Raw genomic sequence first — 71265 nt, forward strand, 5'->3', positions numbered from 1 at the left:
AAACCCATTCTGAACAAACCTTGCCAAGAAAACCACTTAGGGTTGCCATACATCAGAAACGCCTTGAAGGCACGCAACAACAAACAGGGGATTAACATTCATTATCTTGTTGATGCTGATCAATGTTCTAATGCACTTTTAAGTGGTCAATAACTGTTTTTTGTGATTAGGCTGTTATCTTTCCGGCAGCAGTTAATGATGCCTGCATTTAAAACCAACTTGGCATCCCGGTGAGCTGCTTTTGCTGTGTGTCTTCAGGAGGGTGTTTCTTAGAGAGAGAGAGAGAGAGAGAGAGAGAGAGAGAGAAGGTCCTTACCTTAATTCCTAACTTCTGGAAACAAGGAAAATGTGGAGGGGAGGAGATGCATCTTAGCCACAAGGCCTGTACCATTTAGAGCCTTTTTGATTCCCAGCAGATGGCACTGGTGAAGGAAGACAGGGCTCTTAAGCAGTACTTGCCCCAACTTCACATGACTGAATATCTGGCTGTGTCCCTTCCCCATGTGAATATGTCAAACATCTTCTACAACCTGAAGGAGTACCATGTTGCTTGGATGACTGAAGGTACCCATCCGGCATTCTTTCCACCCTCCAGGGGCCATTGGTTGGAGTCCTGTTGCTACATTGCACCCATGTAAGCATGCTGGCATAGGTGCTGGGAGCAGGAGGGAAAAAGCAATGGGATCTGCACCTGTGGATCACTTGAGCCACATAGGAGTAGTTTGTCACCTTTCTTTTCCTCTGTGCTGCTCTAGAACTGTTCCGTATCTCACCAGATACAAAATGTCTCGGGGGATTTCACGGCTTCTTCAGAAAGTCAGAGGAACTTACTCAAGAGTTGCCCCCTTCTGCTTGTATTTTGTTTTTTTAAAATCTGTCTATAGTCCTCTTCTAATCCTTGCAGGTCTATTTTAATAGCGCCAACCTATTTTAATCAGTTTAATCAAGAGATCCGGTGTAAGCCAGACTAATCTATACATCTGCGTGCTTTCATCTCCTCTAATCTTCTTGCATATTGGACTTAATGCCTGTGATCCCTTTTTAGGCACCTACTAGCCTGGCTTAATCACATTTGCACATATGCATATTTTGATCTGCCTTTTGTTCATCAGGCGACACAAACCAGTCTCTCCCATTTCCTTTTACATCAGCAGCAAATTCCAATGGGAACTATTCTACTTGGTGTGAAACAGGATGGTGTCTAATTCACAGGAGGCAAAAGTGCCAACCCTGTCTCCTGAGACTTCAGTGATTATTATTATTATTAACCTTTATTTATAAAGCGCTGTAAATTTACACAGCGCTGTACATAAATTTTTTAGTTAGACGGTTCCCTGCCCTCAGGCTTACAATCTAAAAGACATGACACAAAAGGAGAAGGGAGTGGTGGTGGGGAATAGGATCAGGTCCAGCAGATCTTCTCCACCTCCAAGGCCTGGACCAAGGCAGATGGACTGGAGGAAGGGCTTGGCTTCTTGATGGATGGTTAAAAGGAGGCTTCCTGGGTCATAGAGGGAGAATGATAAAGGCTTCCCCAGAAAACAAATGCATAGTACTGGTTCTGTGATTATTTATTCAGTTTCATCACTTAGGCTCCATCCACACTGCAGAAGTAATCTAGTTTGACACTAATTTAACGGCCATGTATGGATCCTATGGAATCCTAGGAGTTGTCACTTGCTGTGGTATCAAAGCTCTTTGACAGAGAAGGTTAAATATCTCACAAAACTATAATTCCCAGAATTCATAGTGAGATCCCAGAAGTGAGCCATGGCAGTTGAAGTGGTGTCAAACTGGGTTATATCTGCAGTGTGGAAGCAGCCTTAGATCAGTCCCAAGATTAAGTCATGGCAGTTGAAGTGGTATCAAACTGGATTATATCTGCAGTGTGGAAGCAGCCTTAGATCAGTCCCAGGATTAAGTCATGGCAGTTAAAGTGGTGTCAAATTGGGTTATATCTGCAGTGTGGATAACCCTTAGGTCAGCTTTCCCCATCTAGTGCCCTCTAGATATGATAGACTACAATGCCCATCAACATGAACCACCATGACCAGTCATCACACCTCACAAAGCTTCAACTGTAATTAACAGAGAGGATGAGCAGTTACAGAAGACCACCATAAATAACGATAAATGCTTTAAAAAGTATCCTACTTTTGTATATTGTCCTCCTATTAAGCTGCATATTTAGATTCTAGATAGGACCACTGGTGGGATTGGGCTACTGCTGCCACCCTGCTGGACACTCGCTTTCCAGCCCAGCCAGCAGACCCACTAGATCCAGAAGACAGCCTATTCCCACCAGCACACTGGGAGACATCCCTCTTGAGGTGTCATCTGGTGAGGTGTGTACCCTTGCAAACCCCTAGTGACACTGATGGAAAGGGGCTGCCTTCCAAATCTGGCAGCTCTTCTAGTCAGGTAAGGAAGTGAGTGTCTCCCTTTCTTGTTGAATATCAGCTTTGCCAGACTTGAAAAGGATACAGAATGGCAGCAGCAGCCCACTCCCATCAGTGGTCTCTGAGGTTTGGAGGATCTGCTGGCCAAGCAGGAAAATGAGTTGACTCCATTTCCTTACCAAGCCAGTAGATCTGCCAGACTTATAAAATGCTGGTGAAGAGAGAGGTGGGGGGGGGGGGGGGTAGTAAAACACAAGCTGCACCAGGTGTCAAATATACTAGGTGTGCCACTGGGTGTCAAACACAGTTGGTGCTCCACATTTGAGGCTTTGACTTTTGCTGGCTTGATTATTCATAGATTTGGTTAATATGTCCTCTCTAGGAATTTCTAGGTCCTCTGTGCAAGAAGCTGACCACAAAGTGGTGCTGGGGGATTATGTAGAGATATCCAAAGAATCCTTGGATCTGTAGTTTGGCGAAGTATTCAGAATTCTCTGCCAGAGGGCAATAATGCCTTGTTGTTGTTGTTGTTGTTGTTGTTGTTGTTGTTGTGTGCCTTCAAGTTGTTCCTATTATGGCAACCCTATAATGGGTTTTTCTGAGGTTTTCTGTTCAAACTCTGGTCTCCAGAGTCATAGTCCAGTGTTCAAATTGCTATACCACATGCCTTACCAGACTACAAAATCCAGAATGCAGACAGGGCAGTTAGTGGTATGACAATGCTATACTTGTATAGTATGAAAAAAAACCGCATAATCGGTCAGCCTTCCTAGTGATAACCTTGGTTTTTGTATAAGAAGGGAGATTTATCCTCTGAAAGACACAAGGTGGCAGCATTTATTCATGAAGGAACTGTATTACAATCAGAAGTAGGACCATTAAATGCCAACTTTGGACACTGAGGACAAAATGAAACTTCAGGGTTTTTTTGTCTTAACTTGGTGCTCAGGTGAGGATGGAAATGCTCATTCATAGAAGCAAGATTGGGTACACAATGCCTTCCAACTGGGCACGGAGGTGTGTGATAACACCCATTTTTAAAAAGTTTCAGCCATCACTGAGGCTGGGAGGAAAGACTCCTAAGGTACACACACACACACACAACCCCAAACACAAAAACACAGCCCTGTGAAGACTTAGCATGTCCAATAGCCATGGAGTGTTGAATGTCTTTGTGGATTGGGGGGGGGGGGGCGGTGGAAAGAAAGACATGTGGAGGGGGAATGGAATGAAGGCCTGGCTACGTGGCACCCTGGATAAGAGTTCTCCATAGCATGCTATAAGATTTGGTCGAAAATCTCACATATATTGATTGAGTTTCCCTTATTCGAAATACTTGGAACCATAAGTGTTTTGGATTTTGGATTTTTTCAGATTTTGGAATATATGCATATACATAAGGAGATAGGTTGGAGATGGGTAAGCCTAAATATGAAATTCATTTCTTTCGTATATACTTTATATTATAAACACAGTCTGAAGATAATTATTATATTTTTAATAATGTTGTGCATGAAACAAAGTTTGTGCACACTGAACCATAAGAAAGCAAAAGTGTCACTATCTCAGACACCCATGTGAGCAATTTTGGATTTTAAAATTCTGGATAAGGCAGACTGAGCCTGTACTACTAAAGAAGGAGCCCAAGACCAAAGGTCAGTTTGGCTCAGACCATGGAAACCCTTTCTTTTTTTATCATAGCTGGCCATACTGGCTGGGGGATTCTGGAAGCTGTAGTTAAAAAAAAGAAAGATATTTTCTCAGTTCTAATCCGTCCCAGTGTCCTAACTGGCTAGGCAGAGGAATTCAGTTCATGCATCTGCATAGACACAAACACAGCTGTTTGATGGTCTTTATTCTGTGCTTTGGGGTTGGTGCTGATATACAGAGTGTGGGAGGTGAGGAAAGGTTTCTCCAAGGCCTTTTAGGTATGGAGCTGGGTGTGTAAGAGAGAAAAGGAACGAGGCATCTTGTCTTCAAAAGAGTTACTCATTGAGACCTTTCTGCAAAGGAACAGAAAGAGAGAGAGAGAGAATGAAGAGATAAAGGAAGGAATCAGTGGAGAAATGCAAAGGTGGAAGAAGGAACTTAAATGACAGGGAGTGTGTAGACTAAAAGGAGCACAGTGGATTCTCACCTTTGCCCCAATATCGCGGCTTTTGGCCCGCAGCTTGTTGACTTGGGACTCGGCAATGTCAGCTCTTTCCTCAGCTTCATCCAGCTCATGCTGAACTTTCCGGAATTTGGCCAGGTTGCTGTTGGCCTGCTCCTCCTGGAAAAAAGGGAAAAGAGTTAAAAACTGGAAGGGAGCCTTTGGGGTTTGGAATTCAGGCTTTGGAGATATAGAACTGTGATATGTTAGGCACAAAACAATGCTGTTGATAGGCACTGTGGAACCTGTTGGCTTCCATCTAGCCTCCCATATTTCACTGTGAGCTAAAAAGCAGAAAAGAGATCTCTGAGGCACTACTGCAAAGATTTTATTGTTGTCTGTCCCTCAAGTCATTTCTAACTTATGGCAATTTTATCATGGGGTTTTCTGGGGCTGAGAGTGTGTGACTCACCCAAGGTCACCAAGTGCATTTCCATGGCTGAGTGGGAATTGAACTCTGGTCTCCCAAGTTTCCACTACGCCACACTGGCTCTATTGCTAAGATTCCTGAGATTTAAAATTGTTGTGTGCCTTCAAGTCATTTCTGACTTATGGCAAACCTAAGACGAACCTAACATGGGATTTTCTTGGCAAGATTTGTACAGAGGAGGTTTGCCATTGCCTTCCCCTGAGGCTGAGAGAGTGTGTCTTGCCCAAGGTCACCCAGTGCATTTCATGGCTGAGCCGGGATTTGAATCCTGGTCTCTAGAGTTGTTGTTTAGCAGTCAAGCCACTAAGCCATGCTGGCTCTAATTTAAAAAGAGATTTTAAAAGATTTAAGGAGATTTAAAAGGAGGTGAGAAAGTGAGAGTGGGCTCTGTGAAATACTGCAGGAGGATTTCTGAGGTTAAATAATAATAACAGTGGCAGACCTTGTGGCCCTTTTAGGAAACCAGGAAAGAACCTGAATAGATCTAAGTATACTTCAGCTAGTAACAATTAAGATAACAATTATATGTTTGCATCAAACAAACAAAAAATAAAATCCTGATGGATTGTAGTCGCATAGGATGTGCTTTTTATGGTTGCCTAGCTTCCAGGAAGACCTTGCTTGTGCCTCAGTTTTTGACATACATGTGTAGGAATAGTGATGGAAAATCAATAGGTGAAGGGTAAGTGAGTGCTGAATGAACACCTTTTGTAGGCTTCCTTCATATCAAAGGGCCAAACCATGGTAATTCCTGAAAGGTGCCTAGAACAGTGGCTACTCACCGCTTCTTCCGCTTGTCTTTTGTATGCCTTCACCTTCAACTGGAGTTTATCCACCAGGTCTTGGAGGCGGACAAGGTTCTTCCGGTCTTCTTCAGTCTATATATCACAAAAGAAAGAGGAAGACAGAATTCAGTATCCATTTGTTAGAGCCGGAGAATTCACTCATAGAATTGGGCTCACAGCTCTGAGTTTTAATTCCTTCTAAGCTGCTCTAGAATTAAAAGATAATGGTCATTTTTTGGAACTGTCCACAAACGCTTCAGAAATCTAGTGTTCTAGTTTTTAAAAGAGAGGGGACTTTTTCTTTACTTTTCTTGTTCCAAAGCAGTTCCCCACAATTTGTTCTGAACATCATGCTTGTTCCAGAAATCTCTCCTAAACTCAAGAGATCAGATACCATGTTACTGCTATGTTTGGCGCATACCAATTAATTACATTTATTAATTTGCATTAGGGATATATTTTAAACAAGATACAATTTCATTTTGTTTTCAGGAACAAAATGGTACTTGGGTTCCAAAGTACCTTGTTATTTCAAAAATACAAAGCAATGCATCTCTGTCTTAACCGATCTTGGGGCCAGTGATTTTATCATTCTTGATTTCCTTCAAGTCATTTCCAATTTATGACAATCCCATTAAGGGGCTTTCTTGACAAGATGTGTGAATTGTTTGTTGTTGTTTATTGCCAGTTTATTCCTGGGATAATGGCACTTTAATGTCGATGTCGTGTGAAATCCTTAATCTCAATTGTGTGATTTTCATGGGTTATTCCTGGTTAAACCCCCGATTTCATCCTGTGATAAAGTCCTATGTCACACTGGCTCTCTTTTATATTAACAGTTCCATTATTTAACTCAATTTATGTGTAGAAGTCTAGTTCCCTGGACCTTTATCATAGTTTGACTGGATTTCCTCTAGCAATAAACATTTTTTTTCTTTTTACCTTGCTATGAGCATCCAGAATAGCAGTTCCTGTATCAACTATAGCCATAAACATACAGCACTAGTCTGCTGTATTCTGCTTGTATGAATACCAAATATTTTTACATTTCAGGATAAAAACCTCTTGAACCAGGCCACTTCAATTTCTAGAGATCTTATGAAGTGATTGAATTGGACTCACGATGACACAGTCACTTTGTATTTGATAAAACTCTGCTAGTATAGACGTATCTTGTAGATAGTTAAGTTCATGCATGAATCAAAAATAACTAAATAGATTTTAAAATAATGGCAGCAAACAAGGTTCCAGAATATCTGTTAAAATGAGGGTTGGACAGAAACCATGGCCAACTGTACATGAAGGCCTCAGTTCAGAACTATTCCCAACAGAATGGAGTTCTTTGAACCACACCTGATAAGTGAGCTCCTTGATGCGCCTCTCACACTTGCGCATCCCCTTGACATTCTCCGCATTGCGCTTCTGTTCCGACTCCAGTTCGTTCTCCAGCTCCCGCACCCGAGCCTCCAGCTTCTGGAGCTGCTTCTTGCCACCCTTCAGGGCCAGCTGCTCAGCCTCATCCAAACGCATCTGGAGGTCCTTGATGGTCTGCTCCATGTTCTTCTTCATCCTCTCCAGATGTGCGCTGGTGTCCTGCTCTTTCTTCAGCTCCTCCGCCATCATGGCCGCCTGCCCCATTCAGGAAACAACAAAGAAACAAAGGCTGGTGTTGAGAAAAAGGGAGGATTCTTTCAGTCTGGCAAATCCACTGTGTGCTTTAACTCCTATAATTTCTCCAAAAGTGGAGGGAAAGGGAACAAGAGCCTGCATTTCTATTTATACAGGGAAATTATCCCAGACTCATTCAATGCTGATTTCTGTGACTCTTGCCAAGGCAGTTTCCTCTTTCCATACCAACATGCCTCTGACCACCATAGAAAAGATAGGTTACTTCCCCCCAGTTCAACAAGGGAAAGGAGGATCTTAGGATTTGCAGCTGTTAACTTTACTGACTTTGATCCTCTCGGTAGCGGGAAATTATATGACAGTGCCCAATTAAGGCATTTAAGGCAAAACAACCAAACTTAAATAATGTATGCTTTTGATCTTTCTTTCTTTGAATGCAGCCAGAGCTATGTCTTTCAACACTGGGATTGACACTTCCTTAGAAAACAACACATCTCTTATTTTACTCACATCAGTGATGGCTTTCTTGGCCTTCTCCTCAGCATTCCTGCATTCTTGCACAGCCTCCTCCACCTCTGTCTGCAGTTGGGACAGGTCAGACTCCATCTTCTTTTTCTGGTTGATGAGGCTTGTGTTCTGTATTGAAGGAACAAACATGCCACTTTTTAAAAAGAAAAAATAGATCTATTTCTTACTGTTGAAAGGTGTTTTATTGTTGAATTCTGCTTCAATGAACCAAAAATTGTACAAGGATCTGTCATCTCACCAATCGGCCTCAGAAAAGAGTGATGGGATTGATTCTTTCCATCTCCCTCAGCCTTTTAGCCTGAGGTGATCGTGCTTTTCATTTGCTGGTCTTTCTAGCTACTTACAAACCGTATTTCAGTTTGTCTGACTGTCTTAACCAACCACGTAATTCCGTGGTCCCCTGAACTTTCTGGAATATTCTAGTAACTGGAAATCCATCCTCTACCTTAGATGTGACAATTGGTTTTGAGAGAGCCCTTTGCAAGTCTTGCTTCTTTTCTAAGATCCTATACCCAGTTTGTCCATAGTCCAAATGTTCCTTGCCAGCTTGTGATAATGTTGCAATAAAGCAAGTAAAAGAGAATACCCTCACTGCAGTGTGTGGTTGACAATCCGCACCTCCGTTAGTGTTATTGCATTAACTTGTATAACAACCATGGCAAAGGCACACTTGGATTCTGCTCCTCAGGAAATTCCTGAGATAAACATTGATTTCTGTTTAGAATCAGTATGTAGAGAGATCTTGTAGCACCTTTGAGACTAACTGAAATAAGTTAGTCGACTTTAGTTGACTTCGTCAGATGCATTAATTCTGGACTTCCGTTTAGAATGTTTTAGAAAGCCATTATAGGGGAAACAAACCAAAGCATAAATTTATAGCAAACCAAAGATAAATTTGCTCCTAATAATGTTTGAAGGCAACAGCTACAAACAATCCACAGAGATAAAGAACGTAACTTGTTCCTGAGGCTCCTCTTACTTGTGTGTGGAGTAGCTGGACTCGCTCACTGGCTTCTATCAGTTCCTGTTCAGCCAGTTTACGGGCCCGTTCCGTCTGCTCCACTACAGCACGCAACTCCTCCAACTCTGCCTGCAACAAGTTGTTTCTCCGTTCTACTATGGCAATGTTTTCTTTGAGGTCTTCATTGGCCCGGACAGCATCATCTAGTTGTATCTGGGTGTCCTGGAAATAAAAGGGAATGCTGGGATGAGATTAATGGAAGATGGCCTTTCAAGTCCTGCGTGAAAAGGTTAGGAAGAAAAGACAAGACATCCAAACTAAACTTTCTGCACATACCTTGAGATATCCCTGTAACGTTTTGACTTGCTTCTGAGCCTCAGCCGCTATGCGATTAGCGTGACTAAGTTGGATTTCCATCTCGTTGAGGTCACCCTCCATCTTCTTCTTCACCCTCATTGCCTCGTTGCGGCTACGAGTCTCAGCATCGAGAGAAGCCTGGAGTGAGTCCACCATCCTCAAGTGGTTCCTCTTGGCCTGCTCCATCTCCTCGTCCTTCTCAGCCAACTTGCGCTCAATGTCAGCCTTGATTTGGTTGAATTCCAGCTGAGCCCGCAGGATCTTGCCTTCTTCGTGTTCCAGAGACGCCTGGAAGAAAACAAAATGGTGGAGGAAAGGAATGCTCAGTTTATAAAAACATGGGTATATATGATAAGAGTACAAGGAATGTTATTTGAGGGGAAACTATTTGCTTCATGCTCACACAAACTCTGAGGCACTCTGCCCAAGTTCACCTAGCATTCTTGTGGAAACTCATAATTTCCCTTTTTTCAAAAAGAAATAAAATATGGCTGCCAAAGATGGCAGAAATAATGGTGGAGCACATTGGTGTGTGGCCCACTTGATTTTTAAAAACAAACAAGTAACATACTGGTAGTTTTTTGTGGGTTTTTCAGGCTATGTGGCTGTGTTCCAGAAGTTTATTCTTGACATTTTGCCAGCATCTATGGCTGGCATCTTCAGAGATTGCTGGCATAGAAGTGAGTGGGGTGTGTGTGTGTATACATATACATATACATATACATACACACACACTGTGTGGCCCCAGGTTGGGAGGAGTGATTTACATGTTAATCTGTGTATTGTTCTGTTGCTGAATGGCAAGGCCTCAGAGTGGGAGGATATGCAAGTAACATTTCAGAGAAAGAGACAGAGATACATCTACATATATGTATAATGCAGCAGTGAAAATTATTCAGTGCTCTAGATATTGTTAGACTACAACTGCCAGCATTCCTCACCATGCTAGCTAGGGCTGATAGGAATTGCTGGCCAAGAACTTGAGAGGGCCACATAATTCCCACTTTTGGGTATAGTAAATTTGTTCAGAAAACATCAGTGCTCATAGATAACACTTGTAGATAAAGTATTTCTTCTGTCTGAGAGTACTGTAGTATGGAAGCTTCACTACATGTGGGTGTGATTTCTGTGAGGCCTGTATCTCCTGCCTCCTTCTCAGCATTTAAGTGAAAGTGGGTAGGGAGGTGAAGAAATATGAGAGAAGGAAGAAAGAAATTAGGGAGACAAGAAAGATGGAAAGAATGGGAAATGGTGCACAAGAAAGAAGTAAGCTATAAAGAGCATGGAGAAGATTTTGTTTAGGAGGTTCTGTGGGATCACAACTGATAACCCTCCTAACCTCAGCCTCTTCAAGTGCTGCCTGCAACTCCATCTTCTCGGCCTCCAGTTGTTTTCGCACTTTCTCAAGCTCATGGATGCTCTTGCCGCTGGCTCCCAGCTGCTCAGTCAGATCAGAAATTTCCTCTACAAGAAGGAAGAAAGAGAAGAGGGTTAGCTCTCCTCCAGTAAGGAGAAGGATCCTCCATTTGCTTTGGACTTCAGATCCCAGAAGCCCCAGCCAACTTGGTCAACAGTCAGGGATTATGGGAGCTGAAGTCCAAAATATCTGGCAGACCAAAGGCTGGGAACTGCTTATCTTGGGTATTGTGGCTCACTAAAGGTTAAAGAATGAGGAGGACTCAGCTGTTGATGGGATAAGGCTTACCCTGCAAGTTCTTGTTCTCCCTCTTGAAGGTCTCCAAATGCTCCAATGATTCCTCATAGGCGTTCTTCAGCTTAAAGAGTTCGGTGCTGAGCGAACGGGCCTCTTTCTGTGATGACTCCAGCTCAGTCTGGGACTCCTCAAACTTTTGCTTCCATTCAGATAGGAGCTGGGATTGTCAGAAAGAATAAGGGTTGGGTATGGGAATAAATTCCATAGGTTAAGTTTTCATAGTGAACATGTAAACCCAAAGAAGTTGGAATCCTTTGTAGGAGAGGGACAAAGAACCTGATTTACTGTCTGATGGGGAAATGGGACCATCAATCTATACCCACACTGGAACTGGGATGTGGGAAGTTCCAGTATAAACCATATAAGACATGCAAGTTGTATTAGGTATAGAATCACCATACCATCCTGATTTAATCTGATTTTGGAAACTAAGCAGCTTCAGGACTGGTTAATACTTAGATCAGTGGTTCTCAACCTTGGGTCCTCCAGGCATTTTAGACTTCAGTTCCAGAATCCCTGATCATTCAGGCAAGCTGGCTGAGACTTCTGGGAGTTGAAGCCCAAAACATTAGGCGAGCCAAAAGTTGAGAACCACTGACTTAGCTGAAAGACCACCAGGGAATGCCAGGAATCTCCATGTAGGGCTAGGGAAGAATCCTACTTAAAATCCTGAAAAGCCACCATCAGTTAAAGTTAGAGGGACCAACAGCCTCACTCATTATAAGGCAGATTTTTGCAATCCTATGGAGAAGACCAAGTCTCTTTAGGATCTTAATGTTCACATCCTTGTCATCTGGTCCTTCAGGTGAAAAAGTGGGAGTTGGCACATGTTGATGTGTCTGGACACATGTATCTGGTTTCTTCTTTCCCACAAGGCTATTCTGACTTTCTTTCCCCAGGGAGTCCCCAAAGTCTCTTTTACTGACTTGAGCAAGCCTACTCTGCCCATGTTTCAGAAACCTGGTACGTGACTTAATATCCTCACTAGGTGGAGGCACCACCATCCCCAGGTTCATCCCTCTGCTCATACTTTGTCAAAATTCCTCTGCTTCTTGTCCAGGGCTGCTGCAGCTGCATTTGAACGCTCCACGTCCACCATAAGGTCTTCAATCTCATTCTGCAGGCGGTGCTTGGTCTTCTCCAGTGAGGAACATTTGGCATTCACAGCCTCCACTGCCTCCTCTGCATCCTGCAGCCTCTGTGCCAGCTTCTTCCTGACACACAGGATGAAGTGAGACTGTGATCAGGAGGCACTACCTGTTTCAAGCATAAAGTGAGTGATGCCTGCTCTACCATTAGACAAGGTGAGATGGACACCCTAGTCAGCCAATGTTAGATGTCACGAAAGGATAGCAAATTACAGATTTTATTATTTCTTGTTATTGTTGTATATTTGTTGCTAGAGATGGAGAGATGTATTGTTGCAAATCTGTGCCTCAAGTGCCAGGATAACTTTGAGTATTGTCCACGTTAACTTGGACAGGGGTGGTCTTTGCTGTTCTGCCTGAAGCAGCAAAAATGGCTGGGCCCAAAGTGAAAGTGGTAGAAGACAAATATAAGTACCTCCAGGGCTTTAAAAAAAGGTGGAGAGGAAGCTTGCCTGTGAAGCTTTCAGGTAAACTCAAATTTACTCATGGCTTCTGTGACATGTGGGGAAAATGAAAATGAAATGATAGAGGGAAGGAAGGAAGAACTTGAAAAAAGTAAGAAAGGTAGAGGTGGTAACAAGATAAAAATGGATAAAGGAAAGTAAATTAAGAGAAACTGGAAAAAGTGGTGGCAAGAGAAGCAAGGAACAAACAGAGCCTAAAATGGAGAAACATCACCATGGGTGGATCAAGAAGAAGGTACTTGGTTTGGCTGTGAAGTAGGATGCAGGCAGATTGGGGACACTTACTTGGCCTCCTCCAGTTCCTCTGTCCTCTGGATGGCATCTGTCTCATATTTGGTTCTCCATGTAGCCACCTCAGAGTTGGCCTTGGAGAGCAGGCGCTGGAGCTCCGCTTTAGCCTCCGTCTCCTCCTCATACTGTTCTCGCAGCAAGTCACAGTCATGGCGGGCTGACTGGAGTGCATGCGCTAGAGCATTCTTGGCCTGAATTGAGAGTGACAGATATACTTTCAGAGGTCCTCAGTCTTGAATTGTATCTAATCTTTCCTCTGTGCTCTACTAATTTTCTCTCAACCCAGTCCACAACCTCTGTGCATCCCTTACCTTAGCTTCTTCCTCCAGCTGCCTCTTCAGATCTTCCAATTGTTGGGTGTAAGTCAGTTTCCCCCGTGTGAGCTGGTTTATCAAAGCTTCCTTCTCATCCAACTGGCGGGACAATTCCCCTAGGAAGAAGAATAGGCTGTCATGCCACAGTAAAAGAATCTCTGCAAAGATCCCAGGACCTCGTTCTGGGGCAGAGCTTTCACTGAGTTTCATTTTCATCAGAGTCAGCAGCCATATTGAACAAGCCAAAAAGGGATTCCACTATAACCGAACATCCCATTTCCTGTTTATTTCTTTTCAGTGCACTTTTTTTCTAAAACAAGGGTGTGTAAAGTGGGGCATACAGGATGAATGCTGCCCCCAGGACTGTTTTTGTGACCCCCCCCCAGGATCAAAATATTTTTTTGGAAAAAAAATTGTTCCAAAATGAACTCTTGGATATGGAAAGCATTTCCACCAGGTTTCCTTAGGCAGGGCTAGAAAAGACTCTTTTCTGAAATCGTGAATGCTCCTGCCAGTCAGTGTAGACAATGCTGAGATAGATTGACTAATGTTTTGATTTGGTATTAGGTAACTGCCCAAGGTCCGAAAGATGAATGATAGATGGGAAGGGAGAAATGTTTAAAACTATTTCCCCTCCACTCACCATTCTCCGTCTGGAGCTTGGCTCTCTGCGTGGTGAGCTCATGGGCTATCCGCTGAGTTTCTTCAGACTTAGTTCGGTGCTCATTCATTTGGTCTTCCACAGTTCGACACATTTTTTCCAAGTTGGCCTGGAGAAAAATTGGAGGGGAAAAAATGAAGAGGATTTCTTATTGAAAAGAAGAAAGGATGAATGGAGAGTTAGAGCTAAGTAGGAAAAAAATGAGGATGAGAAAGAAGCTGAATGGTAAAAATGAGAAAGGAAATAAATGAGCAAGAGTTATTGAGAAATTGGAAGGATGACTAAGAAAACCTTTAAGGATAAAGGATAAAGAAAATGAAGAGAAGTGTAACCTAAGGTGCATCTACATGGTAGAAACAATATGATTTGATACCACTTTGCTGCAGTACCATCTTATGAAATCCTGGGATTTGTACTTTTACTAGGTTTTTAGCCTTCTCTGTAATGGCAAACCTCCTCTGAACAAATCTTGCCAAGCAAACCCAATGACAGGCTCATCTTAGGGTTGTCATAAGTCAGAAATTACTTGAAAGCACACAACAACAACAACAACAACAACAACAACAACAACAACAACAACCAAAGAGTGCTGGTTGCTCACAAATTACAAACCTCAGAATACTCTAGGATGGAGCCATGGCAGTTAAAGTTCTATCAAACTGGAATGTTTCTACAGAGTAGTTGCACCCCTAGTCAGGTGCAACATTACTTCAGTTTTGGAACAAATTTAGTGTGCTCTCCCAAAACGTTAACCCCTCTCCCACTTTGTATCCTTCTCCCTTTCCAAATTACCTCCTGCTCTCTTCTCCAAACTATACCCCACCAGCAGCTTCACCTCCACCCTCAAATTAGGACTATCATCTTCATACTCTGTCCCCCATGTAACCCCATCTCCCTCTCACTGAAACAGAACCTTTGCTTTCATCAGCTGCTCCATGTTGGAGGTGACATCGTCCAGTTCTAGTTTCAGCTCACTCTTCTCCTTCTCCAGCTTCTGCTTCACACGTTGCAGGTTGTCTATTTGCTCGCCCAGTTCTGCCATGGAGTCAGCGTGCTTCTTACGCAGTGCGGCTGCCGTGGCCTCATGTTGCAGCGTCGCCTCCTCCAGGTCCCGCCTCATCTTCTGGAACTCAGCCTCCCGCTTCTTGTTGAGCTCAATCTGGACGGAGGTGGCTCCACCAGCCTCTTCCAGTCTCTCACTGATCTCCTCCAGCTCTCGGGAAAGGTCAGAGCGCTGCTTCTCTACCTTCGCCCGGGCCGTGCGTTCGGCCTCCAGCTCTTCTTCTAGCTCTTCTATCCGTGCCTATACCAGAGACAAGGAACCCATTATCAGGCAGGAAAGTGTGACCTTCAGCTCAACTTCCGTACTCCCTAATAACCCTTCCAATTTTGGGGGAGAACCAGTGTGATGTAGTGGTTTAAGCATTAGAGAAAGGAGATTATCAGATGGGGATGGGACATCCTTGTCCCACCCCTTTTCCGTCCTTGTTCCATTCTTCCCGTGCAATCGCAGGAAGGACTTTCAGATGGTTGCACTGATCTGGACATTGTCCAGCCCAGGAAGCACAAATGACAGCGATTGCGCAGAAGACTTTCATATGACATCGTCCTGTCATTGTCTCATCAGTGAAGTGGAATTGTCCCATCCTTGCCCTTCATTTTGCAGTAACGGAAGGACCCATTAATGCAATTCAGTTTTACTGACAGATTTATGACAGGATCAGCATGTCAAGTATGAATGTCTTTTGCACGATCCCTGTCACAGACAAGATAAGGATGGGCTTCGCTCCTGTCCCCTGTCTGCTAATCTCCTTTGACTCTCAGAGACCAGGGTTCACATCCTGTGGAAATGCCACTTGGGCAAGGAACACTCTCCTAAACTGAGAGGAAGATAATGGTAAACCCCTTCTGAACAAACCTTGCCACCAAAGCCCTTTGATAGAGTCACTGTTAGGGTCACCATGTCAGAAATGATTTGAAGGCAATCATCAACAATACATCCATCTAAACATTAGGAAGAACTTCCTAATGGTGAGAGCTGTTTGACAGTGGAAGACATTGCTTTGGGGGAGTCCCCTTCTTTGGAAATGTTTATGCAGATGCTGCATGGTCATTGTCAGAACAGCTCTGATTGTGTATTACTGCATGGCATGGAGTAGCCCTTATGACCTCTTCCATCTCTATGATTCTGTGAACAACAGATTTTTGGACTTAGGAAGACTGCTCATGTTTTGGGGAGGGCTCAAGGGACATCTTTGCCAAATTTCATTTCCCCCAAGCACTGTAGACTGATGGTGCAACTTTTTCAAAACCAAAAGTGACTTCATCTTTTGATAAAGGCCCTGTGCAAAACTAGTTTGGAGGAATTGTCCTAATTGTTCCCTGGATGGTGCAAGAGGCCTTTCAAATCCAAAATATTGAGGTGTGTTAGAGAGGTATGAGAATTAAATGCAGCCCCCCAAGATCCAGGGGTAGTATGTATGGAAGTTGCACATCCTTGCTTTACTAACATGTAGAAAAGAAGAAATTAATGTGAGATCTTAATTTCAAAGAACGACACTTAAATCCAGATGCTAAAAAGCTTCCATGAAGATATAGAGGATAAATATCCCTACTCCAAGTAGCTGACATTTTAGATAAGGTAGCAACAAAGACAATGCACATTCTAAAAAAGGTAGGATATCTTAAACCCAGATAGGGTCTTCACAGAAATGATGTATTCTAGACCTCTCTTTGGAGGTCCAGATTTTGAAATGAGACCTTGCTCACTGTAGTGATATAAGCGCATATAGCCCTGCCATCTTGTCCACTTTTTACCTGTAGCTCTTTGAGCTTCTTCTGCAGCTGGATGCCCAAGGATTGCTCATCTTCTATTCTAGCATTCAAGGCATTGAGCTCAAAATCTTTCCTGAGGAAGACAAGACTCAGTTTGGGTACAGTAATGGTGTGGCAAACAACAACACACAAATCTTTAACGGTGAGAGGTGGTGGTGGTAATACAATGAGCATCCTCACTTTTTAAGCTTCTCATCCAGCTGCTGCTTATCATTCTCCAAATCCATAATGCTCTCTTGGGTTAGCTTCAAGTCTCCTTCCAGCTTCCGCTTAGCACGTTCCAAGTCCATTCGGATCTTCTTCTCTTGCTCCAATGAACCCTCTAGCTGTTTGAGCAAAGGTAAGACATGAAGCCAAGAAGCTAAACAAGACATCCTTGCTCATTCACTACCAACAAGCCCCCACTTTCTAATGAAATTATATAGGTACAACCAATGTGGCATTTCATTGCCAATCTCAGTTTACTTACATCATCCACCTGTTGCTCCAGCTTCAGTTTGGCTTTAGTTAAGGTGTTGACCTTGTCTTCCTCAGCCTGCAGGTCATCCAAGGCTTGCTGGTGTGCTTCCTGGAGAGCCTTCTTCTCCTTGGTTAGCTTGACAATGATCTCATCCAAGCCAGCCATCTCCTCTGTGAGGTTCTTAACCTATGGCCATTTTGCAATTTTTAAAGAATATTAGCTGGTTGATGTAAGCACATTTCAAGATAGGTGGGAACTATCATCCTAGTGAGAAATGACATTCAGGGATTCTATATCTCTGGTAGTTCCTCTTGTCAATTTTCCACCAAGGAAGGCTGCTAGCTCAGTGGTACAACAATACTTTGCACATGTTAAGTTCCAGGTTACATCACTGGCACTATGAATTACATGAGCTCAGAACTCAAGAAGATATTTTCATAGAGCTCAGTTTGGAAAATCAGCCACTCTAATTTATCCTTTCATCTAGATCCATCCCTTCTTGTTATAGTTATGCCTATCCTAACCCAGAGACTCTACAAAAAGCTTATTGCTGAGGTCATTCTCAGTCTATCCAAACCCAATACGAAAGAAGGTCAAGTAGTTCATCCCTATGGCTGCATGTCCTTCAAATGGAGTAGCCCTGTAAAAACTGTGAGCCTCAGTTCTACTGAGATGGCCTTGATGGTACTGTACAATTAGGCATTTAGACCAGACCAGTCAAACACCTGCAGGGGGTCAGGTCAGCCGAACTTAAAGGTCACACATGCTGGCCTTGGATAATTAAAATCACAATTCACTGACTATAAAGGCTCTCAAGTTCAGAGATTTTTGGTTGTGTGTTTAAATACTTCTTGCAGGTCTTTTGGGGTACCTATTAGAACTGGAGCCAAAACCATTTAACTAAACACAATGAACAACAGAGGCTTTGGTGCCTCTCTGTTCTATCGTTTGAAAGACATTTCAGTCAGCAAGGCTGCATCTATTCCAGCTAAAGCCAACAAAACTCCTTGGACTCCTCAGAGAAGACATCACTGGACTTTGCTCAAATGTCACCTTCTTTTCTCTGTTCTCACCTTATTCTCTGTTGCATGCTTCTCTTTCTCCACCTTGGCCAGGGTCAGCTCCAGATCATCAATATCTTTCTTCAGCTCAGAGCATTCATCTTCCAGTTTCCGTTTCTTGGCTGTCAGCTCAGCGTTCATCTCCTCTTCATCTTCCAGACGCTCTGTCAGTTCCTTTACCTTGGCCTCGAGCTGGATCTTGTTCTTGATCAACTGATCACAACGTTCTTCTGCATCTGCAAGATTATCTTGCTCCTGAAATGGAAATGAGAAAAGGGGAAGAGTAAGAAACCCAAGACTCTAAACACTCAATTTCATTTTGCATTTGCTGCTTGGTTTTCCATATTCATGGAAGATCAACTAATAGTTTTCTTGCCTCCAGAAGATTCAACATGACTAATTTTGTGCTCCATAACAAACTGTGAGCTGATTTGGGTCATCACACCGGAAAGATATTTCAGAGTGATCATGATAAGGCAACGACGTTGGTATAAAAGTACATTTGTCGGTATTTTATGGATTCAAGAGGTATTTACAGCAGAGAAAACCTGCCACCTGATGCTATTGTTTTACCACACAAGCTATGATCCTGGAAGCCATATTAAGTCTCCAAATATGTATCTACAGTTCCCACTTAGGGGGTGAATTCCAAGATGTGGTAAAAGAAAAAAAAGCTTAAATAGCAAATGTCTAAACAAAGGAATATTTATTGTGAAAGAAGAAGCCCTTCTCCTTCTTTAGAAGTTTTGAAACAGGAAAAGGAGGGCTCCTACCTTGCCTCTCATAGCTGTGCTGAAAGGGCCTCAAAGGAAAGGTAGTGGGTTCCTACCCCAAAACCATCTCTTTTGGAGGAAAATGCTATGCTCATTACAGGCTCCAAGAACATCCCAGCACTTACTGCCTGAACTTGCAACTGGAGGTCATTCTTCTCTTGGAGCAGGGAGACCATCTTCTCCTCCAGTTCTTTCCGACGAGCTTCAGACTTCTCCAGTGCCTCCTTCAGCTTTCCAAATTCCTCCTTCATGGCCAGCATCTCCTTTTCAGTCTCTGCACTCTTCAACAGTGGCTTGATCTTGAAGAAGAGCCTCATCCAAGGCCAGTTCTTAACCCCCATGAAAGCCCGGATGTTGTACTGGATCACAAGCAACGATTCCCTGCACAGACACGTGTGAAAGAAAGCCTTAATGTACAAAAATCAGAAAATGCCTTTCTATAAAATGGATCAGCTTCCTTCCTGGAGCAGGTGTGTTGTCCCACATTAGTTCTTACAAACAAGGTCATATTGATATGGGAAGTGCATAATTCTATATCATGAGAATCTCACTTTTCATAAAAGTTTTTTGTCCTTATGGCTGTGCAAATAGACATGCACTGGGCAGTAACTGGGGAAATTTCAGAATGTATGAAGTTGCCTTTATAACTGAGGAGGAAATGGCTTTCTATAAGAACTGGGTAGTTGCTAAAGGGTAGTTGCATCTCTGCACAGTCCTCAAGGCCATGCCAATTGTGATTGTTCAGTGCACTCACTCTATGATACAACTGATGAAGAACAAAGGGGAAAGGGGTAGCGGGGAGTGAGCTAATACAAGAATACTTAAGGACTTTGAGTAAACGTTGCATGAGAGATCAACATTTTGCATTGGAGCATCAACAGGAAGACTAAATGTCATTATCTTGAGAATGATCTGTATTGAATGGTTGGTAAAGATAATTGGAAAGCTACTCATGTTCTCTGGAAGATCAATAGGATCGAAACAGAGGAGTGTGTTTTAGAGCAAACAACACGTATTAGCTAAGTGAAAAAGACATCAAAGCACAGAGAAATAATATACAAAGACTGGTCAACCGTTTATCTGTATGATGTTGTGGCAGTTTTATGGAAATGAGTAGGCAAATGGTCATTAATTTACAGTTAGATACAGAGTTAGACCCTCTTAGCCTGAACCACCCGCAATAATCTCTCTTATCTGCACTAGATCTTGGAACAGTTAAGTTTTGGACTTTTACTCCCAGGGGACATACTGGTTGTGAAATTCTGAGAGATGTAGTACAAAAATGCAGATTTTCCAAGGTAGGATCCATACTACTAGACATCCAGATATACATCTAGGTATCTAGCTAAGGAATGAATTTGGGGACTTCTCCATGGCAGCTTACTTCTGGATATGTTGTACTAATGTTGCTGTTGTTTGGATTTTTAATGTTTTTAAGCATTTCTGCTAGGCCTTAGTATGAATTATTTGTGGATTGTTTAATCTTGCTATGCATTTATTAATACAAGAGGTTTTGACTGGCTGACTAATATTTGTACAAGTATTTAAATTTTGTTCTGTCTTGTAGTTGTTAGTGAATTATCTAGAAATGTTGTTATGTTTTATTTCCTTGTGCTCTGAGCTGCTTTGAGCATAATTTACCATGGGAAAATGATATTATATGCAATGAGAAAGGCATTTAAGCAATGACAGGAACAAAATAGATCTTTTGTTTCAACAGCAACTATATATATATATTGTTGGGTTGTTGAAATATGGATCTTGATTGACAGGGGATTTAAAAGGTAGGTTGTTTTTATGAATTTAGACCTAGATGGTCCCTAGCTTTACCCACTCACCTTTTGCCAAATATTTGAATGTACAGAAAGAACAGAGAGTATTTTTCTGGTTTCTGTGGGCTCCCAAAATGATGATGGGAAGGAGGTTAAACATAATGGTGAGTGAAGTGTCCCCAGAGTTTCCTCTCCCCATTTTATTTATTTTTTCTCTCATTTTTCAGAAGAATTTTCTCAACGGTCCAAAACACACTGCATAAATAATCCAGTTTAAGACCGCTTTAACTGTTCTGGCTCAATGCAAGGAAATTCTAGGAACTGTAGTTTTGTGAGGCATTTAGCCTTCTCTGTTAGAGAGCTCTGGGGCCACAATAAATTACAATTCCCAGGATTCTCTAGTACTGAGTCAGGGCAGTTAAAAGCAGTCTCAAACGGGACTATTTCTGCAGTGTGTTTTAAACCAAAATGGCATAGGTCTAAAACCTGTACAATTACAGTGAAGCAACAGTTACAGTGATACAACAAAGTTCTGAAATACGTTTTCAAAAGCTAGCACAGGGAATTTCTGCAAAGGCATAGCAAAATGATGTTCCTTTTAACTGTTTTTGAAAGGACATCATTGAGAGAGCCAAATCAGCAGCCCACTAAAGGGCTTTCCAGAGCCACTGAGAAAAAGGCCCTGCTTTTTTGTGGGATACCAATATACCCTTCACATCCTGACACATCCAGTAAGGGACTTACTTCCGTTCCATGATCTTCCTAACTTCTATTCTGGCAAGAACACCACGGGACTGCGCCTGGATGCGGGTGATGATGCGAGAGAGGCGTTCATCTCTCATCTCCTCTAACAGCCCCAGGAGACCTGCCTTGAAGAACACCTGAGTAGAGGAAGATTCTTGGTTGGAAAAGACATTAGTGCTCCTTATTGCCCCATATGAAAGAGCTAGCTAGGGAAATTACCCTTACAGTTTTCCTTGTGTGTGGGGGGGGTGGGTGGGTGGGGTGGCTCATGGTGGCTCCACCACCTCTTACCTTGGTGTGCCCAAATTTGTACTGGTTGTGGTCAATATCTAGGGAGGTCAACAGCTTCTCTGCCCCCTTCCTGCTGTCTATGAACTGGCCCTCAGGAATGGCAGATGGGTTCAGGATGCGATACCTGGAAACAAGAAAGACAAGGGCATTAAAATATCTGACAGATTCCCTTCACAGTGACTTTAACACAGGCAGATGTTGTTAACTGCTCTTTATTATGGTATTTATTTATTTATTGGGTCAACATTGACTCATGGCGACCTTGTGAATGAGATGTCTCAAAGCCCCATTATCCTCAACTGCTCTGCTCAGGTCCTGCAGGCTCAGTGCTGTGATCTTCTTGATTGCGTCTATCCATCTTTTTCTCCTGCCTCTTTTTCTACTGCCCTTCACCTTTCTTAGCATTATTGTCTTTTCTAGTGTGTCATGTCTTTTCATGATGTGGCAGAAGTACGACAGCCTCAACTTAGTCATCTGGCTTCCGGGAAGAATTCTGGCTTGATCTGTTCCAGCACTCATTTGTTTGTCTTCTTGGCTATCCATGGTATCCTTAGCACTAGCCACATCAAAACTCACAGCAAAGTATATTTCATCATTGCATTTGGGCACACAGTCCCAAGATTTTTGGCTTTCTTCTCCTTCCTCCCCTCTTTCTCTGTCTTTTCTTAAAATTAACTTTCTAGACCTTGTGACAGTAAAGATAAAATTTCAAAGATATGGTCTATGATGGGGAATATTCCATAGGCCACAGCAGGGGAAATGGTAGGGATGTCCAGGTGGTCTATTGTTAGCCACAACTAGAGTAAACCCATTGCATCAGTGAGATTTACCTATGTGCTAACTCACCACACAACAATTCTCAATGAGACTAACCAATAAGATTCAGGCCTGTGATGTCTTATTCCATGGCTGGGATACTGGAATAATAAATTATGGCTCTATTCCACTGCCCTTGTAACAAAAGCCAAGTGTATTCATGTAGGGCTAGATTTAATTTACCGTATTTTCCGGCGTATAAGATGACTGGGCATATAAGACGACCCCCAACTTTTCCAATTAAAATATAGAGTTTGGGATATACTCACCGTATAAGACTACCCCTCTTCCAATGCACACCAAATAAAAATTAAAAAAAACATCAGATTTGATTTCAATATGGTAATTTTAATTCAAATGCTTATGACATGCTGGTACTTAGCAGGAAACCTTGTTGTATACAAAGCCTGCTTGGATTGGTCAGTTCTCCCTGCCTGCCCAGTGCTCCCTGTCTCCAAGACTATCAGAGTGGTAGCTGCTTTCATACGATACCTGCATATAGTGGGGATGCGGCCGTTTTTGAGCTCCCCCCACCATATGCGGCGACCGCAGATTCTCCATTCCGGCTCGGAAGTTTCAGCACCTGCCCTATAATATGACACCCGGTGTATAAGACAACCCCCGACTTTTGAGAAGATTTTCCTGGGTTAAAAAGTAGTCTTATACACCAGAAAATACAGTACTTTGGGGCAGAGGAATTACAACCCTGGCAACCAATTGCCATGCAGATGACTTCTCTGAATGATTGCCCCATTACTTGGTGGATGTCTTCCCCACAGCTGTGTGTCTTCCCTCTTGACATGCTGTGCTTCTTCAAAGGATTATCCATCCCCTCCCATCCCAATCAACAGAGGAAGAAACTCACCTTTGCCTGAAGTCCCCATAGAGGATCCGGTTGGGAAATCCCTTCCGGCAAATTCGGATTCCTTCCAGTACTCCATTACAGCGTAGCTGGTGCATGACCATGGGATTGTCCATCACACCTGAGGGAGAGGTAGAGAAAGACAGAAGATATGAGCAAGAGAGGAAGCAATTGGAAGAGTAGGAAGCACTTTTCCCTGGACTATGGCCCTCAAGAGATTCCACCTCAACATTAGGTAGAATTTCCTGACAGCAAGAGCTGTTCAACAGAAGAATACGCTCCCTCAGAGTGAGGTGGAGTCTCCTTCTTTGGAGGTTTTTAAACAGAGGCTGGATGGCCATCTGTCAGGAATGCCTTCATTTTGTATTGTTGCATGGCAGGGGAATGGACTGGATGGCCCTTGTGGTCTATTCCAACTCTAGGATTCTGTGATTCTAAGATGGGTTGAACTCCTGCTCTCATAATTTCCATTTGCTGGGGATGAGGATAATTTAGAATATCTGGAGAGCCCCAGCTGCAAAACTTTTTTCAAACAAACAAAAATGTTTTTTGTGGGTTTCTCAGGCTATGAGGCCATGTTCTAGAACAGTTTATTCCTGACATTATAAACTCTTCTAGAACACTGTCTCATAGCCCAAAAAACCCACAAAAAACTATGTATGCCAGTCATGAAAACCTTCGACTTCACATTAAACAGAAAATAGTTGTGTACTGAGCATTTGAGGCATTGATATGGGCCTCAAAGGCTGGAATTAATGCAAGGGCTATAGACAGCCCATGGACTGCACAGTTGCCAGCCTTGTTGTAGACTTATGTTCCACATACATACCGCCAGGAACTTCTAAAGTCTTGGGCAGAAGTCTTTTCTCTGTTAATTCCTACATTCCCTTTGACCAGAGATGTTACAGTTTGAATTGGAATCTTCTCCCACAGGGAAGGGTAGCAATGGGACCCCACAACACATGGGGGAAATAGGGCCTGAGATCTCACCTGGAGACTTTGTCTCATTGGGAATGATGCAACGAACAAAATGTGGGTGAGTGGAGCGCAGGTTGGTCATCAACTTGTTGAGGTTCTCCTAGAGATAAAAGAAGAATGGTTATTTTGAGATGGATGGAAAGGGAAATAGGATAGCATGGTATGGGTTTGACCATCCTATCCTATTTCAAGGGAATGAAATAGTAAGATTGGTAAGGAGATGATATGGAGTTGGTTGGAGAGAATGGAATAGAATTGTGCAGAAATGTAGTGTTTGGAAGCCATCTTGGTCCTAATTATAGAAACCCTTCTGTGAGCAAGTGATGTGGATGCTTGGGAGATGGAACCATGTGACAGATGAGTTCCATAATGAAGGGCTCCCTGAGACTTCAGACAGTTCCTAGCATCATTCTTGCTGTCCCGTTTCTTTCTGGATGGCCTAAGAGTCCCTTCCAACTCTATGTTTCTATGACTACCAGTTAGATTTATACCTTTACAAGTTTTAAAGTTGGGCGTTTTTGGTATTTTTTCACATATATATATATTTTCACATTTCCAGTAGCAAGCCAGTGTGTAGTGGTTTAAGTGTTTGACTAATACTCTAGAGACCAGGGTTTGTTTCCCAGGTCAGCCATGGAAACACACTAGGTAACCTTGGGTGAGTCACATTTTCTCAGCCCCAGAAAACCCCATGATGGGGTTGCCATAAGTCGGAAACAACTTGAAGGCACACAACAACAACAACAAAGTTTTACTTGCATATATTTATCTTTCTGTAAACTGGCCACATAATGAGAAGGTACGGAACACTTGAAAAGACAATAATGCTAGGGAAGATGGAGAGATGTAAGAAGAGAGGAAGACTGCACACCAGATGGCAAGACTCAATTAGGGAGGACAGGGCCATGAGTTTGCAGGATCTAAGCAGAGCAGTGGAGGATAAGGGATAGTGGAGATGTCTCATGCACAGGGTTGCCATGAGTCAGTGTCGACTCGAAGGCAGTTGACTATAACAACAAACTGTCTTATGTTCCAACTGAGGGCAAAACTAGGATATAAATTAATTTGCTAATTATAATGATAATGGTAATGATTACTATAATGAGAGTGCTGTTATTTCCCAGTTTCAATAATCTGGGGATTCTCCTTACCCTGTGCAAAGCAGATACAGTCTGGAAGGAGGACCCTTTCTTTTTATGAGTTGTCTTTCCCTTGCCACCCTCAGCAGCTAATGGAAAGAGAAAAGGAGAGGGAAGAAGAAAGACAAACAGATTAGGATCCACACAGTTAGAACAGGCATCCCCAACATAGTGTCCCATGGTGTGTTTTACTGCAATTTTCATAATATCCAACCAGTTTTGCAATTGGATATGCTGATTGGGATTGATGGGGACTGTGGTCTATCATACGTGGACAAGCATTTTGCAGCACCTTTGAGACTAACTGTGTGAAAGAAGTTGTAGCATATGCTTTTGTAGACTTAGACCTACTTCTTCAGATGCATGAGGAAGTAGACTAAGTCTATGAAAGCATATGCTACAATTTATTTCACACAGTCCCAAAGCTGCTACAAGATCTCTTCGCGTACTGATATTCCAGACTAACATGGCTATGTCTCTGAGTATTTGGACAGAGTTATGTTAGGGAGGGCAGAATTAAAATATATAAACATTTTGTCTAGGGAAACATAGAAAGCTGTCTTATACCAGGTCCGAGGAATTGCCTGCCTTAGATTAATCTGCTTCAACTGGTCTCAGGTCTTTCCCATCATCTACTAACTGGAGATGTGGGGATTAAACCTGTGACCTTCTTTATGCAATCAAAGTGCTCTGTCACTATAGCTCCCTCCTTTCTGCCCTCACTTCTCCATATCTTCAATCTCTCTCTCTCTCTACAGGCTCCTTCCCGTCGGACTTCAAACATGCTCTCATTTCCCCAATTCTGAAAAACCCTTCTCTTGACCCGTCCTCTTTGTCTAGCTATCGTCCGATTTCTCTTCTCCCCTTTCTTTCTAAGGTTTTTGAACGGGTTGTTTATTCGCGCTGTCTTGAGTTTCTTGAAGCCAACTCCATCCTCGATCCCTTTCAGTCTGGTTTCCATCCAAGGCATTCTACTGAGACAGCTCTCACTAAGATTTCGAATGACCTTTTACAGGCCAAGGCTAATGGCCTTTACTCTGTTCTCATCCTTCTTGATCTGTCTGCAGCCTTTGACATCGCTGATCACTCTCTTCTAGTTAATATACTTTCTGACCTTGGGTTCTCAGACTCTGTTCTCGACTGGTTTAGATCTTACTTGTCTGGCAGATCTTTTGCAGTGGTTGCTGGCGGTCAGACTTCTTCTCCTGTTCCCTTATCTGTTGGAGTTCCCCAGGGCTCTGTTCTGGGTCCCCTTCTGTTTTCTCTCTACACACTGTCCTTAGGAAAACTCATTAGCTCTTTTGGTTTTTCCTACCATCTGTATGCCGATGACACCCAGCTATATCTTTCCGCCCCTGACCTTTCTCCAAAGCTTGAACAGCAAGTCTCGTCTTGCCTCACAGCTGTCTCGCAGTGGATGTGTCATCGGCGTTTGAAGCTCAACATTTCCAAGACGGAGCTTCTTGTCTTTCCTCCTAAGTCCACCCTCCAACACTCCTTTTCTGTCTCTGTGGACAACATTTCTATTCAACCAGTCCAGCAAGCCTGCAGTCTTGGTTTTATCTTTGACTCTTCTCTGTCGTGTATCCCTCAGATCCAGACCACAGCCAAGGCTTGTAGGTTCTTTTTGTACAATATTGCCAAAATCCGACCATATCTCTCCGCTTCTACTGCCAAGATCCTGGTCCATGCCCTAGTGATCTCACGACTGGATTACTGTAACGTCCTCCTGGCTGGGCTTCCTCTTTCTCACCTCCGTCCTTTAATCTCTGTCCAGCATTCAGCTGCATGCATTATCACTTCCACTCACCGCTCTGACCACATCTCTCCTGTGTTGGCATCCCTTCACTGGCTCCCTCTCCCTTTCCGCATTCAATAAAAGCTCCTGCTGTCGACATTCAAAGCCCTCCATGGGTTGGCCCCTCCTTACTTATCAGACTTTCTTTCTCCTCACCTTCCCACTCGGGCCCTCCGTTCTGGTAGTCAAGGGTTCCTGTCTCAGCCCAGGATTTCCTCTGCCCCATCCCGGATTCGCCCCTTTTCACTTGCTGCCCCTCACTCCTGGAACCTTCTTCCCCCACAAGCAAGAGCCATCACTTCTTTAACCAGCTTCAAAACAGAGTTGAAAACCATCCTGTTCAGAGTAGCCTTCCCAGGCATTGCATAATTGTCGCTTGCTATTTGGTTTTCTTTTGTTGTCTGTTTATCAAACCATTTCCTGTATTGATATGTACTGTATATGCATTATCCTACTTGAGAGTATGTATTTTCCCTGGAAAATGATTAACCATCCATTATGAAGCCAAACCCTCCCTCCAGTCCATCTGCCTTGGTCCAGGCCTTGGAGGTAGAGAAGAACTGCTGGACCTCTTACCCTTTCCCTCCACCGCTCCCTTCTCCTTCTGTGTCATGTCTTTTTAGATTGTAAGCCCAAGGGCAGGGAACCGTCTAATTAAAAAAATTGTATGTACAGCGCTGTGTAAATTTACAGCACTTCATAAATAAAGGTTAATAATAATAATAATAATATGGCCTTTCCTCATTCTTTGATGAGTTCAAGGTAGCAAACATGATTTACTCTTCCTCATTTACCATCACAAAAACCTTGCGAGACACATTAAGCTTAAGAAGGAGTGGTTGTCCTGAAGGTACCCATTCTGAATGAGGATTTGAATTCAGATCACTCCAGTCCAAGTCAGGTGTTCTATTCAATAAGCCACACCACCCACACCACATTATAATATTATGGGTGAGGACACATAGCTGATTCTTTTTGGTTCTAGTTCCCAAGTTCATGGACTGGGCCAGAGTCTATAGGATTAGACTGAGAAAACCAAGACTCCTGCCTGCCTCCCCCTTTCATTCTATCTCTTACGTGCATCTGCTCCAGCGTAATTGGCAAAAAGATTAGCCAGAAGCTTGAGGGCTGATTTCTGGTAGAGCCCCACCACTGTCTCATTGAGAGGGTCTTTGTTCTTCTGCAGCCAGCCAATGATGTTGTAGTCAACTGTGCCAGCATAATGGATGAGGGCAAAGTGAGCCTCTGGTTTGCCCTTGATGATCCGGGGCTTCGAAAAGTTGGCTGACTTGCCCAAGTGGTTGTCAAAGAGCTTGGCTTTGAATGTCATATCAGTGGCCTTGGGGAACATGCATTCCTCCTCCAGGATGGACATGATTCCCATTGGCTGTGAAAGAAGACAAAACAATACTGGCTGAGGGAAACATACCAGGTAGCTCCATCACATGATAACCCTCTAAGAGTCATGGCATCCACTGTGGATACTCTTGGCAGGCATAGGAAGGGGGTGCTGTGAGGATGCTAACTGTATTGGCATGTACAGACTCAATATGGAGGCACTGCTTCATAAACAGGAGCCATAAACCATGTGATTTCAGATGGGGCACTAAAAGCATTGGCCACCTCTAAGGCAAGAGCCCTAGATGAGGCATCAAGGAACGGATGTTGCTGTTTTTTGAGTAAGGAATGAGTCTTAGAAAGATAACAGTACCTTCTCAATGAGGTCGATGCAGGCCTGCAGGTCCATGCCAAAGTCAATGAAGACCCACTCAATGCCTTCCTTCTTGTACTCTTCTTGCTCCAGGACAAACATGTGGTGGTTGAAGAACTGCTGCAGCTTCTCATTGGTGAAGTTGATGCAGAGCTGTTCAAAGCTGTTGAACTGGGTGGAGAACAGGGGTTGGTGGGGGAGAATAAAGTCAAGAAGCAATGAGCTGGGACCAACCTGGTGGAAAATATCTCCCTAAGATGGGTTTTCGATAGAAGGAACAGAGATCACTAGTCTTCACAGAGAATCATAGAATCATAGAGTTGGAAAAGACCACAAAGGGCATCCAGTCCAACCCCCTGCCATTCAGGAAATCACAATCAAAGCAACCCCGACAGATGGCCATCAAGCCTCTGTTTAAAGACCTCCAAGGAGTGATTAGTCTATGGTCTGTTTGGGACAGGGATGAGGATGGCTGGAAGAATCAGTTCGAGCATGGAAAAGTAACTTTTTGGGCTACAGCTCCCTGAATCTTCAAGCTGGAGGATTCTGGAACCTGTATGTCTAACAAAGTATCTTTTCCAAGTTGTGGCTGGAATGCAAAGGTCTATGGACAAAAAAATAAATAGTCCATTCTGCTTTGCAAATGGAAGTGGGTGTTTTTGTTCTGAAAAGCCATGCTGTCCAGGTTCTTGAGGCTGGATGGATCAACCCACTGTCAGTCCAATAATCTGAGCAAAACAGATTCTCTAGGTTGGAGTCACTCACATCAAAGATTTCAAAACCAGCAATGTCTAAGACGCCAATGAAATATTGTCGAGGCAGCTTGGTTTCTAGGGTGCTGTTGATCCTCATGACCATCCAGCTGAACATCTTCTCATAGACAGACTTAGCCAGAGCCCCAGTAGAATAGCACACCTGTGTGAAAAGGGAGCAGGGGTCAAGGGTGGGTAAAGACAAACCTTGTTCCCAAAGTAGATATTGTAACAGTGTGGAAAGGTAACTCTAGGACAAGAATAAGAAGGGGAATAAAAGCAAGGTGGGCCTTCATGCATTTTAAATTGCCCTTAAAAGTTGGAAACATTTCCCCCCAGACACCTGCAATTTCACATCCCACATTCAAAATGGTGCTGAATTTCAAAACTGGATTTCTTCCAGCTCTTATCTCCAGAACCTAGGAGAAAGGAGGCCTATTTTGCCACCTGCTATAGAATACTCACCTGCTGGACAGTTTGCCCTTTGGTGACGTACTCATTTCCCACTTTGACTCTTGGGTGGCACAGGCCCTTGAGCAGATCAGCTGAGTTCAGCCCCATCAGGTAGGCTGACTTGTCAGCTTCTGTAAATGCAGAGAAAACTACTTGAAATGACAGTGGCTTGGTTTGGGAATGACAGTGGTTAAGTTGGGATGTATTTGGAGTACAGCTGCAAAGGTGATAAGAGTTGAAGGCAAATGCTATGAGAAGGTAGTGAAGGAATCTCTTGTTCAACCTAGTTATCTTTCTTGACCTGTTGTGGATGCCATTGACTCTTACTGCTGATGGGACAGTGTTCCCTAGCACCAATAGGCATTGGTGTGATAATGCTAGTTTTGGAACCACTTTGGGGCTCCAACCACCTTAGTCCAGTCTTGGTGAAGAAGAGAAGATGGTGGGCTTTGAGAGAGGTTTTTAGAGAAGGAAAAGAGGGGGCATCGTGGAATTGTACTGGGAGCAGTTCTAGCCATAGGAGGCAACAAGAGAGAACAATCCAAATTGTTCAAGAGAGCAGGAGATCTTTGGTCAGCTTGCTGGATCAGATCAAAGTCCCATCTTGTCCAGGCCTTTTTGGGGGGGAAATCCCAGCATGCCACCGATGCAAGGCATGCCACAAGAAATTAGCCGACGGATGTGATGGCTCAGATCCAGATTTAGTCATGCTTAGTAGGCCAAGTGAAATCAATGAAAAGTTAAGCTTATCATAACAACTTAAATGCCATTGATTTCTGTGGGTCTACTCTTAAATACGATTAAAGTTGGATCCAATCCATCAGGCCCATGGATTTCGTCTTCCATTTCCATTGGCTTCAAAGCTGCACATTGTCTGCTCCCGTTCAGGCTGCAGTTCTACATTGGAAACCTTCCTACCTAGTTTCCTTCTCTTGTTTATCAATGATGATAAGAGTAATTTTAAAAACCCTTTCCCACCTTCAGTGCCATCTGGCTCTGCTTGTTCTTCACGTTGTTTCTGCTTGAATTTCATGTTTCCGTAGTGCATGATAGCACCTGTCAACTTGTAGATGGAGTTTTTCTCTTCCTGGGTGAAACCTAGGATGTCAAAGGCATTCTGTATATGGAGAAAGAAAGGGGATGAGATTTGTACTACTCAAACAGCTACACATCAGTTGTTCATGAGTCATTTAGCCTGGAATATAATTCTGTCATTCTGATACCAGTACTCACATCAGTTGCTAACAGTTCCTCAGCATCATCAATAGATGGGACCGTCGTTTCTCCTTGGGAGATGAAGGAATAGTCGTATGGGTTGTTAGTGACCAGCATCATGTCTAGAAAAGAAGAAGTTGGACTAATTTAGCAAGGCAGGAATGAAGGAAAATGAAAAATGATTTCTCCCATTTCCCTACAACAAGTATGGCACCAGATTAGGACAACTGATCAAAGGAAGATTAAATTCCAACTTGGCAAGATATTATAAAGGCAGATGGTAGCCCAGTTTATCTTAGAGTGCATCTACATTGTAGAAATAATGCAGTTTAACACCACTTTAAGTATTGTAGCTCCATCCTCTAGAATCCTAAGGTATGCAGTTTTACAAGGTCTTTAACTTTCTCTGCCAAAGAGTGTTGGTGCCTCACAAAACTACAAATCCCAAGATTCAACAGAATAGAGTCATGACAATTAAAGTGGTGTCAAACTGCATTATTTCTACAGTGTAGATACACCCATAGGGGTTGTCAATTCATCCCTCACAAAGCTGCAAGGAACCCACAACAGCAAACTATTGAAATGAGACTCTCATTGTTGACACAGTGCAGAATTAATGCAGTTTGACACTGTTGTAATGGATCCATCCTATAGAATCCTGGGATTTGTAGTTTGTTGTGTTGTGGCACCAGCACTCTCTGACAGAGAAGACTAAATATCTCACAAAATAACAACTTTAAATCCCCAAATTCCATAGCATTGAGACCAAACCATTCCATCTGGTGTCTTGCACAATGCCTGATATTGTGTCAATTAGACACTACAAGCAGATCCTCATAATCAAACAAGCATGTCAAGGTGGAACATTTGCAGCTCAGTTAAGCAAGGACAAGCTCATGTTCGTTCAAAAGTCCACTTGTTCAAAGGCAGCTCATCCATAGCATTGCCCAGATGTCAGTGAAGTTTCGTCATAATACCATACCCAAGAGCTCTGGCTTCTTGTTGGACAAGATCTGGTAGAAGATATGGTAGTTCCTCTCAGCTTTTAGCTGGAAGATGACCCGAGACTTTTCAAGAAGGTCTAAGAAATGCAAGGAAAGAAGATGGAGCAGTTGAAAGTAGACATGGGGGTGAACAAGTCCAAAATAAATGCTTCCTTTTAAAGAAAAGGTCAGAGGAAAGGAGACGGTTAAATAGGAAGCCAACACTCACAGGTCTCTATGTCAGCTGAGGCCAGTTTTCCTGTTGCCCCAAAATGGATCCGGATGAATTTACCCTGGGAGAAAATGGGAGAAATGAATCAAAAAGGCAGACAAGAGGATGATAAGCCATAGATAACACGGAGGTGTACAAATTTGCATCCCCTCCTCCTCCAGCCTCAAACTCCCAACTGAATGGTAACTCACAAATCGGGACGAGTTGTCATTCCGCAGCGTCTTGGCATTACCAAAGGCTTCCAGGGCAGGGTTGGCTTGGATGATTTGATCTTCCAGCGTCCCCTGCGGGAGAAAGTGAAGGGTTTGGGACATTTTCTCTCACATTTAGAAATAAGTGGGTGATATCAGGGTAGGGCAGGTGGAAGGAGAGCAGGGAAGAGGATTCCAGAGAAGAAAGGTGATAAATCGGACATAGCAGAAGTATGGCCCATGGGTTGCATATGGCCCTTGGGGTTGTTTTGTGGCCCCCAGGACACAGGTGTGTTGCTTATTTTAAAATAATTGTTCTCAAATACTGCTAAATACTCCTGAGAGAATGTGGGGGGACAATTTTTGCCACACTTTGTTTGCCTTCTCTGGACTATTTTATCCTCAAGAAAGGCCTTTTTTCCCAATAGGAAGTGACAGAGAAGACTATCAGATGAACAATGGAGAAAGAGAGAGAGTGACAGGCTGTCTTCCCTTGCCTTTTTCTGCTGTAAAACCCTCTAGTTTTTGCTGCCTGTCTAGAGGAAGCTTTGAAAGTCTTGATAAAAGAGGTTGGGGGATATTTTACCACCACCACCCCCAGGTCCACATAATGTGCATTCTGGCTCTCAGATCTAACTGTAACACTCACCTTCCCGGTACCTGCTGCCTGGTCTTTCTTGCCACGATCGCCAATGGCGGCAATCACAGCAAAGTACTGGATGACCCGTTTGGTGTTCACAGTCTTTCCTGCTCCGGATTCTCCGCTGTGGATAGAAATATAAGGTTGCAGAGTAGGTCTGCCCTGCCTGATCAAATTTGTTGAGAGTAGAAGGGAGGTATGCTTTCATTATTTTTGACTGGTTGATTGCAACCTTTCAGCCTTACTACGAAGGCACCAGGGTAGCTCACAAATAATCCAAAGCAGTAACAGATATATGTATTTATATTCTTTCTTTTTTCAATGGTGCCTTAACTGTTATATTAAATGCAGAGAACACTTGTTGCCACGGCAGCAGTGACAACCCTTTCTATTCCAGATGAGTTATGTTTCCTGCATTTTTGCAAAGAGATCAACACGTTTCTTTTGCTAATTTGTGGCCTAAAGAAGACCAAATATAAAATAAAATACCCAGCAATTTTATAAAGGCCTCGAGCCAGTTGCTAGTGCCAACTATAGCAGAAGTACTGAATTGATAAAGCATCATGTTGTTGTGATTGTTGTTGTTGCTTTTGTGTGCATTCAAGTCATTTCCAACTTATGGTGAACCTATCACAGCATTTTCTTGGGTTGAGAGTGTATGACTTGCCCAAGGTTACCTAGTGAGTTTCCATGGCTGAGCAGCGAATCAAACCTTGGTCTCCAGGGTTGTAGGCCAACACTCAAGCCACTACATCACACTACACCAGATTGGGGTAGTAAATGTAATCTAAACCTAATACAAATCCCATTAAATCGTTGGGCCTTATTTGGTTGTGGTTAGCTGCTGGATCAAGATGAAAGTTTCCTTGCCCACTATATCACCCAATGGACCCATTTTTACTGCTGAACAGGAGATCAAACAGGACAAGTGATTAAAAAGCAAAGAGTGCAGGTTGGGGGATTGAAACAGGTAACTTCAGTGGAGATGGCCAAAGGAGGCTCAGATTCCACAGGTAGGTAGATAACCTTAGATCATACAGTGCATTTTCACAGACTTTGTAGGGACAGGAATAAGGAAAAGAGGGAACTTACGTGATCAGAATTGACTGGTTCTCCCGATCTAGAGGGTCAGGGTGAAAGGAGGATTCAAAGATGAACAATATGTAAGCAAGAGAGAAAACAAAGAGAAAGTGAAATACTTGAAAGAAGAAGAGAATCTCCAGACACAGGAGGAGGAAATATGAGAGAAACAGCAAGTGACTGAAGGAGGAAATGGTGAAAACTCCACAGTACAATTTTTGCCATCAAACCCTCACCATCCCTTCTCCCTTCCCACTACAGCTGCTGGCATCTTCCATATCAATGGGGCCGTGAATCTACTTTGTGATTTGCTAAGAGTTTTAAAGGAACTACCCAAGGTGCTAGACCCTGTCCCCAAATGGTCCTCTGAGGATGAAATTAAAACCCAGATATAGAGCAACAAGAGGGGTAAGAAATTTCGATACCTGGGAGCTGGAGCCCAACTAAGCTGCATACGTTTCCCATCTTTTTTAGTGGTATCATTATTTGTTAATTATTTTGACAATGTGAAATCAGTGAATTTCATAGAAATTAATCATGATGTACAAAACTTGAAACCCCATGTCAATATTTTCAGCCTACTGGCCAGAGGCTCAAAACTGCCACTGGGCAGGAAGGGAAGCTAGACTTCTCAGGGGTTGCTCCTGCAGCCACCAAGGAAAGTGGCCTAGCCCTTGGAGTAAAGGAGGGAACGCCAGGCCGCTCCAGGTACCCCCCTCCATTTCTCTCCACCAAATGGTCCCTTCACTGTCTTTTCCAGCCCATCTGCCCACCTTCCTTACTGTCAGGAATTCTGCTGATGCAAACAGGACACCTCCTGGGCCACAGGTTTCTGGTCTCAGGAATTTGTGGGGAGAAACATGACACAAGCCACTTTTTTGGATTTCTCCTCTTCATACAAAACCTGGGGCCTCTTTCTTGACTAGCCAAAAGCCTCCACCTGGCGCCGAGGTGCTTCCATGCCCAGTCTCTAGTTACCCACGAGTGGCTTCCATCTGTGACACAGATCTAGCAAACAATTGGGGATCAGCCCCTCCAAAATTTTTCACTTGGGCCCAAACCTACTCTTAGTGGCTCTGCCCAGGGCAACTTTGTTGCCCCAGTCATCACTGTTTCTGATGAACTCATAGCGCCAGTTCCATCTTTACCTGTCAGCATGTTTTGATAGGCGTTGTCAGAGATGGAGAAGATGTGTGGAGGGGCTTCACTTCGTTTCTTGCCCCGGTAGGCGGCCACAACTTCTGCATTGTAGACCGGTAACCACTTGTAGGGGTTTACCGTCACACAGAAGAGCCCAGAATAGGTCTAGAAGTTAAGAGGAAGAGGAATAGTATGCTAGGAATAAATCATGGAAGCAGAGAATGTTCCCAAATGTATTGCCTATTAGGGTTGGTAGTTCTGGATCATTCCAGGTTAGTTTCCAGGCCAAAACTTGAAACTTAGAGATGGACCTTGTTCACATCATTATGCATTATTCATTAAGTACTAACCACAGTTGTTCACAGGTTGTCATTCAAACACACAACACCCACCCACACAGAACGTACGTCCCTAGTTGGAAATAAAAACCAATCTTAGCTAATTGTTAAAGTTCCCCAGTTAGGGTGAAATGATGGTGTGACAGAGTCCTTCTCCTAAACTGGCCCCACAGTTCCAAAGAATTCCTAGGAAATTCTGCCACTCGCCATCTCCTTGTTCCTCTTTATCCGGTGCAGAAATGTTGTGAGCTGTATTTTTTTTGGCACCAAACCCATGTTTTTGTGCAAACCCCCCACCACCACCACCAAACAACAACCTCCCAAATTGTGAAAAATCATTGAAAATGTGTCAGAACTAATTGTAAATCTTATCCACTGGAGAGAATACTCTTGAAGCAATAATAATAATAATAATAATAATAATAATAATAATTTTACTTATACCCCGTCTCTCCAATTATATAGAGGCGGCAAACAAGAGCAAAATAATCGAATATATGCACCCTTCATATCTCATGCCCTTCCTGTGGATAATATTTTGTGGCTGATGAGATTAATAACCCATGATGGTTAGGGGTGTTGTCCCCAGGCTTACATAGATCATCCAGGCTGCATAGCGCTCCTTCAGATTGTAGAGGACAGCAGGTTCATGGAGGAAGGTGAGCATAGCCATGTCCTCGCTCTTGTCGAACTTGGGCGGGTTCTGCTGCATGATCTGGTCTTCTTTCACCGTCACCGTCTGCCAAGAACCAACAATAAAGTTTCCCAACAGAAAAGGCTTTATTGCCAGGATGGGTCTCATCTACTCATGGCCCTTTTCTCGGCATACTAAGAATGAATCAATGAAGGCCATGGTGGAAATGGGGGGAGAACAAAACTGGATGGAAGGCGATGGAGTCAGAATGTTCTACTGAAAGATGTGAAGTTATCCCAGTTGGTTACCATCTATGATGGCTTGGGAGGCAGGTGAAAAGGCATTTGGAAAGACTTTGAGACTATCATGAGGGCATGATGTGGGCATGAAGGAAGTTGGGAGATGCTTTGAAACACTGGGTGTGTGAATCAGTGCTTTTTGAGGGTAGAATCCAAAAGTGTATTAGGAGCTAGAAGGCTCCTTTGGATTTGCAGGGAAAGGTAGCACCATTCAGTTGTCTGTTATTATGGGCCTTCAAGTTGACGTTGGCTTATAGTAACATTAAACTAGGGTTTTCTTGACAACATTTTTTTCAGCACAGGTTTGCCATTTCCTTCCTCCTAGGCTGGGAGAGTGTGTCTTGCCCAAAGTACCCAGTTAAGTTTCTATGGCGGAGCAGGATTCAAACTCTGCTCTCCCTGAGTCTTAATTCAACATTCAAGCCACAATACCATGTTGGCTCTCCATGTGGTCATATTCCCACCTAACTATATTATGTGGGCAGAGATGAAATTGGGAAATATTGAACTATGCCATGTTCGAGCAGCCTCGCAAAGAGTAAGTACCTTGCCATTTTCTGTTTCTGCGGTGATTTTTCCACCCTCTTTGGAAACGATCTTGGCCTTGATGAACTCTGCCTTGTCATCCGGCACAAAGACGTCCTTCTTCAAGTCGAAAGGCCGGTTTTGTGCTTCAATCCTAGCCTTTTCGGACATGCGCAGGTAAGGGGCAGCAGGGCCGAACTCGGCCATCTCAGCATCGGAAGCCATGGCTGGAGCTGGGGATTTTGACCTGGCGACATTAAGAAGAGATGGTTAGAGATGGTGTTGCTCATTGACAGACTCCAAGGAAGCATCACCCATGTATCTCCATGCAGGACACATTATATATATGCACTTTACAAAATCTCCACCAGGGGGCAGTTGTGCGTTGGTCAACAACTGGCTCCAGAAAAGGAAACAGTGGCATTGTTTCCCCCAAGTGGTCAACAGGAGGACTGCATGTTTGAAGCTGCTACTTCTTATGCAAGTTGCTCTGCCCCCTAGTGGTCTGTGAAGAAATTACACACTGTACACAATTTCTATGCCCCATTTCAGAAAAGGATGCATCTGCGTGACAGATAAAGGTATACCCTGGGTGGATCCACATTGCAGAATTAAAACAGTATGATCCCACTTTAACTGTCATGACTCTATTCTACAGAATCCTGGGATTTGTAGTTTGGTGAGGCACCAAAGTGCTATGATGGAACAGGCTGAATACCTCACCGAAACTACAAATCTCTGGATTCTGTAGGACAGAATCATGACAAAGTGAGGTCAAACTGCTTTAATTCTGCTGTGTGGACACCCCTACTGTCATTCTACATTCTTTATACCATTACAAATGTTCTCCATCATTAATTACCTTCTTCCTTTTAATAGGATTTGGCACGAGATCTACAGTTGGATGATACCTTGGGCCAGGCTCCTGTTAGAAAAAGGCACAGAATCAGAACAAGTTGCACAGATATTCCTCTCCCCCATGCAAACACAATTCCTATTATTTGTTTCCAATACCAAGGCACAGAACGAATAAGGAGCATACTATACTATGGAGATGATGCTTTATCAACTATCAATATGTGTGGTGCTTTACAAAGTACAAGATCTGTGTTCCTTAGGCGTTTGCAATCAAAAAGTTGAATTTAGGGGAGAAAGCAGAGGAAGAGGTACGGTAAACAGGGAAAATACACTCTTATTTCAGTTACACATAAGTAGGCTGAATTCCATCAGAGAAAGGGAACTAGAAGGTTAAGTCAAAGCCATTATGAGACATCAAGCAGGTGTCTGGAGGATGTTATCTATGCTACCTAGAGGGTTCTGGGAGTTGTAGCCCAAACAAGTCCTTTCCCAGGCTCCGCTTATGAACACTGTCAGGTGCCTTTTACCAACTGAATCAGTCCTTTCATCCATCTCTGTGGGGAAGGGAAGAATCATGCAGCCCTCCAAATGTTGCTGGCCTGCAACTCCCAGCACTTCTTGCCATTAGCTATGCTAGGGCTAATGGGAGTTGCAGTACCACAACATCTGCAGGGCCACATGATTCCCATCTCTGACCCAGCTCAAAGCCTTTGGTCTTCAGCCTTAAATCAGGCCTTGCCTTACTGTTGCCTGATCTCAGGGAGGTTGTCAGAGCAGTACTGCCATTTACAATTTCTGATAATAAAAATAGATGTTTGCTGGTGGATCCTGGGTCTGAAAAAGTGAGGAATGGCTGGCTGCTGCAGTTGCTCTGGGTTTCCACCAGACGCCTTTGCCAGTCCTATGCCCAGGTAAGAACCCTATAAGTAACCGTGTCAGAAATGGAACCCAGAACCTTTATGCAGGATGTCCAGATCTTCTGCCCTATTGCTGACCTATCAGACATCAGTATCCACACACACAAGTACAACATACCTTACCTAGAAGTATTCACCACATTTCATGATTGGTGTGGTTTTGCATCGTTGTTGTGTGCCTTCAAGTGATTTCCGACTTATTACAACCATCACAGGGTTTTCTTGGGCATGTTTCTTCAGAGGGGGTTTGCCATTGCCATCCTCTGAGGCTGAGAGAGTGTGACTAGCCCAAGGCCACCCAATGGGTTTCATGACAGAGTGAGGATTCAAACACTGGTCTCCAGGGTTGTAGTCCAACGTTTAAACCACTGTACCCCACTCGTTCTTGTGGTTTTACATACCCAGTTCTAAACCCATTTCTAAAGGGTTGATCAAACAAAAGTGTTCATGCACACACACACACTCCCATGCCAGCAGGGCTCCTTAAAAACATGACTACTTCATTTGTTATTATGAAGCCAGACTTTTCAGTCTCATGCCCCAATGCAGTTTACCCTCCCCAAGCAAAATGGAGTAGAAAACCCTCAGCTTTTCTTATATGCCTGTTGGAATCCAGCAAAAATATGCACAGATTTCAGTATCTGAATTTCCCTTGTCCATGCCTGCCCATAGGAAAGATCCCTTTTAGGGGGAAATTGGTTGGGGGGAATCACATTTGCAAACTGGTAGAGATGTTATTTATTTGTTGGCTGCGTAATAACCTCTCATCTTTCCTTCTTTTAGCTCAAGGAGACATACATAGCTCTCCTCCCCCTGTACTTTACCCTCACAACAACTTTGTGAGGTAGGTGATGCTGAGAGAGACTGGCACAAAGTCACTTAGGGAGTTCCATAGCTCAATGGGGACTAGAATTTGGGGCTCCTAAATCCTAGCCCAGCACTTTAACCGCTACACCAAACCGACTTTCATACTGCCGTGAAAAAGACAAAGAGGACATCAGTGTAAAACTCAAGCACAAGTTTTTGTTGTTTTAAATACTACAAATTCCTGTCCTGGAAATATGTAACTAGTATTTTGAGTCCTTTCTCAGAACGGTTTAAGTTCAATCTAAAACGTTTAGGTTCAACCTACATATTTGAATATTAGGACCTCTGGAATCACAGTGAATTTTGTATGGGGAAATTTTCACGTCAGGATTTGCAAAGGTAGCGTAAATACATTCACTTGGATCTCAATTTCATCTTCCTTAGAGCAGAAGCACTCAGATAGGACTTATGTTAATAATTGCTCGCATATGTTCTGTTCATTGACATGGGTCTAGTCTTAAGCATGACAAGTCTGGAAACCAGTTTAATGCACTAAAAATACATACAGGCGTATACTGCCTAAAAACTCACTCCTCTAGCAGCTGCAGTACCCACCAAAATGTAAGTTAGGCTACGTGATTCTCCGGTTTTAATCATACAGGTGTTTGGGATTTCATCTCCCAAAAATCCCTAAATATTGGCCAAGTAGGCTGAGGCTTTGGGGAGTGGAAGTCCAAATCCCTTGGAGAACCAAAGTTTGAGAACCCCTCGACTAGACTACTGCATCCTTTTTTAAAAGGTATGCATGTGGAATATGAAGAGCTCCTATACAGGGTTGAGATTTATTTGCAAAAACCCCCACAATTATCCAATAATAAATAATAAAGTAATACCCAGCTCACCCCTTAGATGCAAGAAAGAACCACAAGCGCACACGCACAACCCACCTCCCCATTTTTCACAATGAGGTTGGTGTTCCCAGCCACACAGATTTACATGTTTTAAAGATCGTTACAAACATGTCACTGTTTCACCATCTGGATCACTTGTGAACATTTGCACTGTCCACTCGCTCTGCAAATCCTCTGCCTGGTGTGGCACATGATGCGCCGGCCACAGGCACATTCAAGGCTTTCTGGAGCCTGCTCCTGAGTCACATCCTTCCAGATTTAAATACAGCCGGAGCTCTCGCACCTTGAAGTGCACTCATCCACCTAGCAACAGACACAAAGCTCCTTTACACCTAGTGCAACCCACACACTTTTCTGCATGAAACCTGATCATTGCCCTCATATTAACCCAAGCAGGATCTTGCATTTTGCAGTAGCTGGCAAACAGGAGACCTGCAAATGTCCTCAGATTGATCCTGACTCATGGTGACCCTGTGGGTGAGACATCTCCAAGCCCCACTATCTTCCACTGCTCTGTTCAGGTCTTGCAAACCCATCCCCATGACCTCCTAAATAAAGTCCATCCGTCTAGTATGCAGTCTTCCTCTCTTTCTACATCACATTTCCTAGCATTATGGTCTTTGCAGCACCACCCTCCACACTGCTTCCCTCATTGCCATCCTTTCCCTTCGGCATCACTTCCCAAAGGTGCTAGTCCCTAGGTTCCGGGAAAGCAAGCAAGTGTGGAGCTTTCGCACTGAGCCTTACCTGAGACCAGCACAGATGGGAGGGGGGTTTCTAAGCAAGGTGCTTGGCCAGACCTCTGGTTATAAACCCCCAATGCCCCCTGCCCCCTCCCCCTGGGCATCCTCATATGGACACACAGGCCCCTTCCTCCCCTCCCTGGCCATGCTTCGTGCTTGCCCCGGGAACAATTGGAACCAGGCGTCATTGTTGTGGCATGAAGAAGAAGAACAGGTTCAGGGAGAGGCGGGTGGGGAAGGGGGATATCAAAATATCTTGGAACAACAGGGTTGAGATTCCAGGGGGGTGGGAGGCGGGGTCCCAAGGGAGGTAAGAGAGAGGGAGATGCATATTGTATGCAACCTAAGAACCGCCAGATACACCATTCCCTCATCCAGCTTCTCTGGGGTCTTTGCATTCCTTTTCCTAGTTTCTTCCTCTCCAACCCCACAAATGGGAATAATCCATGAAAAAAATAGAACGTTATATAACCTCATTGCATGATTAGGTTTCATGGATTTCACTGGAATTTCACTGCTGACATTAACTTGCATGTATAGGGGATAACTAGCCAAGAACCTCAGATTATCTGGAATTCTTTTCTCTCGCTCTCCTGAGGCTCTCCTCTGATTCTTCCCTCATCCATACTGCATAGTGATAGCATTCTGATGCAGAGAACTACAAGTCCCTCCTCTAACTATATATCCCAGTATTGCATAGATTGGAGCTGCAGTGGTTAACGTGGCATCAAACTGTTGTAATTGTGCAATGTGTATGCACCCACAACTAAGAAAATCAGGAAATGGGATGCAAGCTGGGAAAATATATTTTCCAGGTAACTTTTTTGATTGCTGTCATTTTTGTTTTCTTTGTCAGATAACTCATTCACTTAATCTGCACTATGCTAAACGTAAACCAGAAATGAGTTTTGTCTATGTGGATTAACAACTTTGGGTGACCCCTTGCCATTCAGTCATCCATCCCTCCCTATATATATCCTGCCTTTCCCTCAAACGTGGACTCAAGGTAGCAAACAAAACAGGTAGCATATAGTTTTGTATAGGGTTATTTGGCCTTCTCTACCAGAAAGTGCCCTGGAGCCACAAGAAACTACAAATCTCAGGATTCCATAGGATGGAGCTATGATGGTTAAAGTGGTGTCAAACTGCTTTAATTCTGCAGCAACCTCAAAAGTCTTGGAAACAACTGCAAAAAAAAAGTTCTAGAATTGGGCTGTGAAATGTTTAAAGTAACCACACACACATATACATGCACACAAACAGCATTCTTGTTATATCTCTGTTTTTGCAATGCTACAACTTCCCTTACCACATATACACACAAAAGCAAAGATTGGAAAGTGTTCAAGTTTAGTCCAGATATTCCTATGCAGAAACTGGGAAAGGGAAGAACGTGTTGAAATTCAATACAATTTCCCTTAGTCCTAGACCTTTTTCACCTCCAGGGCTTAATACTCAAAAGTGGAATTATAGTGCTATAATCTGCAGTGTGAAAGGGCCCCAGGAGGGGCAATTTGCTATGTTTGGGACCAGAAAATCCAGTTTTTCTCAACCTTTTTAACCTAAAGGAACCCTTAAAATAATTTTCAGGTCTTGCGGAATGCTTGCATATACTCAAAAGAAAATAGTTTTGCAGTCCTTCACAAAACCCAAAGGCTCCAGGGAACCTGGTTAAGAAACCCTGGTCCAGGGACTCTGGAGCGGTCAAGCCCGGTCCGTGAAAAACAGCCTTTGTCCATGTGAAGCAGTGGAGGTGTAGCTACAAGGGGACAGAATGGAGGGATTGACCTCCCAAATAAGAATACTGCCTGCCCATTAATTTTTCCTTCACTCCCCAAATTTCTAGCATTGCAGAGAGCAATGCTGAAAATAATTCTCACTTGTAAAGAGAAGGTGGGTGGTTAATTAATGAATTATTAAATTAAGTAAATTGGAACTCCTATATTAGGGTGCATTTACACTTTAGAAATAGTGCAGGTTGACACTCCTTTGAGTGTTGCAGCTCCATTCTATAGAGACATGGGATTTGTAGTTTTACAAAGTCTTTAGCCTTCTCTGACAAAAGAGTGCTGGTACACAATTCAAGTGGTCTCAAACTGCATTATTTCTACAGTGCAGATGCACCCACTTGCTGTGTTTGCATTCCCTAGGTCACTTGCGTGCCCCTTTTCAAATGAAGTTTTAAGTGAATGCAATGCTAGAAATTTGGAGGCTGAAGGGAAATTTCATGAAAGGGACAGAATTGTTACACTTTCATATTGCACCCTTTGGAGTTATACCTTTGATGTGATGTCCCAAAGCCAGTCCTGCAAGATGTCCATGAGCCCGTCTTTGGGGTTATTCACATTGTGAAACTAATCCAGGATGAATCCAGGTTACATCCTCATTGTTCACACACATCCTGAATGCACCCGATTAAGTTGGGGGGCTGCCAACCCCCCCCCCACTTAATCCAGGATAATCAATATCGGGTTTTCCCCTGGGCTTTTAAAAGAGATCCACATCATGAATAACCAATGTGAATAGACCTGGGATAAAATGCTGCATGCCTTGAACATGTTCCGAATGCATTTGCATTGTCGACTCCATCTTCATTCGAATGCTTGCATTTGTGAGCAACCAAACTCAGAGAGATGTGCATCAATGCAGTTCTATGGTGTGAATAACAAACCCAGACTCTGTGAGTGAGATGATTCGCATCACTGCGCTAAGAAAAGCGACGTGTGAAGGACCTCTTTAACTCCCAGTCTCGATTTTTCTCCCAGAACACTGAGGTTAGATTGTGGCCTAGCAAATGGGAGCATTGACATCCTGGACTACTCTGCTCTTTTCTTTTTGCCAGCTTTGAGAAGACCATACTGGGAGGCAGGACTCCTGGGTTCTATTCCAGTACCTTAGGGAGGGCTTGGCAGCCCCCAAGGCTATAATAAGGCGTCTTTGTGGAGCGTTGCAGTTGCTATATAAGGCCCGGAGTCGGCTGCAAAGGTCATGCCGCCCCTGCCTCGACGCCATTCTTTGCCTTTTGTTCTGGGCCAAGGGCTATTGTGTACGTCACCACAAGATCGAGTGACACAGGCCCGAAGGTAGCGATATGGGGAGCGACAGAGCAAAGGGGGGATAAGAGCTGACATTTAGGACTGGGAATGCCACAGGGGAACAAACTGTGTCATGGAAGGCAAAAAGAAAGGAAGGGGAAAAGAGGGAGGGAGACAAAGCAAGGATACCCCGTGAGGAAAACACACACAAAGTGAGAGACAAAGGCCATCGCTGAGGATATTGTCTGGCCTGGATGGAGTTAATGACCTGGAAGGTGGCAGCCCCTGGCGCTGTGCCCGGCAATGCCTGGCGATCTGCCCTGCCCTGGATTACGACTTGGCTCCAGCTCCCCCCTCGCACCTGCTCCTTGATGCCTCTTGTCTCTTGCCGGGGAGTTTCCCCCTCCCTTGGCCACCCTTTGCTCCCATGTGGCCATTGTCTGTCCAAAATTCATGGAGTAAATATAGCTTTTGTCCCAGAATCAAGGTGTCCCTCGCTTTCTCCTTGGGTGCCCCCCGCCTCATGCCTCATGCCCATCTGACCTGTATCCCTCGCCCTCTTCTGAACCTGTCTCTTCATCCATTAAAGAGACAAAACTGGACAAACGTCCCCAAAATGACTGCTACCCTTGCTCTTGAAATCCATTTCTTAATACTACAAAGGCCCCAAACTTTGGATTAAAGAGGCTGAGAGGGAAAAGAAGGAACTGAGGAGAGAGAAGATGCAGAAGGTAGGAAAATGCACAGTGTCCAACATTTCATAGATGAAAATTTGGGCATATTTGGTCAAGCAACATCAAAATGCAACTAAAAGAAATGACTGCGGGAGGAAAAACAAGCTAAGCAGAAGCTGCAGCAGCTTCCTTTTGCTTGAGCTTATGGGGAAGGGCAATATTTGCCTATCTCTGTCCTTCTCTCCAATCCTCACATTGAGTTAATGGAGTGCAAACTACTTTTGCACTTTGAACTCAATTTGCAGCAGCTGAGGTAAACTAGGGACAAAGGGAGAAAATGGGAAGGGGAGAGTGAAACTGGGACATTTTAAAAGCAGCTGGAAAAGTGGGACAGCATAGGATTAATCGGGGCTGTCCCTGCCAAGCTGGGACAGTTGGTGGATATGAAAATGCAAGAAAAAAAGGGTGTAGAAGAAGCCTGGCAAAAATTTGGGACTATCCTTTATTTTGCTCCAACCACTAGCATGCATCTCATTGGCCTATTTTATATCCAAATTCCCAGAATAATCTGTGGTACCTTGAAAATTTATTGCCACCTGAAGACTGAGCTAGACCATTGCTTCTTAAGCATGCTGATGTGGGAGACCTGTAGGTGCCTCGCCTTCACCCACAGTGTGCCAAAGTCTGGCACCATACTTGCGCCCATTGCATACAACTGGCTTTCTTTACTGGAAATTCACTACAGACCAGCAGTCAATGGCTCATGGATTGTCATGGGTCCACAGACTGCTATTTTGAGTAGTGCTGGGATAGAATACAAGACTAAACAACAGCAACAACTGTGGTTCCAGTAATGATAGGTGCTTTCAAATGGACAAATCATCTTAATGAAATCACCATAGAGAAGATCCCAATAGCACAATTACAGAAAGCAAGACTACTCAGAAGAACGTGCCACATTTATCTGACAATAACTCACTGACTCCTAGATTCTTGGACAGAATCTAGACCATTGATGGTCCAAAACTCCAGATGGTAACACCTTGTAAATTACAAGATATAGCCATGTTAGTCTGGAAAAACAGTAAGCAAAGGGATCTGGTAGCGCAAATGACTTATGTAGGTCTGTCTCTGGATTCTCCACTCCAGAAACACGCATCTGAAGAAGTAGGCTGAAGTCTACAAAAGCTCATACTACCAACTTCTTTCTTTCAGTCTCAAAGGTGCTACAAGATCCCTTTGCTACGTGGTAAATGGTTAAACCAATGATGATAATGGCAAACTTATTTATATTCCAGCATCGCCTGCTCCAAAAATGGCACTCAAGGTGGCAAACAAAATGGAAATGCATACAAAAATATAAGTTTTAAAAAAATGCTACAAAACATTATAATTGAAAAGAATTAAAATCTTTGACACTCTGTAAAAAAAAAAAATCAAACGTCAATAAAAAGAGCACAGTATTAAAAGCCCTCCGTGTCAGGGCTTTTAAATATACCTTGCAAGAATTAGCACAGTCACAGTCTCCTTTGCTCTAACCACTAAACATCAACCCAATTTCATCCCCTGAACATATTTAATCTCTTCCGGCTGTGTCAAGAAGCTTGGCAATAGTGTTGGTTCCTGATTCTCTTCTATAACCTGCCACCAAACTTCATCCAGTCTGTTTGTGCCATCTTCCTAGCCAGGCTCCTAGCCCACTAGGCCCCGCTGCCCCTTTCAATCTCAGCTGTCTGTATTCCTCCCTGTTCCCAGTGTGCCAATTATCTGGCATCCCCAAACCAGCCATTTCCTCCCAGCCTGGTGGGCGCTGATGACTTTTCAGTGCCAAAATTCCAGCTGTGAGGATAATAGGAAGGTAGTTCAGGGAGCCCAGCTGGGAATGCAATTGGCACAGAATCTGTAAAAGAAAGAGAGAGACAGACTGAGAGAACAAGCTTAGGGGAGTCCCCAGTTTAAGGGCAGGGAGGGAGCAGCCCTGGCTTCCAGCCCCCCTGGCTCCAAAACAATAGGCAGGTGAACCAACAGTCCAGGAACGGAAACTGGATGCTGGGCATGAGACAATGGGATTCCGAGCGGTTCCTGGCTTGACCCATCAGTATGTGTCTGGCTATTGTTTTAGGGTCAAGACAGTGCATGTGGAAGCAGGACAAGAGCAGAAGTCAGAAAGGATAACATACAGTCATAATGTTGTCTCACCCATTGCAGTGGTGTTGCATGCCTTCAAGTCCTTTCCAACTTATGGTGATCCAAGGGCAAAACTATCATGGATTTTTCTAGGACTCACCTGAGGTCACCCAGTCAATTTCCATGGTTGAGCAGGGAATCTTAGGTGGCTATAAACCCAGGTTTTCCACTAGGAGACAGCATGGCGTATTGGTTTGAGTGTTGGACTATGACTGGAGGCAAGGTTTGGTTTCCAGCTCAGTCATAAAACTCACTGGGTGACCTTGGGCAAGTCACATACTCTCAGCCTCAGACCAAGGCAATGACAAACCTCCTCTGAACAAATCTTGCCGAGAAAACCCCATGATAGGTTTGCCTTAGGGTTGCCATAAATTGGAAATGACTTGAAGGGACACAACATATATGTACACATATAATTCATGAATTATAGCCAAACCTAGTGCTCCATCATATTTTGATCATTGCCATTTACTCAAATAAAGTCTATACAATATAAATATATAGCAGCCTGGTCACGCATTAACTATCATGGTTGCACTCTATTAAATCCCAAGCTTTGGTCCTCCAAATGTCTTGGACTTCAGCTGCTGATTGTTGGCCAAGCTGGCTGGGTCTTCTGGGAGATGAATTCCAAAACTTCTGGAGGACCAAAGTTTGGGAACCAGAGAAGAGAAGGCCTATTGCTACCTCCACTGCCAGTATCAACCATCTAAGGAATATACTGTACTTACTTGGCTTCCCAGTAGGGATGACTCTGGCTGCATCTACACTGAAGAAATAAAGCAGTTTGATACCACTTTTAACTTCCATAGCTCAATGCTATAGAATGTTGGGTTTTACACCAGAGCTCTCTAACGGGAAAGGCTAAGGATCTCACATTGTTGTATTTAGTACTGTATAAGAAAACAATTTAGATACCTTTGAAGAAGAAGAAAAAACTTTTGAAATAACTTTGTATGTACTGAATAAGACTGTTGCGAATTTGTGATTGCATCTCAGACATTGTAGGTTAGGCATGGATCAGCAGGCTATGATTCTATGCTCTGTTGTATCCCTTGTTGGTACACCAAAATATATTTATAAGACCCATACAATCCATAAGTAGAAGCAGAAGTAAAACAGAGATTAGAACTAGAGGTGAGTACAGTAATACCTTTTATTAGAACCACTAACTATTGTAAGAGTGGTCCATAAATGCAGGTTGAGTCTCTCTTATCCAGAATTCCAAAATCCAAAATTTTCCAAAACCCAAAACTGTCCACATGGCTGGCCGAGACTGTGACACCTTTGCTTTCTGATGGTTCAGTGAACACAAACGCTATTTCATTCACAAAATTATTAAAAATGTGGTCTATAAAATTATCTTCAGGCTATGTATATAAGGTATATATTAATGTAATGTTTAAACTCGGGTCCCATCTCCAAGAAATCTCATAATGAATTTGGAAATACAGATTTTACCTGAGAGAACAACTCAGGTCCTCTAAGGCAATTCTGTGGTCAAGATCTGCCAGAGGTTGACCATGCAATTGGACTGGAGCACCTACAAATCCCTAGAAACTTGTTCCCTCTAGGAATTAGGTCTTCCAGTGCAACTTTTGGCAGAGGCTGACAACTCAGTCATGCTGGAGGAGACTCCCAGAGAGGACATATTAATCAAATCTGTGAATAATCAACCCCACAAAAGTCAAAGCCGCAAATGTGGAGGGCCAATTGTATTCCAAAATCCAAAGCACTTCTGGTCTCAAGCATTTCAGATGAGACACAACCTGTAACATGTTTTGAAAAGCTTCTGTGGTCCTGATAAAAGGAATTATCTATCCATCTCTGGCTTAAATATATGCACCCCTTTTGTTTGGTTACTGCCAGTTTATTAAGGGTTTAAACTACCCTATATACACATCCTATGCAGTCCAATGATCGGTTTTGCCATTTTTCTACTAACCCCTCCACCCACCTTTCTTCCCTTACCATTGTTGTTGATACAGTTATTGTTAGACCACTTAAAATAGTAAAATCTCTTTCCACCCTCCGTCTCTGGTTCTGTGCTGCAGAGGATGAACGAGTGATAAAGGAAAACAGCAGAATGGTGGGTGGGGGAATGGTGAGAATCATTTAAAATGAGCCAAGGATGAATCTTTGATGTGTAAATGGTGGACAAGAGTGAGATTTTTTGGAAGGGATTGTGTTAGGGCCGGGGCACAGGAGACAAAGCACTGGGCTGGAGAGACAGCTGGCCAGTGAGAACGGGGTGGGATTTTGAACATTTGGAACAATAGCGGTGTCCAGATTCCTGGAAAGGGGGAGGTAAGGAGAAGGCATGCCTGGCATCCCATTGTCTCTGTCTCTCTATGTGTGTCTTTTTTACAAGTTTCCATTCTGTAGGGTGACATCACTTGCCTATTGTTCCAAAGGAGACAGTGCCAGAGTCGGAGGCCTTTCCCCAAAGCCCAGCCCAAGGGAACCCTTCCAAACGCACTCTCAGCTGGGTTTTCCAGTTCTACCTGCTCATTGTCCTTTCTCCAGCAAGCATTGGCAGAGTCCAGAGCGATGCTTTCCTGCTGGGGCCAAATTAAACATTATACTAAACACGGAATAGCATGCCCTCCAACGGTTCACAGATGAAAACCAGGACATGTTTTTAGGAAAACAGTTTCCAGTAAACATTAGGAAGAACTTGTTGGTGGCAAGAGCTTTATGACAGTGGAAGACGATTTCTCGGGAGTTGCGGAGTCTCCTTCTTGGAGAGTTTTAAACAGAGGCTGGATGGCCATTTGTCGGGAGTGCTTTGATGGTGTATTCCTGCAGGGCAGAATGGGGTTTGGACTGGATGACCCTTGAGGTCTCTTCCAACTCTATGATTCTGTGTGTGGTCAGGTAACACCCAAGTGTGATCGAGAAGGCAAACATTATTAATAAGGAAGGAGATACGACCGAGGAGAGGCCACAGCAGTTTGCCTTTACCTGAGCCCACTGGGAGAACAAGATTCTACCCTGTTATCCCCCCAGGTCTGACTTTTTCAGCTGCTTTTAAAATGTCCCAGTTTCAATGTGAAGTCAAAGGCTTTCATGGCCCGGGTCCATAGTTTTTTGTGGGTTTTTCGGACTGTGAGGCCTCATAGCTTCATAGCCCCAAAAAAAACCCAAAACTATGTGCCATTTTCTTTCTTTTCCTCTTGTTCTACCCCTTTGTTCTCAATTTACTTGGAATGATGCAAACTGAATTCAAAGTGCAAAAGTAACTGGCACTGTATGAACTAATTGGGAGGCAGAAAACAGAAGAGGAAGGGAAGAATCGTGCCATTCCCTGTAGCCTCAGGCAAAAGCAAACAGCTGTAGCCTCCCCTCTTGTGTGTTCTCCCTCATTATGAATTTTTTAGCCACATTCTGACATTGCTTTGCCAAACATGTCCTGGTTTTCAACTGTGAAATGTATGAGGGTATTCTGTTGTAATTTTTCATTGCCTGTATCTCTGGGTGTGAAGGCCTGCAGCAGCAGCAGCAGCAGCAGCAGCAGTTAGAAATTTGCTAAATGTAGGGGGTTAGGAAAACTCCAAGCAGCTGAGCATTTATGATATGACACAGACTAGAAAGAGATCCTGATGACAACATTTCCCAGAGGAATATGGGGGGGGGGGGGGGAACCAACCCCAAAAACACAAGATAGAGCCTTTGCTGATTTACACATGAAAGGAGCAGCAGCTAGTTGAATTAAACTCTGCATTCTTTGCAAGTGATTATCCCCAAAGCTCCTGCCACAATCACTACTGCCTCTGTTTTCATTTTAATGCCAAAAGGCTCCTTTGTCGTTTTCCATGCGCACAGCCTCACTCCCTGCTCCAGAGCTGTAACCAAAACAATTGTCTTGAAAACAAGTTTCAAAAATTCAGATTAAAACAAACGGCGAGGTAATCTGTACATCCTGGATAATCCTCTGTATGACCTCCACTGATGGAGAGTGATTGACCCACCTTTTTGTAATAATATCGAGCGTCATTATAGATTAATAACAAACACTTTTTTTGATGGAGTATTCTGGAAGAGGGCACAGCTGCGTGCCAGGCTTAATCACGGTTGCACTTGCAGGCCCCATTTATTATGCAGGTTTGCTGTCCTCCTCCCAAGGCTGATGCTGTTTAAGAAAAAAAATACACTTAATTTTTTTAATGACATTCATAGAATCACAGAATCATAGAATTGTAGAGTTGGAAGAGACCACAAGGGCCATCCAGTCCAACCCCTTACTTACAGCTTGTTTTGTTTTTATTTTGCGTGTATGCATTGCGTGAGCCAGCGTGGCGTAGCAGTTTGAGTGTTGGACTACGGCTCCGGAGACCAGGGTTTGACTCCTGCTCAGCCATGAAACCCAGTGGATGACCTTAAGCAAGTCACGCTCTCTCAGCCTCAGGGAAAGGCAATGGCAAACCTCCTCTGAACAGATCTTGCCAAGAAAACCCCATGAGAGGGCCATAGTAGGGGTCGCCATAAGTGTGGAACGATTTGAAGGCACACAACACACAGACGCACATATCAAGTGGGCCCTTGGCATCCACTGAGGTTGGGTGCAAGGACCCCCATGGGTAACAAAATCAATGGACCCCATTACCACTTACAGATAAATCGGTGTGCAATCCGAATTGATGGATCGATTCGACAGCAGAGCGCTGATCACATTTCCCCCCTCTAAAATAATCCACTTGTGGCTCACATTCATGCATGAATCGATTCAAAATGGACCCACTCCAGCCGGCTGAAGGGCAAATTTAAATCGATTACGATCTGCATCCAGTTCACACTTGCACAGAATCAATTTAACAAAAAAGATGTGGAAAAAATCAGTGTCAAAAAGAAGCGGGTTAAATGGGTCTGGTGCATGACCCCCCCTCGCCGAATTGCTTCAGTGATTCAATTTAAGTGGGAACCAGGGTCATTTGAACCGGTTCAAACCCAATTGTGATCCGGTTTGAAAGGTAGTGGGAATGAGGCCAGGGATGCTCAAGTCCCATTCAATAATTCAATAGTATTCAATAATTCAGTAGTAAAATGATGACTCTTCGATAAAATAGAAAATCAAGCTTTGTTATTTGCAATTTATCCTTTTATTTGAATATTTTCAAGCCATGGATGCTTGAATGGGTTGATAAATAAATCAGTGGATAAGGAGAGCTGGCTGTAATATAAAGACCTGAAGGCACACTAAGGTCCAAAACACACTGCATAAATAATCCAGTTTGAGACCGCTTTAACTGCCTTTGCTCAATGCTACGGAATCCTGGGAATTGTCGTTTATTGTGGCACCAGAGCTCCCTGACAGAGAAAGCTAAATGTCTCACAAAACTACATTTCCCAGAATTCCCAGGGCAGTTAAAACAGTCTCAAAATGGATTATTTATGCAGCGTGGATTAGACCTGAAACAACAATATGTGGGTTATAGACATCTGACCTAGTATTAACACTTAATTATTATTATTAGCATTAGCATTTATTTATAGAGTGCTGTAAGATTTGCACAGTGTTTTACAAATAATAATAATAATAATAATAAATTTAATTTTAAATTATTATTTTAATAGATTATTTTAATCATAACATGTTTAATTCCTTTTTATTTGGGGGAAGATAGGGATAATACATAGTATTGCATTTTGCATGGAATTTTAATATGTGAGCCATTTGGTTGTTTTGTAACAGAGAAGCGGGATATACATAAAGATTTATTTATTTATTTATTTATTTATTTATTTATTTATTTATTTATTTTCTTACCTGCCTCTCCCAATGAATTGAGTTGGGAAACAAAAACAAATCCACAACGAACAACATCAATTAAAACACATTCGTTAAAACCTGCAACAGTTTTAAAAGGACATGGTATTTTGTAACTTTGTAATTCTAATAAAAATTATTATTGTTGTTGTTGTTGTTGTTTTAAAAAATAAAAACCTTCCAGCAGCTAGCACCTCTATTTTTTATTTTGTTTTTAAACTTTAATGTTTAACGATGATTGTATTTTAATGAAGGGATGAGGGACAGAACTTTTTAGTTTGTATACGTTGCGTATTGTTTAGGTATTTCATTTATTTATTAGCTTACGGAATAAATTGTTTATGTATTTTGTGTATTTGTTTATGTTGTTTTGTAAACCGCCTTGATCTTTTGGAAAGGTGGTATATAAATAAAATTTATTATTATTGTTATTATTAGACAGAGGGCCTGGGATGCATCCACATTGGATAAATAACACGGTTTGGCGCCACTTTAACTCTTTCTGGCTCAAGGCTATGGAATTCTGGGAGTTGGGGCCCACAACAAACTCCACCTCCCAGAATTCCATAGCCTTGAGCCAGAAAAGAGTTAAAGCGGTATCAAACTGGATTAATTCTGCAGTGTACACGCAGCCAGGCTGGTGACCTATGAATTCAGGTCTTTTCCAATGCTTTTTATGAATACAAGAGGCTACAGAATGCAAGAAGGCTCCTGATTGGCCCGGATGCTCCCCCGCTTGACCAGTTGGCAGCTCTGATTGGTTGTTAGGGGAAGGTGGAGCCCCTAGCAACATTCCTCTCTCTGTCTTTTTAATACACTGGTTCTGATTGGCCGTTAATTCCGGCCGGTGATTCAAGCGCGTACTCTCATTGGTCCAAAGCTGGTTGAAGTAAGCGGGTTTTTAGATGCGATTGGTTGTTGTGCGAGTCAGTTGCCAAAAGGCGGAAGCGAACGAGGAAGATTTAAAGCCCAGCCTCGGCGATGCCTGATTGGCTGAAGCGGCTAGAGCGAGACCAATTCTTTCAGGGATTGGTCCGAAGTGAGGCGGAAGTGTGTCCCTGATTGGTCAGCTCTCGTAGGGAAGGCGGGGCTTTCTTTCCAGATGTGGAGGCGCTTCCCGCGTGAGAACAGTAGAGGCAGCGTTAGTCATGGCGGAGGCTGAGGGGCTTTTGGTGGGTTCTCCGGAGTTGGAGGTGAGAAAGGCGGAGCCAGTGGTGCTCCTGAGCATGTGCAGAGTGCACTCCTGTGCCCTTTGAATCTGGCCCTGGAAATGGTATTACAGGGGACTTCAAGGGTGCGTCTACACTGCAGAAATAACCCAGTTTGACACCGCTTTAACTGCCCTGGCTCCATGCTATGGAATTCTGGGATTTGTAGTTCTGTGAGAGATCTAGCCACCTCTGTCAGGGAATTCTGGTGCTACAGTAAACTACAAATCCTAGGATTCCATAGTATTGAGCCAGGGCAGTCAAAGCGGCGTCAAACTGAATTAATTCTTCACTGTGGCAGGGCGCCTATAAGACACTGGATCCCAGCCTTTGGTCCCCCGTTTGTTTTGGACTTCGGTTCCCAGAAGCCTCAGCCACCTTGGCCAATAGTCAGGAATTAAGGGAACTGAAGCCCAAAACATCTGCAGGGCCAAGGGTTGAGAAGCACTGCGAGTATCAGGGGTACATCTGCACTGTAGAAATAATGCAGTTTGACACCGCTTTAGCTGCCCTGGCTCAATACTATGGAATCCTGGGATTTGTAGTTTTGCGGTTGCTCTAGCCTTCTCTGTCAGCCCCAGAAATCCCAGGATCTCTTGGGACAGAGTCACACACTTAAAGCGGTGCCAAACTGCATTAATCCTTCACTGTGGCAGCAGCCTATCAGAGTCCATCTGCACAGTCGAAATAATGCAGTTTTGGCATCACCTCAATTGCTCCATCCTGAGGAATGCTGGCGTTTGTAGTTTAGATCTTGCAGAACTACAAATCCTGGGATTCCATAGGATGGAGCCAGGGCAATTAAAGTGGGCTCAAACTGCATTGTTTCAACAGTGTAGACGCATCCTTAAAGGTTGCTCCCACAGTGAAGAATTAATGCAGTTTGGCACTGCCATGGCTCCATCCTGTGGAATTCTGGGATCTGTAGTTTGTAGTTGTCTCACCAAATAACAAATCCCAGAATTCCAGAGCATGGGGCCATGGCAGTTAAAGCAGTCTCAAACTGCACTATTTCTCAATGCAGATTAGACCTACTTCTGTGCTTTTAAATCAGTGTTTGAAATGCTTTTATTTCTATATGATCTTTGTGTGTGTTTTTTAGTTCCACCGTAATTCCACTTTCATTGCTGTGGTTCCACTCTGGAATCTTGGGATTATTATTATTATTATTATTATTATTAACCTTTATTTATAAAGCGCTGTAAATTTACACAGCGCTGTACATACAATCTTTTAGTTAGATGGTTCCCTGCCCTCAGGCTTGCAATCTAAGAAGGGAATGTGTAGTTTTCTGTAGCACTGGAGCACTCTGACAGAGAAGAAGACTAAATGCCTCACAAAAACTACAAATCCTAAAAACCCATCCCATGGGTCTGCCGTGGCCAAAGTGGAGTCAAACTAAAAGCTAAAGTGGATGTTCTTTCATTTTAAAGTGTTTTATACAGTGTTATCTTTTTAAAATGTATGTTATTCTTTTAATAGCTATCTATTTTAACATTGTAGTAATTGATTGTGAAGCCGCTCTGAGTCCTAGTTCGGGGAAAAGAGAGGGATACAAATAAATATCATCATCATCATCATCTGCATTATTTCTTCAGTGTAGATGCAGCCCAAGAAGGTTTTGCTTAAAGCAGAAAAAAGTGTAGAGCAGCCTCTTGAGGGAAGGAATCTCACAACTAGCGCATGTACAGTAGGAAAAATCCTCCTTTAGCATCCCAACAGGACATAGTTCATGCAGAGTAAGGCCTCAGGTTGTGAATGTAGACGCTGGACACAATCTTGTGAGAGGAAGTAGTCTTTCTGATGTGAGAGCCAGCATGGTGGTTTCAGCATTGGACTAGAACACTGGGTTCGAATCCTTGCTCACACTGGGTCGCCTTGGGCAAGTCACACACTCCCAGCTTCAGAAGAAAGCAAGGGCAAGCCTCCGCTGAACAAATTCTTCCCAGAAAAGCCTGTGAGAGGTTCGCCTAAGGCTGCCATAAGTCAGAAATGATTTCAAGGCACAAATTGTTATCCATATAATATTGGCCAGTTTTATCACAGGTAAGCTTCCCAATATAGTGCCCACTGTTTGCGGCTGAGGATGATGTCGATTGTGGTCCCAACACTTAAGGAAGATGCTATATTGAGGAGGTTCAGAACTTTATGGATAACACTAAGAATAGAAACAGTTGTGCCCGGAAATGAAGTGGGAGCTCGTATGGAAGAAACTGAATTGGACCAATATTCTCCGAAAAGTGGGTTCCACAGATTGTTTTGGCTGCTGCATTTTGCAGTAGGTGAAGTTTCTGAAACAATGTGTGGTAGTCTAAGAGTGTATGGCATGGACTGGATCTGTTCAGTGTTTATTCTGCTTGGACCCATAAGAGACTTGGGTACAGAAATATACATTTCCCATCCCTGTTTTCTTTTGTACTGCAGGAGACAGTGGAAGCAGACTTGCCTGTAGCACTAAGCCTGTTGAAGTCTCTCCAAGAGCAAGTAAGAGAAGCACTCACCTGTGCTTTATCCCCCAGTCCATTCTCCATTTTGTAACTGGTAGATCTCTTCTCCAGTCCTTTTTTAAGAGCATCCTTTTCTCCCTCCCTCTAATATAGGTTGTTGCGGTGACCCATCATGTCCAATGTCTGGCACAGAAAGTGCGGGCAGGGGCCTACCCTACAGAGAAGGTAAGTTGATGGGGAGGAAACAGGCAAATTTAAATGTTGTTAGATTATGTTTTTTAACTTTTGTAGGTTTTTAATCTTAATTTGATACTGTTTTAACTAGGTATAGTTTCATTGTTTTTAAAGTGTTTTTATCTTGTGTGCCGCCTTGGCTCTCTTTTTGGGAGAAAGGTGGCATAAAATTAAATAAAATACATTTGAAACAGTTTGGTCTTTTAGGGTATGTCTACAGTATACAGTTATGGCATTTTGATATCACTGCCATACCTCCATCCTGGGGAATCCTGGGATTAGTACTGTGGTGGGGAAAGAAAATTTTCTGCTACATTTTAGGGAAGTGAACTGGATTACTGGATTACTTTGCTGTGACCAAACTCCTCTCCAGGTTGGACCCACAGTTCCAACCTCTGGGCTCGTATCATTCACCTTGCCTTTTTAACCCTTCAGATCCTTGCCTTGGGCTTGTGTTTCCAATACTGGACAAGTGGATGTGCTGATCAGTGGATTTGTTGTTGTAAAGCATGTCCTTGCTAATTAAAATAACACTTGTCCCTGAACTCCATTCATGATCTCAGCTCCCAAAAGGCCTACTTGGATCTCCTCTATTCCCCTCTATCTATCTCTCTTTAACAGACAAACATCTGTTTTTTGTATTTCTCCCCCATAGTGCCTCACTCCCCCAGCATTCATGAGCTGTGATTAGCTGGCTCTATCCAAGCCTGCCCATCTTCTTGCTTCATGCTTGCCAAATTGAAATCCTAGGATTCTCTAGAATGGAGCCATGGCAGATAAAGGGATGTCAAACAGCTATACCTATATGATATACAGTCATCCCTCCATATTTGCGGCTTTGATATTTGCGGATTTGATTATTCACAGATTTCATTAATATGTTCTCTCGAGGAATGTCTAGGTCCTTCAGTGCAACTCTGTGGTCAACTTCAACTAAACATTGCACTGAAAGACCATTTGTAGCTACTCTAGTGCCATTCTATGGTCAGTGTATGTTGGACATTGACCACAGAGTTGCACTGGAGGACCTAGAGATTCCTAGAGAGGTGTCCTCTCAGGTGAAAACAGTGTTTTTGTTATTTGCAGTTTTTCCATATTCACGGGGGTCTTGTTCCCCTAACCTTAGTGAATATGGAGGGACAACTGTAGATACACTCTCAGCAAGTATCTGTTCTGTACCGTTGTATCAATGTAATGGCATTTCAATTGTCATGGCCCCACCATATAGAATCTTGTTGTTGTTGTTTTTTAGTTTGGCGCGAGCCATAGAATTCTCTGTAGAAACAAGAGTATTGAGGTTTGCTCTAAGATTAACCCACGAGATGCTTTTTCTTCTATAAAGTCTGTCCCCCCACCTTGCACTTCTTCCTGCAAGTACATCTTTATTGCTCCTTTAGACTTATCTTCTCTTTCTGTGTCCTCTGCCAAGAACACCTAATTGCCAACTGCCTTCTTAACCAGACTCATGTTCCTTCTGCACTTTACCTAGTGCAGATCCTGACCTTCTTGACTCTCTTTCCATGATGCAGATCTTGTTCCTGTGTCACTGAGTACAGTGGGAGTGCTGTGCAGAGACAAATCCCAGCATTTAGTCACTTTAGAGCTTGAAAATGTCCTCTTTTTGGATGGTGATTCCCTATGTCTTTTAGGGTCCCAAACAGACAGGCTAAAATAAAGCTGCTTCGGGTCACTTTGGAGGTATGCTATTTAAATGGTGCATGCATCCAGAGAGGCCAGAAATCATGCCAAAGCCATGCTCCAATCCTATGGACTGGAGTGCAACTTTGGCGCAGCTTCTGGCCTCTTAAGATACGTGTGTCATTTAAACAGCATACCTCCAAAGAGACCCGAAGCAGCTTTATTTTGGCCTGTCTTTTGGGGCCCTTAGTCACCACACCACATCCTGTTGCCGGTGTGTGTGTGTGTGTGTGTGGGATCTGGCAGCTTTTCCAAAAAGTAATTTTTCTAGCTCTGAGGTCATGTCAGCTCTTTTCTTTCTAGCTACTTTTGGATCCCCTGGTGTTTGTTCATCTGTTTCTCTATTAATTATTCTTGTGCATGTTGTGCATTGCACAGCTCGGTTTTCCTTTTATTTATTTTTTTGGTTTTGTCATTTTTTTTCCAAGCATACAGGCCTCAACCTTCCTTTCCCCACACACAGGGCCTCAGTTTCATGGAAGTGAAGGACCAGCTGCTGCTTCTCTACCTTCAAGATCTCTCTCACCTCATCCTGGAGAAAACGTCTGGACGCTCTGTTGCTGACCACCCTGCATTGCTGCGCTTAGTGGAAACCCGAACGGTGTGGATTGTCAGGGATGATGGGAGTTGTAGCTCTTCACCTCTGGCTCTAACTCGCCACCTTGTTATGCAGCAGAGCTGACCAGCTTTGGTCAGTGGTTAATGCTTTTCTTCAAAGCAGCAGAGTTTCAGAGAATAGGCTGAAGACCCTGACAAACTCTCCAAGCCTTCTCACTCTTCTTCCTCAGATGTCTCCAGGATTCTGCTGGCTCTTGTATCTTCACTCAAGACACCAGACAACTCAGTAGTCTTATATAAAAGATCTACTTTATTCTACTATATACAAATACTATATGCCCTACAAATCACAATCTCTACAATCTCCAATACTCCACAATATCTCCAAACTACTCCAACTACCCAACAAAAAACATTGGCAAACATTGCAATTATTATAGCCATTGTTAATCACCACCCACTAGTCAGTTTCCACCCAGTGGGTGTGTACATTCATTTTGATTGGTTCACATAGTTCAACCCACACTTAAGACCGACCCAAGTATTTCATCATTTTACCTTGTACACTTAATGAATCTCAGGTGTTTCCAATTGTACATTCTATAATTCTGTCCTTGACTTTCAAGACTTCTAAATTACATTAGCTTTTTCACCTGTGAAGCTTCTTAATTGCTCTTGCTTAGTCATTGTGACTTTCACATACATATTTTATTTCTATTACTGTATGTCCCATGTTGCATTTTCCTTAACATGGATTTGTTCACGGGTGTCTCAAATGCAGAGATTTTGCAGTAGGATAGAGTAGGGGCAGGAAAAGGGAAATAATAATAATAATAAGTTTTATTTATAGACCGCTATTCCACAATGATCATAGCGGTGTATAAAAAAGACAGGCCAAAATGACCCTGCCCAGAATTACAGGACCTGTAGATCAGTGGGAATGTGTGTTTAACCTTTCCATAGGTCCCACCATTAATCTCGAGCATCTAAAAATAGAATACTGAAGGAGCTGGGTGTAGCATGCCAGTCTGAAGCTTGTCTTCCTTTCTGTCTTTTGATAGGTGTTGGAAAAGATACGCCCCATTGACCAGAAGCTGAAATATCAGGTGGACAAACTAGTGAAGGCAGCTGTGACAGGGGCTTTGGGTGAGTCATGTGGACAGTCTTAAATTTCAAATGGCAGAAAGGGTGCAATTTGGGCTATTAAGAAGGTGTAATCCTAAACTCCCCTCCTGGGGTGATGTTCTCTTTCCAGGTGAAAATGACCCACTGAGGTTCAAGCCGAATCCTAACAACCTGGTCAGCAAGGTATGGAAGAAATGGGTGACAGGATCTCCTTGAGTCAGGGTGGGCAGATGATTTTGCAAGGGAATATTGTGATGCCAGCTTGTCCTGACCTCGCAGTGGGGATGATGGGAGGTGTAGTCATAGGAATCATGCAGCTCTCCAGAAGTTGATAGACTGCAACTCCCAACATTGTGCTGGCTTTATTTGCTGGGAGTTGCAGTTCAGCAACATCTGGAAACCTGCATTATTCCCGCCCTAACCTAAAAAAATTTGGCCACTAGCCCCACTTGCCTACCTTTTGCTCATTGTCAAATTGGTGCCATGATTCTCAGACTTTCCAGGTACAGTTCTCTGAGAGGCCAAGATCAAATTCTTTGGCTACTCCAAATAGAAAGTTTATTTATTGTGGTTCCTGTGTGTCTTGTCTCAGCCATTCTCCTGCAATTTCCTGTGTTTTGGCTCATTTCTTCTTCCAGAGAAAAAGAAACTTGTTGTTCCTATTCATCCTTGCCTACCACTCAATACCAGCACTCATTCCCCAGGCTTCATCCTGCTCTTGAGCCCTCCAGATTTTTGGAGAAAGGGAATATAAACATAAGAAGATTAAACATGCATGATTAGGCTCTTCACTACATTGCTTCAACACTTTTAAGGTTGAACCCTGGTAAATGTGGACTCAATCCACATTTCATAACTGCCAGTATTATGTAAATGTAAACATGATGAGAATGTAAGAACTCATTTACTTTGGATAGTGGGAGCAAATAAATGAGGATTGCCAGAAATTATAATGCTAGATTTCGGTGATGTGGAAAATCTCATGAATTTAGCCGCAGTACGTAACATGTTTTGGAGTGAAACACTGCTTTTTTGTGGGTGCAAAGACTTTTGAAAAGTTCACTATAGGACTTTCCTACACTCTCATGATTAAAAAAAAACACCAACAACCTTTCTTGAGTAGGCCAACACAGAGAACTATTTTTCTGATATTTTGACCACAGGTTAGCAGGAAAGTCCTACCCATCTGGCACTGAGTTTCTTAAATGTTTTAGCATGTAGTGGAGGGGTTCCCTCTGAAATGCCTCCTCTGTTGATAGATTAAAAATAAATTCATTTCTTTCAGCACAGCGTTCTCTTCAGTAATAGTGAAGAAGTGGAATTCAAATGCAAAACAGTGTTTTTACTGCTGTCTGATAACTGTTGATCTTGTCTTGACTTGAACAAACTGGGTTACTACTGGAAGAAATACTTGGAAATTCTTAACGCTTTCCCTGTCTTCTCCTTATTCACAGCTCAGCGACTCGGAGGAGGAAGATGGAAATGCTGCAGATGGCACAAAGAGTTCTGAGAAAGGGGTATCGAAAGGAGGGAGCAAGAAATACATCCCACCTCGCCTGGTGCCTGTACATTACAGTATGCAAAATACATATATTATGAGTTAGGGGTTGACTGGTATTGAAGATGGAAGTTGTGTTGAGGGTGGGAGCTGTTTAAAAAGCATTTCTATGATCAACTGGATTGTTTCAGCCCACTTCCAGGACTGGCTGAAACTTAACTTTGGGAAAGGGCTGCTTTGGGTGCGGATACAATGTCCTGCCTTGATGCTTCCTTTTCCCAGATGAAACAGAGGTGGAGAGAGAAAAGAAGATGCTGGAACAGGCCAAGAAGAGAGCGCTCAGCAGTTCTATCATCCGGGAGCTGAAAGAGCAGTATTCGGATGCTCCCGAGGAGGTCCGTGAGGGACGTTATGCTCACTCTACCAAGCAAAGCAGAGAGGATGAACACCGGTTAGTATGTGCGTGTGTAGTCCTGGGGATGAGAAGGAGAAGAGTTGAGTGTCTTGGTAAGCAAGGGGAGGCTGGGAATGGAGTGAAGAGAAAGTCTGGGAGTCCCTTCACACTACACCAACTAAAGTGCTGTGATTCCACTTTAATTCCTATGGTTCCCTCCCATGGAATCCTGGGAGTGAAGGGTGTTTAGAATTCTCAGCCAGATAACTGCAGTGCCTCCCCAGTCTACAAACCATAGGCTTCCATAGGATTTTACCATGGTGGCTAAAGTGGAATGATAGTGATAAATGTGTAGTGTGAAAGGGCCCTAATTTCTAGGTCAAAAGCTTGCAAAGGGGCTTACTGACAAGATGGGGAATGTATGACCTACCAGATGTTCGATTACAGTTCCCATCAGTCATCACCATTTACTGTGCTGACTAGGGCTGATGTGAGTTGTTGCCTTAACATCTGGAGGCATAAACAGTTTCCATTTTGATTTCCTGGAACCTGCTTGAGTTCTCTTCATTTGAATAAGTAGTTGGGGAGAAGACCAGTCTTTTTATCTAAGGCCTGGAACAGATGGGCTTTTGCAGCGCCCACGTCACATGCGAGGGTTGCCTGGTGGGCAGAGCACCCACACACCAAGCAACCCTCACATGAGACCAGGGCGCAGCAGCTGCGCCACTTTCAGACGGGGCGGCGCAGCTGCAACATCACCGCTCCGGCTCTGATGCTTTGCGGTGTTGCAGTGGTGCCGCAAAAAGGGGCCACGTCCGGGTACTCCTTTTTTGCTTCGCAGCAGCACCACACAATTTGGTTGCTGCGGCACTCCTGCAGATCAAAGAGAGGCTCTGGGGAGGCGCCTCTTTTTGGCGCTCTGTACCGTGCCTAAGACTCTTCCTTTCCTCTAGAGCCTAAGATTAAGGCCAATTGAAGCCTCAGAGTCAATGTACTTCTTTGTACTTGTTGCTGTGGGAGGAAGAGTTGAGAAGAAGAAAGAGCTGTTGCCTCAAGAAACCAACTAGCGGAGTAGGGAAGCATTTGGCTAGTGTCAAGCATATGCCAGTTGTGTAGGTAACAATTTTCTTCTATCATGGCTTCCTTATGTAGGACGAAGTATGAAGAGAGTATGATGGTACGTCTTAATATGACCCGGAAAGAGAAGGCCCGCCGGAGGCGAGAGGGGGCCCTGAGTTCCCAGCTGAGCTCACTTACCTACTTTGGAGACATCAGTGCATTGACTGGATCAGCAGCTCCGTTGGGAGAGGTAGGTATGTTAGGTTTCAGTCAGCAGGGAAGGCAGTTTGATGGAGGATGAGTGGCTTGAGTGATGAGGATGTCCATTAATCTGATTGTACACATGTAGTCTTCGTTCAACAGAAAGCAAGAAATGAGAATGTAAGCTATACTGACATTTGTGTAGAGTCCAGAGAACTGTTTTTTTGTCCCAGGAGCCCTCTAAAAATGAAAAAACAAAAAACAAAACTAGAAGTGACCAGAAGTCTACTTCTGGTTTTGAAAACAGACATTTTTTCATGATAAACAATGCAGGGGGATTCGGTCACCAGGTTAGTGAGTGAATTGCCACTCCTGGAGACTTCTTTGCCACCAGAAAAAGTGTGGTGTAGGTGTCTGAAGTGGTGAAGGGCCACAAAATTCTTTTGGGGGGCTACATACAACCATATGCCCACCTTTGACAGAAGTAAGTCACACTGTCTGTATTGGGGCTGGAGCTACAAAACTTGCTCATGCGTTGTTTAGAGTCACTATTGAACCACAAAGAGTATCTTGACCTCCTTATGGGCTTCCCTGAGGACCTGATAGACCATTGTGAGAAACAGGATATTTATTTCGCCAAGTGTGACAGTGCCTCAGAGGCAGCACATTTCAGTGGATGCTTGTGACATTGAACTATGAACCCAGATGTGTATATGAGAAGGCTACCTTTCATGATGGAGTAAATTTGGGGCTTGTAGAAGGATGGGCAAACCACACCTTGCTTGAGAGAGAGCATGTTGTAACTTGACAGCAGTTGGCCTTTCCTCTCAATGTGTCAGCTGCTATTTTGCTGTTAGCCTTCCATGGGGAAAAGAAATTAAGGACACTGAAGAGTTTTAAAAGTCTGAGGTGTCATTCTTTTTTCTGTGGATCCACAAGACGGACTCCAAACTAAATTATAAAAATAACAAACAGCTTTCACTGGTCTGCTTGTTGAATGTAGGTTGTCTAGAGTCCAGGTAGTGTCTGGTTTTACTGGGCAGCCTTGTGTTGACTGAAGCAAGATAGATTTTCAAGTTTTGTGAACTGTGAATGCCTAAAATAGGTACGTATTCTACTAGTGTAGGTTTTACCCAACATTCTTCCTTAACCAACTTTTCTACAAGGTTTAATGTAACTTGGCTTGCTTATAAACAGCGCTGACATCCTGACCACTGCCAAGCAGCCTCATCTGGAAACCATTGCTTAAATATCTCCCAGTGCCCTAGAACCAGGCTGTATTACACAGCACTGTGGAAACTTTAAATGGTTGAATCCCAGAGCTAACTGCCTGGCACAGAGTGGACTGATGATTTCCCCCCCTCTTTCAATAAATGCCTAGAGCAGGTATGGTGCCCCATACCTTCTCTCTCCAGCACACTTGGGCCTTGGCAGCTAAAGTACCATGCATTGGAGTCAGGCCTGTTTCTCATGTTGACTTCTGCTACTGCCAAATCTTCCTGTACGTTGTAAAGGATAATTGGACAAATTCCAGGATGTATAGTAAGCTCACACAGAGTGTCAGACAGACATCTTTATTACTCCCTGTAAACTGAACATTCTTACTCTTTTGGGGAAAATCAGTGGTTGATGACAAGCTGGTTTGGGGGTAAAAGGGCAATGCCCACTGTTTACCCTCTTACTGATTTGCCCCATTGGTCCTTCAAATACATTTTGAATACTACTGGTTTTCCAGACATTGTTCTGAACACACTCTGATTATATGATGTTTGTCCATCAGAAAATGTCCTTTTTCCTTTGCTACCAGAAGAGTGTGTTACTTTCAGTTTTCAAATGAAAACATTGTAGATGAAGGTTTTCGTAGAACAACAACCAACCCCTCCCCTGGCCAAAAAACAACAACCCAAAAACCCTATGGTCCTTCTGAATGCATACAGATTGAACCAAACATCTCCCAAAACACATTGGATAATGTTCTGAAAATCCCATTTTCATGAATATGCAATTCTGTGTAGCTTGTCCCCGCTCCCTTTTAAAAACTTTTTCTTGTTTTCCTGCCTTTTAGGATTCAGGTCCTCAAAAGAAGAAGAGGAAGAAGGTTGGCCCAAAACATGGAAAGAAGAAAAAAGGTAAGTGCTGGTTAAAAAAGGATGTGTGTTCTCTTTCTTGACAAAACTCAACCCATCTTAGTCCATATAGAGAGAAGGCGGGCTGGTGAAAATTACAATTGGAAGTCTTATCACTGAGTACTCTCCTTCATTGGAAAAGAAAATCCTCCATATATTCAAAGTGTGTGTGGAAGAAGACTCACTCTTTTCCCTAGTGCTCTAATTTTCCATCTACATGGTGGAATATTTCATTAATTCAGCTCTCCCCTCAAAAAAAAAAGTCAAATCCAGGAACAGTGGTATCTCCTCATGTGCTCCTCATGTCAACTACATCTTGACCTCAATGACCCACTCGTCCCACTTCAAAAGCCCTCACAGGAGGCTGTTGTTGTGTAGTGTGTGGCAGTCTCTCTCATCCTTGTTAATGCCAGTTCCTCAGAGGCATTTGGCCGCATGAATAGAATGCATGCTCTTTCTGATTCTGTCCTCTCCTCTGCACTCGCTCATTTCTTTTTCTTTTCTCCAATCCCCTCCCCCTGTTCTTTCAGGTTTCCACAAGAGGCGATAACCTCCCCACACCTCAGGACTGACCTCTGCCAACCCCCAGTTCCTTGGACTTGTGCCCTACATATGGGGTGGGGGGCAGGGAGGGAGAAAGACTGGATAACAATAAAACTTCTGTGGCATCTTTTTCTCTCTCTCAAAAATTGTCGGTGTTTCTTTTCTCCCTCTTCTTGCTAGTAGGAGTTTGTGGCCTGGTCAGTTTGAAAAGTGAGAGACCCTTCCTTTATGGGGTTTCACATAGTTAAATATCTTTTTTCACACAATTCCTAATCTAAAGAATATATCTGTACTTTTAAAATGCTTTTGTATTGTTTTTAAATTGTACTGTTTTCAATTTACCATTAGCCAACGTGAGTCCCTACATTGGGAAAAAGGTGGGATATAAGTGAATAATAGTAACAACAACAACAACATGTTTGTTGTTGTTGTTTTTCTTTCAAGTTGTTTTCGACTTATGGCAACCCTAAAGGAGAACCTGTCATGGGGTTTTCTTAGCAAGCTTTTTCAGAGGAGGTTTGTCATTGCCTTCCCCCAAGGCTGAGAGTAACTTGCCCAGGGTCACCCAGTGGATTTCATGGTCAAGCTGGGAATTGAACCCAGGTCCCCAGAGTCATAGTCCAACACTCAAGCCACTACCACAGGCTACCTTTCATAAAAATTTGCTTCCACCCCTTTTCCATGTGCGGAGTTCTGCCCCTGCAAAAATCACAACTGTATCCCCTTTAGCCTCTGTGTGAAAGAGCCATGTGAGTTTTTCATTCACTTTTTCTACCTCTCTTTTTATTTTCCCTCTCTTTTTTGAACAAGGAAACCTCTTTTAATATGGGAATCCCCACGCTTGGCTCTCCCCCGCCCATCTGCCCCCTCCATGTCTGGTTTAGAGCTGCTGGCAGAATCAATGCCATCGACCTGGTTTTGGGGGGGCTAGAGCCGAGAAGGGAATCCTCCGCTGCTTTAAACCCTGATCGGGCTAAGTGGAATCCGATAAACACGAGGAGGAAATCAATCGCCCGACACGCTCGAGGAGTGGGGAGAAAAGAAGGGAGGGCTGGCATGCCAGCAAGTGGAGTGTATGGGAATCCCCAGCTTTGAGGAAAGAGGGTTGTTTTTTTCAAAATGAGGAGGGAAAAATTGAGGCTTTGCAGTACTCTCAGCTGCCTCTTATACCTTCTTGCTGCCCCAACCTGGGGCAAAGTCTTTTCCACCCCTTTTTTTGCTCACCCCCATGCCTCAAATCTTGCCGCCCAGAAACATGTGCATCAGGCCTTTGGAAGAGGCTATGGTTCCCTGAGTCAGCACTAGCTGCCATGACCTTTAGCAGAGTGCAAAGGAGAAACAGATTAATTCATTAGCACATTTAGTGTCAGGGAGAGAGGAAGGTGGGTGGGTAGTTGGGGGGTGCAGGGGGGTGGCTGGGTGGGAGAAGGGAGAGGGGAGGCTTCGGGAGTGAAAATGAGGTGCCAATTCTGCCGCTAGCCTCAGCTGCAGAAAAGACTCTGGAGGTTTCAGGATGAAGCGTTTGTGTGTGAATTGGGGGGAAGGGAAGGGAAAAGGTTGGTGGAATATATGAAGGTGAATCTCCGAAGGGTGGAATAGTGAAGATAGTGATAAATCAGCCTGGATGGGGGAGAGGGAGGAGAGATGTGGGTCATGGAAGCCTTTCCTTGGTCTCGAGAAAGGAGAGGTTCCCAGATTGGTAGCTTCTGATAGATCTAGTGGTGAGAAACAGGGCAGTGCTTTTTACTGATGGGTGTGATAGCATTGTTTGTGCAAGACACATACAGCCACGCTTATGCCATTGTACAACAGTGCTGCTGCTCTGGGTAATCCATCCACGCATACATACCCCTGGCCACCATTTCTCTCAAGCCAACACACTTCCTGAGCATTGCCTCCAGGTGGCGCTGCTGAAGGGTCCCCCACCCCAATGCCTTGCCTTCCCCCCACAATCTCATTTTCATTCCATCCACGCAGCCTCCTGCTCCCGTCCTCAAATTAATTTGGTGCCGTGTATTGCTGCAGTGTCTTTTTCTCCCCGCATCCCCATCCCTGTCTTTTTTCTCTCTTTCTGCCTGCCTTGTTCTGTCCATTTGTTCTTTTTCTCCTCTTCCTCCAACACTACCGCTGCCTTCTGTATATTTGTGCAGTTTTTCTTCTCCCTCTCCTGTTTTCCTTTTCTTTTTTTGTACATTAAATTCCCCAAGTCAGGTTGCATTTGCAAAGCTGGGGGGAGGATATAAGCGCTGTGTGTGAGGGGGAGAGCAGTGTAAAGCCTGCGTGACAAAGTCATTTTATAATTTATCAACAGGGCCACTGTGAGGCGATGCGTGGTACCATTAAATACATGCAGCATTTCCATTTAAGATACAACTGTCAATGCGTACCTCTGAAGTCAGATTTTTACCCCTTGCTGTGGTTGCTCTCTCGCTTCTGTGGATTTGCCCTTCATGTTTGCATGGAATCTGTTTATTTAAGGCTGCAGTGCTATAATTACCTGCTCACTATATTGTTCATAATTACAACATAATTATATAATTACTTGCTTTAAAGTAGACATGTCGGGTTGCACTAAGAGGCTTCCCCTCCCCAATCTTACCCTTCTCACAAGAAATTCAGGTCAATGTATGTGGTGTCCTTCCTCCAACAACTCTGTGAGGTGGTTTAAATAGAGAGTAGAACTGGGTACTAAATAAGCCTCATGGATAAAAGGACATGAGCCCAGGCCTTCCTAAGCCTAGTTGTAACCTCTTAAAACAGGATGAGCAACTGGCTTTCTAGATATTGTTGGGAGCTCAACAATAGTTTTGTTGCATAGTTTGTGTTTCGATTTCATGGGAATTACAGGCCAAAAACATCTGGGGCAAGGCACTCAGTTGCTCCCCCATCTTTTTGGAATGTTTTGTACCCAGACTCCCCTTATCCCAACCTATTAGCTATGCAACAAGTTTCTCCTTTGCTTGTCTAAGCACTAGGCCAAACCACTTTAAATCCGCCCATCAAAATGTCTTCCTGCCAGATCCTCCCTGCAGTTTTTGGACAACTGTTACAGTCTTCCTCCAGTGGAACAGAATCGGATGATTCTGCCATTTTGCCACCATCTCTGGTGACAAACTTTGGTTGGGACAAACTCTGGCCAAGCTTTGTGTTGGGACATCTTGGGGAAACTAGTAGGCTTTTCTCAAATGCATAAAAGTGGTGGCTTGCCCTCTTCGGTAGATTTTCTTTAGTCATACGCAGCCATGGAGGAGTGTTTTCTGTGTCTCAAGATGGTTCATTGAGGGAGACTGCAAGCACATGCATGGCTGTGGTTGCACCCTTGAAAGGTTTCAGTGAAATATGTGCATGTGAAGTGATGGCATAGTTTAACATGTTAGAAAAAGGGCTGAACAAAATGCCTCCCCACCCAATCACTCTGTTCACAAACAGGTTTTCAACAGTAGGCAAGGAACTCCCAGCCTAATCTGGCCCCAAGAGATTTTCTGGTTGCCATGTCTTCTTTCCAAAGCCCTGTCCCTCAGAATGAGGATGGAGAAGAAAGGTGCCAGACCAGGAGTGCAGCTCAGTATGGTTGGATTAACTTCCTTTCCCCTCATCCTGATTTTTTTTTTAGAGCTAAGCAAATCCTACCATAGGTCATCAGTTCTCAAAGTGGTGTCTTACATGTGACTGGCTTTGCTTGCAACAGAGTAGGTTTATAGATTCAGAGAGTTGGAAGAGACCCAAAGGGGCATCCAGTCCAACCCCCTGCCATGCAGGAATACACACTCAAACACTTCTAACAGATGGCCATCCAGTCTCTGTTTGAAAACCTCCCAAGAAGGAGACTCCACCACTCTTTGAAGCAATGTATTTCACTGTTGAACAGCTCGTACTATTGGGATGTTCTTCCTAATGTTTAGGTAGTATCTACAGGAATCTTCTGTAGTTCGAATTCATTGCTCTGTGTCTTAGTCTCTGGGGCAGTGGAAAACAAGCTTCCTCCAGCCTCCAAATGACATCCCTTCAAATATTTCAACATGGCTATCATGTCACCCCTTAACCTTCACTTCCCCTGGCTAAACATTCCTGGCTCCGTTAGCTGCTCCTCATAGGGCATGGTTTCCAGACCTTTCATCATTTTGGTTGCCCTTTTGGAATACTGTATCCAGTTCTGGGCAGCACAGTTCAAGAAGGATCTTGACAAATTGGAGCATGTCCAGAGAAGGAGGACCAAGATGATTGAAGGTCTTGAAACTAAGTCTTATGAAGAATGAATGAACTAGATAGCTACGTATGTTTAGCCTGGAGAAGAAAAGACTGAGAGATGACATGATAGCTATCTTTAAATATCTGAAAGAATATCATATAAAAGAGCAAGCTTGTTTTTTACTGCTCCAAATACTAGAACATGAACCAATGGATTCAAATTACAAGAAAAGATAGTCCACTTAAACCTTAGGAAGAACATTTTAAATGTAAGAGTAGTTCAGCAGTGAAATAAATTATTGCAGAGGGTAGTGGACTCGCCATCTTTGGAGGTCTTTCAACAGGGGTTTCATAGGCATCTTTCAGGAATGTATCAGTTGTATATTCTTGCATGGCAAGATGTTTGACAAGTCATCCTTGTGGTTCCTTCCAGTGCTATGATTCTGTATAACAAAGCTGCCTCATACCAGGCCAGTTTAACTTGAGTGGCACACTCAGAGCCTAGACTGAGGCTAGAAAGAGCCTCAGTCTTTAA

The 71265-nt window shown here is 43.5% G+C and overlaps 2 protein-coding genes across 2 annotated transcripts; one reads left to right on the forward strand and one right to left on the reverse strand.

Moving 5' to 3' along the window:
* Positions 1-3953: 3953 nt before the first annotated feature.
* On the reverse strand, positions 3954-41815 carry LOC149304215 (myosin-7). Its single transcript, XM_089481255.1, has 40 exons — positions 41793-41815; positions 38415-38477; positions 37574-37799; positions 36690-36833; positions 35765-35921; positions 34629-34656; positions 33546-33660; positions 32897-32989; positions 32703-32766; positions 32473-32571; positions 31509-31612; positions 31254-31392; positions 30288-30406; positions 29836-29985; positions 29071-29241; positions 28437-28746; positions 25574-25650; positions 24435-24522; positions 23448-23565; positions 21767-21890; positions 21476-21612; positions 19085-19340; positions 18199-18441; positions 17135-17311; positions 16846-16991; positions 16648-16738; positions 14744-15133; positions 13813-13939; positions 13167-13285; positions 12850-13046; positions 11983-12166; positions 10944-11109; positions 10578-10702; positions 9218-9526; positions 8900-9103; positions 7903-8028; positions 7120-7395; positions 5764-5859; positions 4537-4671; positions 3954-4402 (listed from the first exon to the last, which is right to left on the reverse strand). The coding sequence occupies exons 3-40, from the start codon at positions 37775-37777 to the stop codon at positions 4385-4387; spliced, it is 5826 nt and encodes a 1941-aa protein (XP_089337381.1). The 5' UTR covers positions 37778-37799; positions 38415-38477; positions 41793-41815; the 3' UTR covers positions 3954-4384.
* A 12718-nt stretch (positions 41816-54533) lies between these two features.
* LOC149304216 (neuroguidin-like) lies at positions 54534-66694 on the forward strand. Its single transcript, XM_089480531.1, has 11 exons — positions 54534-54644; positions 57084-57143; positions 57260-57331; positions 59502-59639; positions 60658-60742; positions 60852-60904; positions 62176-62296; positions 62502-62670; positions 63766-63922; positions 65939-66002; positions 66530-66694. Exons 1-11 carry the CDS (start codon positions 54600-54602, stop codon positions 66547-66549), a joined length of 984 nt encoding a protein of 327 aa, XP_089336657.1. The 5' UTR covers positions 54534-54599; the 3' UTR covers positions 66550-66694.
* Positions 66695-71265: the final 4571 nt, after the last annotated feature.

This window comes from Sceloporus occidentalis, unplaced genomic scaffold (assembly GCF_023333645.1).
Source record: "Sceloporus occidentalis isolate IW3139 unplaced genomic scaffold, rSceOcc1.0.p SCAF_14, whole genome shotgun sequence".
Taxonomy (NCBI): domain Eukaryota; kingdom Metazoa; phylum Chordata; class Lepidosauria; order Squamata; family Phrynosomatidae; genus Sceloporus; species Sceloporus occidentalis.

Bases quoted from the DNA above. Each gene is read 5' to 3' on its own strand.
- LOC149304215 (XM_089481255.1), bottom strand. From the start codon at position 37,777: ATGGCTTCCGATGCTGAGATGGCCGAGTTCGGCCCTGCTGCCCCTTAC. The intron at 13,286-13,812 runs GTGAGTGGAGGG...TCTTCTTCCTAG, and splicing joins CAAGCTCCAGACGGAGAATG to GGGAATTGTCCCGCCAGTTG. The intron at 7,396-7,902 runs GTGAGTAAAATA...TGAATGGGGCAG, and splicing joins CCAAGAAAGCCATCACTGAT to GCGGCCATGATGGCGGAGGA.
- LOC149304216 (XM_089480531.1), top strand. From the start codon at position 54,600: ATGGCGGAGGCTGAGGGGCTTTTGGTGGGTTCTCCGGAGTTGGAG. The intron at 59,640-60,657 runs GTGTGGATTGTC...GTCTTTTGATAG, and splicing joins GCTTAGTGGAAACCCGAACG to GTGTTGGAAAAGATACGCCC. The intron at 66,003-66,529 runs GTAAGTGCTGGT...CTGTTCTTTCAG, and splicing joins ACATGGAAAGAAGAAAAAAG to GTTTCCACAAGAGGCGATAA.